This window comes from Pseudophryne corroboree, chromosome 4 (assembly GCF_028390025.1).
Source record: "Pseudophryne corroboree isolate aPseCor3 chromosome 4, aPseCor3.hap2, whole genome shotgun sequence".
Classification (NCBI taxonomy): Eukaryota; Metazoa; Chordata; class Amphibia; order Anura; family Myobatrachidae; genus Pseudophryne; species Pseudophryne corroboree.
The window spans coordinates 768,821,390-768,893,478 of record NC_086447.1 but is presented as its reverse complement, the minus strand read 5'-3'; positions in this window follow the sequence as shown (position 1 = coordinate 768,893,478).

The following is a 72,089-nucleotide window of genomic DNA, read 5'->3' as shown; positions in this document are numbered from 1 at the left end:
ACACACTTCTCCAAACAGCAAACCACAGGCCTCAGGCCAATACAAGCAATTCAATCCAGAGTATCAGCCTGGTAGAAAATATAAGCGTATTCAGATAGAGTTAGACCAGAAGATGTGCGCTAATCGGATATAGTAAATATGAAAAGGTACTTCCCTTACAAGACCTCTGTCGTGGGATTTACCATATTTTTCAAACAACATACAGAGACTTGGCTGTCAGCACTGCACTACTGGAGGGTCTACCACGTGTTCTAAATTGGTTAGACATTATACCCATTTGAATTGCCTTCACTCCTGAGTCTCTGAGTGTCAGGTTCAAGCTGCTGACCGACGAGATATGGATCCATGTTGTTTGAAAAATATGGTAAATCCCACGACAGAGGTCTTGTAAGGGAAGTACCTTTTCATATTTACTATATCCGATTAGCGCACATCTTCTGGTCTAACTCTATCTGAATACGCTTCTATTGGGGTACTGGGGTTACCTTTTTGACCAGTCGGGCTGCAGCTCGTATCGGTTGGCGCCACGACTCTTCTCTATCCTATACTAGATTGGTAGAAAATATAATTAATTAATAAGTTAATTACAAACTTCTCCGGTCAGCATATCACAGGCTATTCAAGCCAGAGTAACAGCCTAGCAGAAATTGATAATTGATTAATAAGCTAATAACAGATTTCGTCAACCAGCAAATCACAGGCTTTGGGCCAATACCATAGCTTTAACCTAGAGTGACAGCCTAGGAGAAATTGATAATAAGTTAATAACAAAATTCTTTAACCAGCAAATCACTTGCCTGAGGTCAGTACAGGTGATTGAAGGTTCAGTGCTATTTAGTGGAAGGTAAAGAATTGCATTATTACCTCTATAAGGGGAAGAAATTAGAAATAGTGTAAAAAAATTAAACAAAGTTTCCAAATGTGAGTTTTCAAACGCAAACTCGGCAACGGTTGCCAAAATCTACAAACGCATGCTATTTTTGAGGGGGCTGATGCAGGACCACCTCTGATCTTTAATGAGAAGTTTGATGATGAAGGTGTTTGTATTTGCTAGTATCTATCCATGCAGCTGGTAGCTGATACTGGACTGCTTGTTTGTTATATATCATTTTTTAGATTTTGGTAAAATTTTGAATGAACTTGCTGCAAATTATGTAACAGGGAGGAGGTGCTTAGATGGTTAACGTCGCTATCTCTATTTACTTTAGCACTACAAATGCTTCAGATGCCTTTCAAATGTAGTCAGGATTTGGTCAAAACCTTTCCAGATATGGTTTTGTGGTGTTTTTACAGGGCATGGCAAAGGGGGTAATTCCGAGTTGATCGCTCGCTGACGTTTTTCGCAGTGCAGTGAACATGTTACTACTGCGCATGCGTATGCACCACAATGCACAGGCACGTTGTACAGCTACAAAGCGGATCGTTGCTGAGCGATTGATTTAACAAAAAATCCATTCGCACAGCCGATCGCAAGGAGATTGATAGGAAGAGGGCGTTTGTGGGTGTCAACTGACCATTTTCTGGGAGTGGTGCGGCGAATGCAGGCGTGTCCAGGCGTTTGGAGGGCAGATGTCTGACATCAATTACGGGACCTGCAATGCTGGATTCATCGTACAGGGTAAGTAACTCTTACCCTGGTCTTGTTCTATACAAAACTTTTTTTTGCATAGCAGGGCTGCACAAGCATTTGCAGCCCTGCTATGCAAAAATACACTCCCCCATAGGCGGCGTCTAGTTGATCACACAGGCTGCAAAAAGTTGCAGCATGCGATCAACTCGGAATGACCCCCAATGTCCTTATCTCTGTCAAGAACTTTTCCACTGTTGGCTTACTTACTTTAACACAGACAACATCCTCCTCGTGAATTTTATCCACTTGTTCTTGTCCAACACATTCATCATCATGATCATCATCATGATCATCATTATGATCCTTAGTAAAACACAATTATTCCCCTTATACTGTTGTACTGCCACAGTAGCATCCTCAATGTCTACGTCTAAACCATCTTTATTACTTTTACTGCTAATCATCCTCACATTTGCAGAGGGTTCGGAAATGGTGGAAGGAGTCTTCTCTAGAATTACAATGCTTGAATAACGAATATCTGGCCCACACAACACTTGTAGACACCCCTAGACTCTCTTGAGGAATCTGTGAAGTTTGTGAACACTCAATTTATTCTTCAGCCTTAGGGGGTCATTCCAAGTTGATCACTCGCTAGCAGTTTTTAGCAGCCGTGCAAACGCTATACCGCCACACAATGGGAGTGTATTTTAGCTTAGCAGAAGTGCAAACATTTTTATTGCAGAGCGCCTGCAAAAAAATTTTGTGTAGTTTCAGAGTAGCTCAAAACCTAGTCAGCGCTTGCGATCACTTCAGACTATTCAGTTCCGGATTTGATGTCACACACCCGCCCAGCGTTCGCCCAGCCACTCCTGCGTTTTCCCTGGCACGCCTGCGTTTTTCCATACACACCCTGAAAACGATCAGTTGCCACCCAGAAATGCCCACTTCATGCTAATCACTCTGCGGCAACCAGTGCGACTGAAATACATTGCTAGACCCTGTGCAAAACTGCATCGTTCGTTGTGCCCCTACGTCGCGTGTGTGCGCATTGAGCTGCATACGCATGCGCAGAACTGCCATTTTTTAGCCTGATCGCTGCGCTGCGAACGAATGCAGCTAGTGATCAACTTGGAATGACCACCTTAGTGTTCTTTTTGTGCATTGATTTGCACTGACATCTAAACTCAAAGCTAGAAGGTGGTGCATCCAAAGTTGCAGACGATGCATGACTGTGTTTGGGCCTGGCTTTCACATTATTCATTCATTTACATGACAGAGCTGTCTACCACAGGCATCTGTGGGAGGATTTTTGGATATAAGCTGCCTTATCTTCTACTGGGGTGTAATCCATATGCAGCCTTGGTCCTTGGCCAGTTTCTCATGGTGCGTGTTGTTCCTCTTCAAAATTTTCTTTCAGCAGCTGCCTAATATCCGAGAAATCCTTGTGAATGTTGTTAACTCTTCTTTTAATATGGCACAGAGCAATGACAGCATCAGAGATTCCGTCCACAGTTGCTACTTGTGGGGTAGAGATGTGAGGTATGCCTGTGTGCTATAATACTGTTGTAAACTAGCATAATAGCATGCACCAGTGCACAATTTTTCAGAAACTGAACCACTCATTACTGACATTGGTTTTTCCGCTGGCACATTCCTCTGGTTCTTCTTCTGCCTCAACTTCCTCCTCTCTACCTTCCTTCAATACTATAACTCATGGGGTACCCTTACCACCTCCTCCTCCTCAATAACCTGTCTCTGAATCCTCCTTCTACTGCACTTCCACCCCATGTTATGAAACTCACTATAGTTGGTGGGTTTTAGCAAGCGTCAACTCAACAGAAGTAGCCATCGAGTTACATAGGCACCTTCTAAATGACCACTTATTACATTTGGCGAGTTGCTATTAGAACTCACCGGAAACTCAGAAGTTATTACATTTACCCCTCAAGTTGTTAATTGGACAAATGCAGACTTTCTAGCGCAGTATACTGAGAGATTGCAAACCACATGTTTTCTTTTCATTTTACAGTGTGCATGGGTGTAATATATAAATGAAAATTCCTCCAAGAGTATAATGTATAAAGACATGGACTAAAATAAATATATTTTTTGCTTTCATGAGTTTTCAGAACTGTATGTAATTTTTAGCTTGTTTATTCAGCACCGTATACGAATGGAGCACTGCAGAATCTATTGTTTTACACGTCCTTGTAACTTTTTTATTCCCTATCCATTGTGGGATCGAGGATGTACGAGGATCGATGTTCTTTCTTTTTCATGATGGTTATTCAATGAATACACTGTCTTTTATCCATACCACCTTAAATATATGTATTTCATAAATTCTGCATATCATTAACCACAGTCATGTACTTAAGAGTTTTCTTTTTTTCTATTTTATATGAACATATGATTTTTCTCTAATTCAGTTACAGGGATATTAGACAGAGGTGGAGACCCTGAATCATTAATTGATTTCTCCCATACATTGTACTATGATAAAATATTTCAAGGCTATGCATAATTGTACTCTCTGTGCCAGTATGCTGAATCCTGCTCTTGTCACATTGTCACTGAGAGCTGATTCTACCCTCCGTAATTGGCGATGTTCTAGTTTTGGACAAAGGTGTGGGGGCAGCTCAAGGGAAAAGCTTTGACATTTACTTCATCAATTTATTTTTATTGTTCCTACATTTATTGCAGCTATAACAACCCTTAATAGTAATATCTCCTCCCTGTAGGGTATTCTGGTATTTGAAATTTTTTTAACTCATTTGTTCTCCGAGATAGCAGTAAAGTGCATTTCATTCTAACCTTTAGGTTTCAATCTTCTTCTTCTTTTCATCTCTAAAGGAGAGGCAGTCCTAAAGTTTTACCGCAACGCCAATTTAAAGGCCATCTTCAAGTCCGTAAGAGCCGTGGAGTTCTAAAGTAACTGCAAATTAAGATTGTTACATTTTTTTCCTTGTCCTTCAACTATGTCTTAAAATATGATCATCCTCTTATGCAATAAATTAAAATTGTCTGCCATTTCTGATGTAGGAATATTCGGCTTTGTTTTAGTATTAAGCCTGATTTTAAGATAAACAGCCAAGTATGGGGCTATAATTAAATAACTTTGATGGATAGCATATGTAACCTGGACAGCTGTATGTATGTGCCTGCAGATAACCCTGATATTGATTTAGAGGATTATGAAATAAACCAGATTTTCTTAGAAAAAGTCAGGTCCAGTCTCTGCCGTTTAAATTGGTCAGTCATTTGCCCAGCTCAAGGCAAGATTAAATCTCATTAGGTCATTATTCTGCCATTAAGGTCTAATCTCTGCTTAATATCACTAGAGAAGACACGTGGTGTCTGCTAATTGACTTGTGTTCAGTTTTTGCTGCTTCATCAATTTTTTTAAGATCTCAGTTCCAAAATTGAATTTCTCATAAAAGATGTGACTTTTCTGGTATAAATTAGTTTTTTAAGAAAATAACTGATGTTCGTAATGGTTAAAAATAAACTACTGTACTTCGGTCCCATGAGTAATTGAAATAAGACTGGGCAGCTGGCAAAAAAGGAGGACTTGTGGTACATGGATCACCGCTAAATAAAGTAATAGCGACGTTTTCTTGCTTTGCTGGATGTGTCTGATTTCTTATGCTGTCTGTGAAATTGCCTAGAAAACAATAAACATGGAGAATCATTCCATTCACAATTCACTTTCCTTACTACTCACAACACATCGTGTCACTCTACAAATTCTCATGTTGCTCAATCATGAGAGGTCAGCTGCTGTATTTTTATATTGCAGGTCAATCTAGCTTCATAAAAATAATTTGTCGTTTGCTATAAGTTAGCAACTGTTCTTTGGCAAAACACTATGGAGAAAAGAGCAGGTGAAACCGAGATCGTATCAGCAAAATTTGACTGTTTTGTTTGATTTCCGAATTCTTTAATATTGCTCGTGTATTTAGGTGACATTTAACATTGCTAAAAATGTGTTTTTTTTTAGTCTGCTGCACAAAATGTGAAGAGAAATATTATGTTTAACGAGGATATTACTGACAAGAACTAGACGATTTCCAACATGAAATATAATAAATAAAATTTCCATGGAGACTTTAGGGCTGATTCAGAGGTGGGTGGTGTCAATTCTGGTCGCATCTGAGTCACACTCTGCATGCTTCTCAGTGATTGCTGTAGGTGGTCGCAGGACAAATTTAGGCATAGAAAGAGACAATTTTGGTAAGTGTTTATGGGAGGTAGCGGGGCAACGGGCAAGTCGCGACCAGCAACTGTGTCCTAAGACACAGTTGCACTGGCACCGATGGTCATGTTCTTTCTGAGCAACCACAGGACTGCTCTAATGTCTCATGTGCAACTGATGTCCAATGTTGCATCTACCTATGCAAGCGGTGCATTAGTGACGCAGCTGTTGGGCATATTCCATCAGCTGCGGCATTAGCAGACATTCACAGTTGCACTATATAAAGGACTCAGTCACAACAGGATTAGCATCCACCTCTGAATTAAGCCCTTTAATGTGGTATAGCCCATATAGCACCAGAGCTATTTCATAATGTATCAATTACTGTATACTATATGATAAAAGGAGAATAACTTTTAACCACTCTGCAAATTAAATTTCACATTGTTTGATTCTGGACCAAGAGCAATTTATTTAGCATTAATAACTACATATTTCGTTTTTCGGATTACATAGGGAAATAGTATACTGCATGAGCAGAAATAAAGAAAAAGTGCAACTCATAATTCTAGTATGTATGTATTTGTTTTTATAAGTGTTTTATAAATTGTCTTAATTATAAATGAAAACCAGGCAATAATTGATTAGATAAGTATGGCTAAGATACATTTTAATATAACTTTGCAATCATTTATGTTATATCACACAACCAATAGATTGCAATCTACAACAACACTAACCTCTCCCCCCCCCCCCCCCCCCCACCCCCGCACACACACAATTCCTCCATCATATAACATCACCTGAAGCACAGGGTGAACTATTGATTACATAAGATTAAATATCACACTATGGCCCAGATTTATCAAGCCTTGTAGCGTGATACATTGCACGCTGATAAAGTACCAACCAATCAGCTCCTAACTGTCATGTCACAGGCTGTGTCTGGAAAAAATGACAGTTAGGAGCTGATTGGTTGGAACTTTATCACCGTGCAATTTCTCACTCTCCAAGGCTTGATAAATCTGGGCCTATATTGCTAGTGTTGTTTTCTTTTTTTCCATGATATTGTGTCCTGAGGAACCTGGACAGCATGCAAAAGATGATCATTGGCTTGAATACCTTTCTTTTGAATGTAAGCAGCACGTTTACTGTACTTCTGTGATCTCAGAAAGTAGAACTAAATGAATGACCATTTTATTTACTATACTGTCTTGTTATTACAGGTTGTGTCTCCCATATCCAAAATTCTTGGGACCAGACGCAGTTCAGATTTGGGATTTTTTTTTATTTGTGTAATATTTTCATACCAATAATGAGATCGTAATGTGAGCAGTGTCTTTTGGTGACCAGGGGGCAGATTTATTAAGCCTGGTGAAGTGATAAAGTGGAAGGTGATAAATGACCAGCCAATCAGCTCCTAACTTCCATGTTAAAGGCTGTGTGTGAAAAATGACAGTTAGGATTTGACTGGATGGTGCGTTATCACCTTCCACTTTATCACTTCACCAGGCTTAATAAATCTGCCCCCTGGTCCATTAAGCTCAAGCACTTAACTGACATTGGGCACTTGGGTGCATCGGTGAACAGTACCAGTGGTGGAGGTAAGCCAGGTCAGTAACTGTACAAGATCCAATGGAGAGGCAGGGATAGCCGGTCTGCCAGTAGCGATTGGATTTCAGATGGCCTGTCGGGTGTGTCTGCAGCAGTGATAACATAAGCCCCCATGGTGGAGGTGGATCGGTCTATCACGATTAGGTCCAAGTGGTCGATAGAACAGTCTGTCCAATGATGTCACAGAATCAGAGAGCCTAAGCAGGATGATGCAACTGGCAGCAATGAGGGCTGTATGTGTCTGCAGCTCTCATCGTCTCTCCATGGTGAGCTGCACTGTGACTGTAACTGTCTGCAGGCAGCAGGATACAAATGCTGATATTAGTGGTGGCTGCTTCAGTCCCGCGTCATGATGTTAGTCACATGTTAAAGATATCAGATGACAACAGTCACTTGTTATGTACAAAGTTTGGTTTTTGGAATACTGTATTATAGTTCTCAAAAAAGTGCATATGGGATACTCAACCTGTGTCTCAAAAGAAGGGTGAGAGCCCACTTTACGTGCTAGCTGCAGGCCTATCTCCTCAATGTTAACATTAGAGTAATTATCTAAGAATCTGCAAAATAGTCTCACCTTGTAAATCATGACTTTAATACACTAGGACCCTGTTGGCTTCATCCAAGGCCTCCAATTGGCAGATGACACTAGGAGACCTATGGACCTGTAAATAAATATAACTCCTGCATTGTTGAGGTCTCGTCTAGCCTTTAAAAAAATCTTTGATAGGTTTGATGGTTCTTCATGCTTCATAACCTATGTAAAAAGGGCTTCAGTGGTCATTTTCTTTGAGAGGTTGCAGTCTTGTTCTATAACTTCATGATAACAGCTTTAGAAAACGGCAGTGCCTGCACCTTGTTTTTGATTAAAATCAACAATAGGTACAGTAGGGTTGTCCCTCATCGGCTTTACTTGTTACACTCATGAGCTAGGATTCTTAAAAATCCAGATATTATGGGCACCGGAGCTTGAGAATATAAACGTTCAATGCACACTGATGATGTTCTTCTGATACTAATGATGTTGCTTGTAAAGAGTGATGTATGTATTGTGGTGAGAGGGCTTGTGACTCTCCACAATTGCCCACATTTCTGTGGCTCAAAAATTTGATGGGGAATGGTGTCAAGCACTCACCTAGTTTGTATGAAAAGCATAGAATGCACAATGTAGTGGTACCTGGAGAAAGGATAAAGGATGAGTTGAAATGGGTAGAATGATAGGAATGATAGGCGTAGTCTCAGTGCTCCCTGATGTTCCAAGATGATAGTGTAAAGGTGAGTACACACTAACAGATATATCTGCAGATCAAGTGATCTGCAGATATATCTATGGACGGATCGAGCAGTGTGTTCAGCATACACACTGCTCGATCCGTCGGGGACTGACGTCATGAACTGGGCGGGCGTGTACACACGACGGCCCAGTTCAGCTGTCAATCACCGCCGGCCGCAGCAGCATGTGTGCGGGCGGTCGGCCGACCGCCCCGTACACACACAGCGACGCGCCAATATATCGGTAGATATATTGGCCGTCGGCTGTGCTGCGCGGCCGACGCGATACGTCTGTGAACAACGGAGTTCACAGACGTATCGGCCGTACACACTGGCCGACGGTCCCGCGATATATCGGCCGTTCAGGAGAACGGCCGATATATCGACCAGTGTGTACGGGCCTTAAGTCTGATTCAAAAAGTAAAAATAAATAAATAAATAAATAACTAAAAATCAACAAGTCAATGGGTATTAACAAGGAGGTGTAGGCAGTGTCACTCATATGCAGGGGCCCCTCTAAAAGGGGTGTACGGGAGTCTTTTAGGGGACCCTTTAGCTTACATAGGCCCCTAATCCAGGAGCCTATGTCCCCTGATAGTCCCCTATGTCAACTTAACTGTGTCACTGGTCGGAAAGAAGGAGAGGTCCCTTGCTGGTAGATGTCTCTGGGCGGTTCAGCTGGAGCTGTCTTCGGGCTGCTGTCCAGGTACCTGTACCTATCTTCACGTGCAGTATTGCTGGGACTGGCGCTCGCTTACGGGTGGTGTCACGTGATGGTACTGTGGACTGGAATACATAGGCAGAACCATCAGACCTTTGAAAACACGGGTAAGTGGAGAGTGCTAAGAGAGGGACGCCGCCACACACTTCCACAATACTGCACTGCAGCCCTGGTTTTATCAGCAAACAGGTGTTTTGCAATCACCATCAGGAGACATAGGCTCTGGGATTAGGGGCCTATGTAAGCTTAAGAGTCCCCTAAAAGACTCCATGACATCTCTTTTAGAGGGGCCCCTGCATATTAGTGACACTGCATACACCTCCTTGTTAATACCCATTGACTTATTGTGTTTTTTTTTTTACATTTTGAATCAGACTTACACTCAGAGGCAGAACTCTGGGAGGCAACGGAGTCACCTGCCGCCGGGCTCCTGCTCTGGAGGGGGGCACATATCCTCCCATTCTGTGATGCCACTGAATTAAGTTAATTGATAGCTGTCACTGTCTTTTCAGTGGCCGACTTCCTCACTGGTCACTGCACCGTACAAATCACACCCTCTATATTATACTGAATATACACATTTTACAAGTATCACATCTAGGATTAGAACCCACAACCTATTACACTGGAAGCAGACACCTTACTGATAAAGCTGTTTGCTCCTGTATAGGAAATATGAGAATTTTAACTATATGAAGTTACTTCTCTGACAATTACACGTAACTTCATATAGTTAGAATTCTCCTATTTCCTCTACAGGAGCAAATAACTCCATCAGTAAAGTGTCTGCTGTTAGTGTAACAGGTCATGGGTTCTAATCCTGGGTATGACTGCTAAGAAATGTGTGATTTAAAATAAGACAATTAAATGTATAAGTACAGTATATAATTTTTTTCCCACAACACTACACACACAGACACACAAACACACACACACACACACACACACACACACACACACAATTACACGCACACATACAGACATATATTTATCTTAATATAGGAAATAGGGGGGCACCAATATATATCTTGCCTCCGGGCAGCTGTCACGAACTTACGCCACTGCTTACACTACCATCTTGGAACATCAGGGAGCACTGAGACTACTCTTATTGATGTGTAGCCGGAGTAATAAAATACCTATTTTATCAGCAACACATTGTTCTGATCACTCATTCTAAACACCCAACATTATAGAATTCCTATCATTCTGCCAATTTCAACTCATCCTTTCTCCAGGTACCACTACATTGTGCATTCTTTCCTTTTCATACAAACTAGGTGAGCGCTTGACACCATCCCCCATCAAATTTTTGATCCATAGATTATTTCTATACTGAGATTGGACACCTCAGGGTGAACAAGCTGCTCCCACACTGACATAGAATTACTTGCTTTGCGCTAGGGCCAAAACCAACTTTTTTCACATTTCTGTGGGATCAGCTCCCTTCAACAGATAGGAAAACAAAACATTCTGCACCTTCAGTAGTAATTTGGAATTCTGGCCTTACTGGATTGCACTGCTCCAAGTGGAAAAATAGAAGTCCGGATTTTCCAGCTCACCCAGTGCCAGCAGGAAGTCAGAAGCAGGAGAGGAATTTAAAATTCTCATTCACCCAAAGTTCTGGGCAATGATGCCTGTTAGAGGCCAGCGAGTAGGCTGCAGTTTTGTAGTGTCAGGGACTGATGACGTTGGTTGTGTGAGGAGAGTTTGACGGATGGTGTCTGCAGGTCATTGCAGCAGAATGACTGTTGAGCATGGGGAGCGCTAAGATATTTACTTTCATTTGTTCATCTTAAGTTATGTATCTGTGTGACCAGGCCCAATACGGGGTATTCTATGTCCAGTGTCTGATGCCAGTAAAAACATTGTGTTTTACTGGAAAACTACCTAAGAGTCCTTTACTATAAATACCCATTTTACAGTATATATAGGGAAAAATATCCAACTGCAAAATAAACTTAGACAAAACAGAAGTGTTGGATTTGAATCTCAAGCTACACAAACTTCAGCTTCTTAAAAAGTAATTACAGTACTTCTGGTGACAACCCTACAGGATTTATTTATGTATTATTTATTACCAGTCATTTATATTGCACACACATATTCTGCAGCGCTATACAGAGGATGAAACAACTGTGCATCTACCTGATCAGATCCTATAAACAGCTTTTCACAGTGAAGTTAGCCTGGGACTATTATTATTATTATTATTATTATTTCTACAAAATCATTATAATAATAATAATAATAATAATAATAATAATAATAATAATGCAAAGATATTTAACATTGCAAAAATGTTTTATAGGTTTAAGGTGTGGGTAGTCAAGGTAAGGAATGGAGGGTGGGTGGGTGCAATGGTTTCCGATCACAGGACGTCCCAAGAGAATAGGCAGGTAAGTCTTACTTGAGTACATCAATGAACTCCTTCATGATCATTCAATTACTCAGAGAATAATTCTTCATAGACAAATGAGCCACAACCAGTTTCTTGCAACTCATAGTGTAAGTAATTATCTGCTAATCATACGTTCATAGATAAGGTAACTTAGGTAAGATACATATTTGAATTCTACTTCAATGTGACCCTGAACTTTTAAGGATCAATTTAAATACAAGCATCATAACCCAGACTAACATAACACAATCAAAATAAACAGATATTAATTCATGGTGATAAGTAAAGTATTGTGTATTCCCATTCATAAGAGCTGTTAGCTATTACCTGTCTCTGTGTAAGACTGTGCAAACCATGGTAACTAAAGACAAGGCTCCAAACATGCCTGTACAGTTCGTGTACAGTCAAATGACAACACAAAGTCATTTTCCTATTCATTACACTTTCTTTTTATGCATGTTAATCTATAATTAATTTAATATGTCACCTATTAGAGACATTTTCTTTTTCTATTTTCAACTTCTTCCAAAGTGCTTCTAAGTATGCATTGTTAAGACTCCCCTTTGATTACCATGTGATTAGTTGATTCAACTCATGGCCTCTTTTCTTTGAGATATTCATTGTCTCTTTTGCCTCCTACACAGTTCTTAAGAATTTAAATGAACCATTTTATTCCTCTGTACCAGCACGGATCTCCACGCTCAGCCCCGCCCCTTTGCTTTTCAGTTTATTGTTCCCAATAAAAGTGATGTAGGATTAGCATTATAAATTACAACCTATACAACATTTTATGTGTTTTCTGTCAATGTTGTTTGTTGAAGTTTTTAACCCTTTTCTTAATACAGTTCTTGCTATCTTATGTAAAAAAATAAAAGTTTTTTTTTTTACCATACTGTATGTTCTTTAAAAGCTAAATTAAAATAATGAGAAACATAGGGATTAATTTGAAATGGTGATTTAATACTTCGAGCAGAGACTGTGTTTAATTATGTTTTTATTGTTGGTATTTTTTGTATTGCCTCTGCTACTGTATCACCCCTCACTAATAAGGGTATCCGGATGAAAGATCTAAACTGTCTAGTTAGACAATCAATAGGTCGACACCATATGGTTGGCATGCATTAATTCGACAGGTACAAAGGTCGACAGTGGTTAAGGTCTATGGGTTCAAAAGGTCAACAGGACAATGGTCGACACACAAATAGCCAACACATATTTTTTTTAGTTTATCACATATTTTCCCAACATTTGCTTGATTTACTATTCATATGGACTACGATTGGGAATAGTAATCTGTTGTGAGCACAGCGGTAGTAGAGCGAATCACCTTGCCTGAAGCGAGGTGAGTGAAGCAAGCCTACTAGGGGTCTACGTTTCAACTGATGGTGGTCACAGAACATGAACATATGGGCAAAAAACAAACAAACAAACGTGTCAACCATTTTTGTGTAGGACATTATCATGTTGACTTTTTGTACCTGTCAACCGTAACCATTGTCGACCTTTCATCTGTGACCTTTGTACCTGTCAACCTAATGCATGTCGGCCATACGGTGCCGACCTATTGACTGTCTATCTAGACAGTGTAGATCTTCTATACCATACCCACTAATCAATAAATTGGAAAAATAAATGAATTGTTACATTTGTTAGCACATTGGAAAATTAAAAGTATAGATGGTGACAGTCCAGGTGATGATAAATGGTTTCCCTCCCACGCTGAGCGCACATGGGGCCTGATTCAGAGATCAAAGCCAATGGTTTGTGTACATCTCCAATGGTTGTTCATCTGCACAGGATCAGCACTGCACATGTGCAGATCAGTGGGTGCGACGATGATCGCAACATACTGACATTTTACAAAATGGGGGTATGTCTGATCAGCTTAACAGTCTAAATGCTTCATACCATCATGTTGTAAAACAGAGTAACAGCTGATAATAGTTTGCTAAATATGTATTGTTATCTTTGTCAGGGATTTGGCAATAAACCAATGGGAATCGATACAGTCATGTTGCTGTCTGTCGTCATCATCGTCATCAGCGGTCGCCAGCGGCGGTCGGTGATTGGGTGCCCGTCTCTGAGGAGGCTCGCTGTTATCTGGCTGCAGGGAAGACAGGAGCCACTGGTGCAATGACATCAATCCCTAGCGCCGGAACCACTGCTCTCGGCCGGGACTGCAGTGCATCTCATGGAGGGTGTATTTTCTCTTCTCCTGCCTACTTAAGGGTAAATTTGTATTTGTTTTCTATCTGCAACTTGACAAAGAGGCTGCATATGCCTCAAAACATTGGTATCTGTTTTTGTCTACCAATACATTTAACTAATTGAAAAGACCACTGGAGTGCCGCTATCATTTATATTTGCCGTAATGTGTAAAAAGGGGACGCTGTCTACCATAATGTGTAAAAAGAGGACGCTGTCTTCCGTAATGTGTAAAAAGGGGTGCTGTCTGCTGTAATGTATAAAAAGGGGGCGCTGTCTGCCGTAATGTGTAAAAAGGGACCCTGTCTGCCGTAATGTGTAAAAAGTAGTGATGAGCGGATTCGGTTTTACTCGGTTTTACTCGGTTCTCAAAACAGAATCTTATTGGCTATCCAAAACACGTGACATCAGTGAGTCAATAAGATTCTATTTTGAGAACCGAGTAAAACCGAGTAAAACCGAATCCGCTCATCACTAGTAAAAAGGGGACGCTGTCTGCCGTAATGTCTAAAAAGGGAACACTGTCTGCCATAATGTGTAAAAGGGGCTCTACTGTGCAGCGTAATTTGAATAATGGAGACTACTATGCACCGTTATATGAATTGGTATTATTTTGTGGCCACACCCCTTCTCCATTAAGCCACACCTCTATATTTTTCACATGCACCTGCGGCGCACACTGCCCCTGTTTTACATAAAGGGGGGGCGCGGATGCCGTTTCTTGCACACTGCGCCAAAATGTCTAGTTATGGCACTGGTACGAATTCATATTACACCACGCAGTATTGTCCATTATTCACATTACACAGAGCAGTAGTACCCCTTATACACGCTACACCACACAGTAGAGCCGCTTATACACGTTACACCACAGTAGAGCCCCGTAAACACATTACACCACAGTAGAGCCCCTTATACACGTTACACCACAGTAGAGCTGGTTATAAACGTTACACCACAGTAGAGCCATTTCAACACGTTCTGCTACAGTAGAGCCACTTATACATGTTACTCTGCAGCTTCTAAAGCAGAGAGAGGTGCTGCAGCATCAATGTAGAAAGAGGTGCTGCAACAGCCGGGGCAGAGAGAGGTGCTGCAACAGCCAGGGCAGAGAGAGGTGCTGCAGCAGCCGGGGCAGAGAGTGGTGTAGCAGGTCAGAAGTAATCCTGCTGCACAGTTACAAGCAGACAGTGAGACATATAAAGAGGGCAGCAGAGCTCAGGCATGTATTGGCTGTCAGTGTCTCCTGCTGTCGCCTCTGGCCTGCCCTGTTCACTACCTAATCTCTGAGTCAGTGTGCGTCCCACTGCTTCTCCTCCTCTGCAGCTGAATGTACAGCAGCACGAGTTATAGCGGGTAGAGGGAGGGGTGGTCATCAGGCGCCGGCGCGCCCTCTAACTTTTCCAGCACCTGGAGCTCGAGCTCCACCGGAGCCACCCTCGCTACACCCCTGAGTAACCAATAAGGCCATGGCAGGACGATTCACTGCCTTGTGCTGGCACTGTCCCCATCATGGCATCATGACATCACTCCCAAGGGGCGGGCATGCAAGGGCAAGGAAGTAGCTGACTACCCGGAAAGTTCTCATGACACTCTGAGTGATTAGTAGCTGACTGCCAGAGCATCCTAAGGACGTTCCGAGTGTCTCTGTAGTGGTTTTCTAGACTGGCATTGTGCATGCCAAATGTAGGGGCCATATGGAAACAACTGTGCCTCGCCCTAGGCCAGTGGCGCACGCAGGGGGGGTTTCCGAGTACCTGGACACCCCCCTTAAGAGTTGAATTTTCTATTTTGAGATGGAGACAGCTGTGTCTCCATCTCAGCAAAAGCCGCGACTGCGATCACCTCTGCGGAGCTGCAGCAGCAGAGAGCTATGGAGCTCTCTGCTTAGAGAATGTCCCTAGGCCGGGGGAGCTGCTGGCTGCGCATGCTCAGCCACAGCAGTTCCCTCAGTCATTTCACACTGCTCTCAGCGCCTGGTGGCTTACATATAACGTTGCATATGTAAGTGTGAAGTCTGTGTTTATGTGTGTACTGTATTTGTATGTTTGTATGTATGTGTTTGTGTGTGCGTGCTTGTGTATGTACAGTATGTATGTATGTATGTATCTATCTATCTATCATGTTTGTTTGTGTATGTACTACTGTATACATATATGATTGTGTGCTATATGTGTATATATATATATATATATATATATATATACATAAAACGTGATTTATGGTAGGAACTTACCGTTGTTAAATCTCTTTCTGCGAGGTAGACTGGGCTCCACAGGGAATGACATTGGGGTGTAGAGTAGGATCTTGATCCGAGGCAGGATGCCTAGTGCTGCCTCCTCTATAACCCCACCTCCGTGCACAGGAGCTCAGTTTTTGTTAACCAGCCCAATGCAGTAGCAGGTAAAATAGACTACAACTGTTAGTAGCCACAAACACCACACACTCACGATCGGAGAGGGTGTCAGCGGCTAATGCCATACCAACCCAAAGAAGCTAAGTGCCCTCACAGAAAGAGATTTAACAACGGGAAGTTCTTACCATAAATCTTGTTTTCTGCAGCGGGGTATAACATTGGGGATGTCCTAAAGCAGTTCCTTATGGGAGGGGATGCACTGTAGCGGGCACAAGAACCTGGCATCCAAAGGAAGCATCCTGGGAGACGGAAGTATCGAAGGTATACAACCTTATGAACGTGTTCACTGAGGACCACGTAGCCATCTTGCACAATTGTTCAAGGGTCGCACCACGGCGTGCTGCCCAAGAAGGTCCAACCGACCGAGTAGATTGGGCTTTTCTGGTAGCAGGAGCTGGAAGGCCAGCCTGTACATAAGCATGTGCAATCAGCATTCTAATCCATCTGGCCAGAGTCTGCTTGTGAGCAAGCCAGCCATGTTTGTGAAAACCAAACAGAACAAAGAGAGAATCCAACTTCCTGATGGAGGCAGTTCTCTTTTTTTTTTTTTTTAATAGAGTGTTTTTATTCAACAAAAATGGAAGAATTACAGACATTTCAGTGTATACCGGGAGATCCGGGTGACATTATGTAACATATACAATTTACATAGCCCCGCCACACCATATACACATAGGTTTAAGCATAACCGGCAGACATAAGGCTATCTCAATAACAACCCACAAAAACAGTTTTTCTGAAGTCTGAAGGTAAATATCAACACGTTCGTAAAACATTTTCAAATTTCTCCCCAATCTAGCTCAATTATCCCCCCCACTATAAGGCCAAACATGGCCTAGCGCACCGAACAAGGGTGCCTAAAATAACAATAATTATCAAAAGAAACAAAACAAAATAAATACTAAATAATAAACAAAAAACATAAGCAGAGTAAAACAAATCAATACCATCAAGCCTATAGTCTCATAGTCGTGCGAGGTGAGGTACAGAATCCGCATAATGTACATACCAATACGGGGGGGAGGGGCCCAGGCCATTTACACAAGTCTCATATAACCAGGCCCTCGTGAAGGTACAAAATGTCTCAAAGCTTGAGGGCAGGGGAGGAGTATATAGAATTGATCCAGAAGGACCATATTTTCCCGTATTTAGAGAGAGAGCATTATTTTTCATATAGACATACCGATCTTTCAGTACGGTGTCATTCACCAATGCTTTAAATGCAGACATCGTAGGACAATGTGGGGCCATCCATGTCCGCGCTATGCATACCTTAGCAAGGGCGCAAATGCTACGAGCATACAATCCCTCCCACCGAAGCCCAGAATCAGGCCCTCCCACCCCCAAAATGCAGAATCCCGGAGTCAGCATGACTCTTGGCACCCCCGTATGTTCCAGAATCGACCCGACCCCAGCCCAAAACACCTGCAAGGACGGACACTCCCACACTAGATGCAAAAATGATCCGCCAGCAGTCCCACATTTAGGACAAGTGGCAGCGCCACCGGCCCCGAACCTGGCCAACCTACTCGGCGTCATATACGATCTGTGTAGTACAAAGAGTTGAATTTGTTGGAACCGCAGTGATTTGGTGACCTGGCTCGAGTTCCCCAGCGCGACCCCCCACTCCTCCACATCTATAGGGCCTAAATCGTGCTCCCAACGCTCCCGAAGGGTTGAGAGCGGGTCTGCCTGTATTGATGCAAGAAGGTACGAGTAGGTGAAGGAGATCACCTTGACCCGACCCAATGCACATAAAATGGTCTTGATGGGGAAGGGGAGGAGCGCCGGGGGTGAATCCCCGAACTGTGACTGTAAGGCGTGCCGGAGCTGTAAATATCTGTAAAAGTAAGAGATCGGGAGACCAAACTCCTCTTTTAAGTGCTGAAAGGATTTCAGAGCACCGTCACTATACAGCTGGGATATGGAAGTCACCGAGTATGGGGCCCACACCCCCACACCTTCCAAGGACCCCATCTCACGAAGCGATGCGGAGTGCCAAAGAGGAGTATCCGAGTCCATACCATCATATCCAAACATACCTGTCAAGGCCAGCCAAATCTTCATGGCCTGAAAAATAATAGGAGGAGACAGCCGGGAAGCGCTCCCTCCCACAAGAATCTGTGCCGGGGAAAGGTCCGGGTAATAGCACCTTAGAAACGCCCGACATAAATCAGCCTCCTCTCCACCCCGTAACCAAATGCCAATGTGAGCTAGCTGGGCCGCATAGTAGTACAGCTGGAAGTGAGGCAAGGCCAAGCCCCCGTCTGCCTTTTGTCTAGTAAGGGTAGTCAACTTTATTCTAGGCCTTTTATTGGCCCATATCAGTGATGTCAATATACTGTTTAATTTCTTAAAGAAGGCCGGAAAGACGTACACAGGGGATTGTGAAAAAACATACAGTAGCTTGTGCAAAACTATCATTTTAATAAGGCTAACCCTACCCGTCATTGTCAGTGGGACCAGTTTATACGGACACCTGAGAAGCCGCCAAAGGTCTCTATGACCTGCAGCACTACAGGCATATCCACGGCATAGTCATGTAAGAACAGCAACAGGTAATCCGCATAAAGGGCTATTTTATCAGTGCAGGGGCCCGTAACAACTCCCCCAATGTCCGAGTGCGACCTTACCAGACAAGCCAAGGGTTCGATGGCTATGGCAAATAAGGCGGGGGAAAGGGGGCATCCCTGTCTGGTGCCCCTAGTCAAGGTGAAGGAGGAGGATATATAGCCGTTGACCAAGATCCTGGCACGTGGATTCTGATACAGTAGTTTGATCCATTGTATGAAATTAGGACCAAAGCCCATATATTTCATGACTCCCCACAAGTAGGACCATTCAACACTGTCGAAGGCCTTAGCCGCATCCAGCGAAACTACAACCGCGTCCGAGGGGAAATCATGTGGAGCCTGTAATACAGTATAGAGCCTGCGCAAATTAATGGACGTGGATTTCCCCGGCATGAAGCCAGATTGATCCCGATGTATTACAGTTTGGATAACCAGGTTGAGCCGAACCGCGAGGATTTTTGCCAGGATCTTGGCATCGGTAGGGATAAGGGAGATTGGTCTATAAGACTCCTTCAATTCTGGAGCCTTGTCGGGCTTTGGCAGTACTGTAATAACGGCCTCGGACATTGAGGGAGGAAGTTGGTTGGTGGCAAATATATCCGTGTACATCTCAAGCAGTTTTGGGCCAAAGAACTGCACATACTGTTTGTACAGCTCGGTGGGAATACCATCACTTCCCGGAGACTTACCATCGCTGCAGTCACTTCTTCTAAAGTCAAGGGCGCGTCTAGAGAGTCCCTAGCCTCAGGGGGAAGCTTTGGAAGGGGTATATTAGACAAGTATAAATCTAAGTCCCCATCGGAGCACGGCATCTGAGAATCATAGATCTCCCTAAAGTACGAGAGGAACAGCTGTACCATGTCAGGGGTATTGCTCACAATGGAGCCGTCGGGGCCAGACATCTGCACTATCGTATTTCCAGGGCGGTCATAGTGCACCAAATGAGCTAATAGACTACCTGGCCTGTCCGCCTGCATATATATATTGGTTGCCCTGTACAAAAGGGATCGTGCATTTTTGTCTGCGAGGCAAGCCAGCCAAGCCTCCTTAGCTAACAACCACCGTACCTTTAGTGCGGAGGTGCCCTCCGCCAAATATCTGGTTTCTAAATCCCTATAGTCATACTCTAGCTGTCGCTCCGTCGCTCTGTACTCTAACTTGCAAGTAGCAATTTTACCAATCAGCGTACCACGCAGATATGCTTTGAATGTGTCCCAGACAACATGTACCGGGGCTGAGCCCACATTATCCGCAAAAAAGCCGTCCCACCTGGACTGTAACTCTGGGCATTCTCCTAACTGAATTAACCAGGATGGATGCAACCTCCAGTAAGACTGTCCCCTCCGGCACTCCACATCAAGAGACAACAACAGGGGCGAGTGGTCAGATACCCCTCGCGCCTCATAATGAACATCCGTTACACTAGGTAGAAGCTCGGGCGAGACCAGGGCCAGGTCGATTCTGGAAAATGTACCATGCGTACCAGAGAAGCATGAGTACTGTCTAAGTGTAGGGTGCCGAACCCTCCAAACATCCACCCACTGCATGCTATCTATAACATCCGCGAACTTAGAGGGAGAAGTCGGCTGGCCACCTCCCGCCCCCGGATCTCGAGAGGACCTCCATCTATCCAGGGAGACATCCAGCACGTTATTAAAATCCCCTAGACATATAACAGGAATATGGGAGGATGAAGCAATAAACGATGCAGCTTTCTGCAGGACATCATATGAAAATGGGGGGGGGGGATGTAGACAGACAAAATGAGTAAAGCACGGGAGTTCAGCTTACATTCCATAAACACAAACCTGCCATATGGATCAGTGTTTACCGTGATCAATTCAAACTGTACGGTTCTCCGTATCATTACCGACACTCCCCTGGAAGAGGAGGAGTGAGAGGAATGATACGCCCAGCCCACCCAGGGCCTACGGAGCGACAACAGCCTATTTCCCTCCAAATGAGTTTCGCTCAAACAGATGACGCCCGGGCCATATTTCTTAATCATTTTAAATACCAGGGACCGCTTTACTTTATTATTAATGCCCTGAACGTTCCATGCCAAAATCTTTAAAGCAGACATATCGCACCATGCATATTCTGAGACGCAGCGCCTTGTGAAAACCCAAGCAACAGCATTGTCCGGGCTCCCACCCAACCCTGCAAAGTGCTACCCCGGAACCCATAACCCATTAAATAGCACAACCTCACCTCGCATAAGAATAGGCCATCATATGAAAAACAGAAAACAATACAAAACAGAAATAAAAACATGCCAGAAAAATAAACAGCATCCCCACAACATCCCCCCTCCCCGTATACCTCCCCGAACTGTGGCATACACATATCCCTAACAAACCACCAACCCTGGTAGCCCAAGAAATCCTACGACAGTGCTATACGCAGCAAACAGACCCAAAGGGAAAGAAACCCTTAATACGGTATGTAAAGTCACTGCTCAACAATGTCCAGAACAACCATGACCAGGGGAAACTCCCCGGACGTATACTTGCGTAGTGATGGCCCATGGAGAAAGGTAGCTGGACGTCAGTCCGGAGCCAGCTGGCGGGCACCCGGAGCATATCTGTCCAGCCAGGCCGCCGCCTCCCTCGGAGTGTTGAAGAACTTAGTTTCCCCGTCCGCCACCACACGCAGCCGAGAGGGGAACAGCATCGAATAGGGGAGATTCAGGTCGCGAAGTCGCCGCTTGACAGGCAGAAACTGGGCCCAGTCTTTTTGGACATCTGCAGCGAAATCCGGAAATGCTGACACCCGGACACCATTTCGAATCAGGGGGCCCTTCGTGTGACCCAAGCGCAGAACAGAGTCTCGGTCTTTATAGTGTAAAAACTTGGCTATAAATGTCCGCTGCGGGGCGCCTGGGGGCAGAGGCCGGAACGGTACCCGATGCGCCCACTCCACTGCAAACTGGGATGTAAAGGATTCAGCGCCATATGCTTCTGTCAACCAGGATTCCAGGAAGTCCTCAGGATGTGCCCCTTCCTCCTTCTCAGGCAAGCCCACGAATCTTACGTTGTTTCTGCGAAGTCGTCCCTCCATATCCAGGAGTTTAGTTTGCAGTGTAGAGACTTGCTGTGTGACCGCAGAAACAGACCGTTGGAGGGGGCCGCTGAGGTCTTCCAAATTAGAGACCCGCGTCTCTGTTTCTCCCACTCTCTCTCGGACCCGCTGAACATCCTGGCGTAATAAGGATAGGCACACTGCACCTTCTCCATCTTGTCCGACAGATGCTGTTCACTGGCCGCTATGGCCTCCAGGACCTGCTGAATGGAAGGAGGAGGTGGCTGCACGTCCGCGCCCGAGTCGGCCCCAGCCGGGGGAGTCGACTGAGTAGCCGGTTGACGGGCATACTTCTCCAATTTAGCCGCTGCCGCCGCACTCTGGCCACCCTTCACCATGATAGCAAGGCTCAGGTAGCACTCAAGGTCCCCGTATTCAGTGTCAGAAAGCACAGCAGAGGGGAGGAGGTATAATGTCAGCAGCACTTCAGGGCATCCAACAGGAGAGTACAGCGGAGGGGGGGGGCAGAGGGGCTCGGGGCGATATGATAATGTATAGTATAGTGTTCCACGAGGACAGGACAGTCCGTGCCCAGAGCAGATCCCTCAGCCCTGCAGTCCCCACAAATGCATAGAGTCACACAGGCAGGATATGTGAGGAAAGCTGCAGCCAAGATGGCCGCCGGATCATGCAGTCTCTCCCTTCCCTGTACAAGGAGCTCAGTTCCAGGCTCCAGGGGGGCACAAGCGGCCGGGAGAATCAGCCAGGGGATACAGGTGAGGGGCGCCGCTCACCCCAGGCACAGGGGAAGCCAAATCCCGTCGATCGCCGCGGGTCCGTGCGTGCGCGCGCGGCTGTGTATTACTAATTGAGCCCGGGGATCCTCTGGCGGCCTAGGCCCAGGAGTCGGGCGGCTGCTGGTGCGGGCTGGGAGCTCCGGAACAGGGCCGCAAATGATGCCCGCCGCCACCCCACAGACAGTGCTCTATGCCGGCCGGGTTTGAGCCTCAGAAGGGGCCCCAGGATGGGTTCAGGATTTATCCGTCCGGGGAGCTCCACCAGCCTGCTTCCTACCCGCTCAGCGCCGTGGCCACGCCCCCCGAGGCAGTTCTCTTCACGTAGATACGGAGAGCCCGTACCACATCCAAAGACCGTTCTTTGGCAGATAAATCAGGAGAGGCAAAGGCCGGAACCACGATCTCCTGATTAAGGTGGAAAGAAGATACCACCTTTGGTAAATATCCAGGGCGTGTTCTAAGAACCGCCCGATCACGGCGAAAAATCAGATATGGTGACCTACAAGACAAGGCACCCAAATCCGACACCCGTCTAGCAGAGGCAATAGCCAGCAGAAACAACACCTTAAGAGAAAGCCACTAAAAGTCTGCAGATTCAAGAGGCTCCAACGGAGACCCTTGAAATGCCTCCAAACCCACCGACAAGTCCCAAGGAGCCACCGGCAGGACATAAGGAGGTTGAATCCGCAACACACCCTGTATGCACATCAGGTAAAGTCGCAATTTTTCTATGAAACCAAACCGACAAGGTAGAAATATGATCCTTGATGGAGGCCAGATGAAGGCCCAAGTCCAGGCCCTGTTGTAGAAAGGCCAAAAGTTTGGCCGTACTAAACATGTAAGCGTCATGATTGTTAGATGCGCACCAAGCAAAGTAAGAATTCCAGACCCTATGATAAATCCGAGCAGAAGTCGGTTTCCTGGCCTTCAACATGGTTTGAATGACCACCTCAGAAAATCCTTTGGCCCTGAAGGCAGAAGCTTCAAGAGCCATGCCGCCAAAGCCAATCAGGCTAAATCCAGGCCTTGTTGTAGAAAGGCCAAAAGTTTGGCCGTACTAAACTTGTAAGCGTCATGATTGTTAGATGCGCACCAAGCAAAGTAAGAATTCCAGACCCTAAGGTAAATCCGAGCAGAAGCCGGTTTCCGGGCCGTCAACATGGTTTGAATGACCGCCTCAGAAAATCCTCAGAAAGGCCCTTAAGACGGAAGCTTCAAGAGACACGCAGTCAAATCCAATCGGGCTAAATCCTGATATACACAGGGGCCCTGAACAAGGAGATCTGGGTGCTGCGGAAGTAGAAGGGGACGCTCTATCGAGAGACCCTGAAGGTCTCAGACCAATGCCGTCTGGGCCATGCTGGAGCGATAAGAAGTAGGACTCCTCCTTCTTCCTTGAACTTCCCTATAACTCTGGGCAGGAGTGACGTTTGGCAGCCGAAAGTTCCATGGAATTGCCAGTGCGTCCATGAACGTTGCTTGAGGATCCCTTGTCCTTGCTCTGAAGACCGGAACCTTGTGATTATGTTGAGACGCCATCAGGTCCACATCTGGAAAACCCCACTTATCCACGAGGAGTTGAAACACTTCTGGATGGAGGCTCCACTCTTTGGCGTGTACGTCCTGACGACTGAGAAAGTCCGCTTCCCAGTTTAGGACCCCTGGAATGAACACTGTCGATATGGCTGGCAGATGGCGTTCTGCCCACTGAAGAATCCATAATACTTCCCTCATTGCCATGCGGCTTTGAGTGCCGCCTTGATGATTTATGTACACCACCGTGGTGGCGTTGTCCGACTGTACTTGAACAGGTCTGTTCTGTATCAAGCGCTGGGCCAAGTTCAATGAGTTGAACACCACCCGCAATTCCAGAATGTTTATCGGGAGGAGAGACTCCTCCTTGGTCCACCGACCCTGAAGGGAGTGTTGCTCCAACACCACGTCCCAACTCCTCAGACTGGCATCCGTCATCAGAAGGACCCAGTTGGAGATCCAGAAGGGACGACCCCTGCTCAATCGTTGGTCCTGAAGCCACCAGCTTAGTGACAGACGGACCTCTGGAGATAATGAGATCACATGAGACCTGATCCGGTGAGGCAGGCCATCCCACTTGGCAAGAATCAGCCTCTGGAGAGGGCGGGAATGGAATTGAGCATACTCCACCTTGTCGAAAGCCGACACCATAAGACCTAGTACTTGCATCGCCGAATGTATTGACAGTTGCGGACGAGATAGGAAGCATAGAATCCTGTCCTGAAGCTTCAGGACTTTTTCCTGAGACAAGAACAACCGTTGGTTGTGAGTGTCCAAGAACGCTCCCAGGTGCACCATGCTCTGAGCAGGGACCAGGGAGGATTTCTTCCAGTTGATGAGCCACACGTGGGCTTGCAGGAACCGGATAGTCAAATCTAGATGACGTACGAGAATCTCTGGGGAATTTTCCAGGATCAACAAGTTGTCCAAGTATGGTAGGATCCTTTCCCCCCTGACGACAGAGTACAGCCATCATTACCGCCAAAACCTTGGTGAAGACTCGCGGAGCCGTGGTCAAACCAAAAGGTAACGCCCAAAACTGGTAATGGAGGTTGCCAACCGCAAACCTCAGGTACTGATGATGCGACACTGCAATGGGAATATGCAGGTAAGCATCCTGTATGTCCAATGAGACCATATAGCCCCCGGTTCCAAGGCCAGAACAATAGAGCAAAGAGTTTCCATACGAAACTTGGAGACCTTCACAAACTTGTTCAAGGACTTGAGATTGAGAATGGGCCGGGAAGACCCATTTGGTTTCGGGACTAGGAACAGCGGTGAATAGAACCCCTTGCCTCTCTGAGCCAGAGGCACCTGTACTACCACTCCTGTGTCCAGGAGGGACTGTACCACCGAATGAAGAGTCTTTGCCTTCACCTGATCCGAAGGGTCGTCTGTCAGGCAAAATCGATGAGGGGGACGATTCTTGAAGGATGCGGCGTAACCTCGAGTGACGACTTCCCATACCCAGGCAAGTGAAGTGGTCTTCACCCATTCCTGGGTACACCCTAAAAGTCGGCCACCCACCCTGGGATCCCCCAGAGGGAGGCCCGCCACGTCATGCGGCAGGCTTGTCAGTTTTGGAAGCAGCCCAGGCCCGTTTGGATTTGGGCCTATTGAGTTTGGAACTGTGAACCTGTTTTGGGTACACCTGACCTTTTGCTTTCCCTGAAGGACGAAAGGAGCGAAAGGAAGTACTCTTAGCCTTCGGCACTGAAGGAGCAGTACTAGGAAGACATGCTGTTTTAACAGACGCTAAGTCAGCCCCTATCTTGTCAAAGTTTTCTCCAAAAAGAATGTCTTCTTTGAAGGGGAGTACCTCCAGGGTTTTCTTAGAGTCCATGTCCACAGACCAGGACTGTAACCAGAGAATTCGGCAAGCCAAAATGAACGTAGTAGAAGCCTTGGCCGCCAGAATACCAGCATCAGAAGCCGCCTCTTTAATGTAATGAGACGCTGTAACAATATACGACAGGCATTGTCTAGCATGATCAGAAGCATTGGAAGGCAACTCCGCCTCCAGCTCCTGAGCCCACGCTTCCACAGCTTCTGCAGCCCATGTTGCTACAATAGTGGGCCTATGCACTGCACCGTTAAGGGTGTAGATTGCCTTCATACAATCCTCCACACGCTTGTCCGTCGGCTCTCTCAAGGACGTGACAGTAGTTACAAGGACGAGCAGAGGATACTACCAGCAGTGCCACTTGCGAATCCACTGGTGGGGGTGTCTTCCAATTTTTACTAAGCTCTACAGCGAGGGGGTAGCGAGACAGTATCTTCTTGTGAGGCGTGAACTTCTTTCCTGGATTTTCCAAGGACTCCTGACGTATGTCAACTAAATGGTCAGAGTGAGGTAAAACTTGTTTAACCACCTTCTGACGTTTAAACCTGTCCGGTTTCTTAGGGGCAGTGTCAGGCTCCTGTTCATCATCAACTTGAAGAATGAGCCTGATAGCCTCTAACAAGTCAGGAACATCCACCTGCGAAACCACTTCCCCATCAGAAGCATCAGGATCAGAATCTGTGGGGTCCGTATAAGCGCCATACTCATCAGACGAGGTGACTGGGGTGTGGGTGGATTGTGAGGAAGTAATTGTCTGCTTAGAGGACCCCTTGGTCTTAGGTGGGCGAGGGTTAGACTTTTGAGTAGTCAGTGATTGGTTCAATTGCTGTAACTGATTGGACAGTTGATCTGCCCATGGCGGATTAACCGCGGGGACCATAAGCAGTTGTACCGCCACAGGAGGTGCCATAGGGGGCATTAGTCTAGTTACCAGCGTATTCAGTAGCGTGGAGAAGATACCCCAAGGTGGGTCATTTTGCACCCCTGTTGCTATAGTCCCACTGGGGGGCAACGAACCCCCAGAACTGGGGGTACTATATATATAGTACATATATATATATATATATATATAGTACCCTCAGCTGCTATGTTATCCTCAAATGTGTCTGCAGCGTCAACACCACGCAGTGTGGGAACAACCCCAGCTCCGTTGCCCTTTGTAGCTGACATAATCAAAAGCTCAATGCAAGGCAACACAGTACAATATCAGCAGCACAACACCTGACAAGAACCCCCTGTGCAGTGTATCAGCACAAACAGGGAATTCAAGAGGTATATGGTGACTAAAAATCACAGATAAAAATACACACTGAGTATATCCTGTGAACTGCCTATATTAAGATAAATCTGACACACTTAGCCCCCTCAGGTTATAGAATATAGGGATAGCAATCTGAGTGAGAGACACGAAATGGAGATCATACAGCAGCTATATGCACACACACATAGTCACATTGTACAATGCAGAAATTATGACATGCAATAAAACTGCACTGAACTAGCAATACAGAGTAGTACTATGTATAGCTATACACTCAATAGATATAACAATGCACAGTAAAGACTGGATGTATATCACAGGGTACTTGTACTAAAATAACCATGACTAAATGCACTTTTTCTTAACTAACACTGTCAGCAGACATGTAGAATAACTAAGTGTCCTGTAAAATGCACAGCGCTGACAGGGAGGCGGCTTTACAGAGGAGGATTTGCCCAAACAGTCCCAGGATCAGCTCTGCTTGCTATAATGGTGCCCAATCGCTGACAGGGAGTGAGGGAGAGAGAGAGATGCAGCTCCAGGGTGGGAACATTTACTCTAAATGGCGCCCTGGAGCTGGGGGAGGGGCTACAGGTCAAAGCCTTATACCCCTACTGGACTTCACCACTGCGTACTGGGGGCTTAGTAAAATGGTTTTATAAGAGAAAACCGACCTGTGCCCATGCCCTGGTGGTCTAGTTGGGTCCCTGTACTACCACAGTGTCCCGTTGAGGGGACCCCTTACCTCCTCCCTGTAGTGTGGCCACGCAATCCGTGAGAGCAGCGGTCGTGTGTGTGACTAACAATGAAGAAAACCGGAGCCTCCGCTGTAGGTACCCAGCAACCAGGGCGCGGGAGTCTACAGCGCCGCTGGGGGAGGTGATGGAGCTGCAGCAGGAGTTGTCTGACTGACATCTAACACAGTCAGTGTCTCTGCTGCAGCCCTTGAAGTCTTCAAAATACTTTAAAAGCTTCTTTCAGGCATGTTGGAGCAGCCCCCTGTTAAGTCCCAACTGCATGGCACCAACTACAAAACTGAGCTCCTGTGCACGGAGTCGGGGTTATAGAGGAGGTGGCGCTAGGCATTCTGGGAACAGTCAAAGCTTTGAGCCTGTTGGTGCCTCGGATCAAGATCCTACTCTACACCCCAACGTCATTCCCTGTGGAGCCCAGTGTACCCCGCAGCAGAAATATATTTATATATATACACACACACACAGTTTATATATTTGTGTGTATGTATATATATATATATATATATATATATATATATATAGTACACATACATGGATATATACATACATAGATACACACCCACCCACGGAAACCCCTCTCGCTAAATCCTGCATTTGCCCCTGTAGGCTATATGCCCTGGGAGGTGTCACCACTCCCCACCCCTAGTTACGGTCCTAGTAGTAGTAACCAAAGTATATTCCAAGTATGACAGATGGACTGTGGATAGATGCAGCTGAAATGTAAGTTTTTTCTTTCTTTTACATAAATGTTCCACACTTTCTACACATAAAAGTCGTTTTGAATGGAGAATTCCTAAAGTGTTGTGTTTTGTTTGCTTAAAGACAGCAGAACATTTTAGGGAAGATAATATAAGCCACTGTATGCATCTAGGTAATATGTACAACACATTGCTTAAGGCAATCTCTGCATTCAAGTAAAATGTATTTGCTGAAGCAATCAAGTAAAGAAAATGCACTTAAAGTAATTTCCAGGAGTTGCTTCCAATGAAACGGATTCTTTTCGCCATGTGTTTTTTTTCCAACAACAATAAGCACACACACTGTATTTTTTTCTAAGACGTTTTAAAAATAAAGATTTACTTTTTTTAACATAGATGTTCTGCATTAATATCCTGACCTGATCGTACAAGCATGAAAAATGGAAACCGCAAGAGCTGCAAGCAACTGTAGGAACACTGATTATAAGTCATCTGACAGATATAATTACATGAATTGCTCTCTGTACTCTAACTGTTATTCCTTTCAACAGTCCTGACCCTGCATACAGAAAAAGCCACCCCCATTACTGCCAAAAATGGAATCTGTAACACAAGGCAGTCCAAGTTACAACTCAGCCCAAGGCTTGGCTTCGTGCCAGCACTGTGTAAATTTTCGTGAGCTCCAGCTATTTCGCCAGAAGTCTGCAATGTGTCTGGACAAGAACGGAACCCTTTTGTGAGGCCAGCCCTGACCAACCAGGAAGTTCAATTGAAAAACACACAAGCACACACACACACATAGCTTGGCATATACAATTACTTTCTTGTTTTACCTTCCAAGCTTGCTGTGTTTAGCTGGAGTGTTTTTATATATCACAGAATAGAAACTCAGGTTGTTTTAGGAGAATTAAATAAAACACATCCATAAAGCTTCTTCAAATCCTTTTTTCTCTTAATTTCCTTGGGCAACTGACCCGTGGGTGTTTACAGAAATCTGTGACTATATGGTTTAAAGAAAATGTAAAACGTGCAGAAGATGAGCCGTAGCCAAGACCCCGGGAATTTGTAGCTTTTTCTCTTTTACAAATATGAAATGCTTGAATAGAAATAGAAAAAACATTGCATACTGTACAAACTACTATATAGTCCTTCCTACCCTTGGTCTCCACAAATGTATTTATTGTATCTACTGTATCTTTCACTTACACTTGCCGATGTGTATGAGCGATATGAACGATCTCGTTCAGTAATGAACGATAAATCGTTCATATCGCTCAGTGTGTATGCACCAACGATGAACGATGTGCGTCCCCGCAGTCGTTCATCGTTGCTTTTCCCTCGTTTAGCATAGCAAGCCAATTTAGACAATGGTTGTTAATTGTTAAAAATGCACATCGTGGAAACATCGCCAAGTGGAAAGTAACATTGCCCATTACGCTTGCTCCTTTCTCCCATATCTACCTTGTATGTCCCCGTTTTATGTATGCTAAATATCCCCACTGTCCGACGCGCCAGAGCACTGTGGTGCCATACAAAGTTATGATGAGAATAATAATAATAATAATAATTATAGTTGCCATCATTTAAGGGACACTTTGCTGTTTAGACTGCAAATCTACAGTAAGCATGTCACAAGTGAAATGCAGGTTGTAAGTACTAATAAACTTGTAAGGAAAATTAAACGTGCTGAAAGGTAAAAACATCATATAAATCAAGTGATGTTACAAATTTTATCGGAAGGAAAACAATCATTGAATATAACACATAGATTGTAAGCTTGCGAGCAGGGCCTTCCTACCTCTGACTGTTTATTATTATTACCCAGTTTTATCTTATCGTTGTGTCCAATTGTAAAGCACAGCAGAATTTGCTATCGAATATCGGTACTTCGCGCATCAGGGTGCAGTAACAGCGAACCTGAATAAGGTCCAGAAAGAGGAATTTGCTGCGCTATATAAGAAACTGTTATTAAATAAATAAATAAATTATAAATAAAATTGTCAAATCTGCATCTGTTCTCTTAGTGTAAACAATGTTACTTTTACTGCACATTCATATACAGCATTCATATGTGGCCGACCCATCCGCAGCTGAGATTTGCTTTTTGTTACACATGGCGAGACAGGATGGCAGAGGATAAGCTGGGTACACAATAGACAATGTGCAAACAGCACGATGATCGTCCCAATTTCCCTTGAACTCCAGAACAAACAATATAGGGCCTTATTCAGGTTTGTTAGCAAACCAAAAAAGCAGGCAACTGGACAAAACGGGTGTAGTATGGTTTGTCAGTGGTCGGGGTCCCGGCGACCAGCATACTGGCGCCGGAATCCCGACCGCCGGCATACCGACAACTGGGCGAGCGCAAATGAGCCCCTTGTGGGCACGGTGTATCTATTCTCCCTCCAGGGGGGTCGTAGACCCCCAAGAGGGAGAAAAGATGTCGGTATGCCGGCGGTTGGGATTCTGGCGCTGGTATGGTGGTCGCCGGGAGCCTGGCCGCCGGCAACCTGAAGACCACCCGGACAAAACCATGTTGCTCTGCAGGTGGGCAGGACAGTAGAGAGTATAAATATATCAGGTAGAGCTTATGTGAACAAAATCATTAAAGATATGTTCCGATGATGGGATAAATGACGCACAGGAGTGAGTGATAGTGAATACACACACTGGACGATGTGGACGATTTGTCATTCTGATTCGACTCAAAACGACTAATCATCCATAATATCATCTATTGTGCACCCAGCTTAAGGGGCAAGTTAGTGCAGTCAGTATGTACGTAGCAGATGATTGTTCTCACAAATTTTCCTGGACAAAGGCGTACTGTATGTATGACTGACTGGAGCCATGTTTCTAGCAGTCAGCTGGTAGAGATCTGTGCAAAGATCTACATTGATGAACAATGTTAAAATTAACAAAATGGTTCCCTGTAACAGTGCTCATAGCCTGTGCTGATACTGTCAGTTTTGGGTGTAGGAACAGCAAAGCTGTTATCAATGCAGGGTCGGACTGGTCCACAGGGGTACCAGGGAAACCACCGGTAGGCCCCACTGCCTGAGGGCCCACTCCTTCCTCTAGGGATCAGGTTCCAGACTGTGCACTTGTATTATACACAGTATATATGTTGCATTACACTGCACTAAACTATTGTGTATTTCAAGCCTCTGTGGAGGGTGGCCACACCCCCTTTGTAGGCTGACCACAACCCTAAGTATGGGTCCCTATAACTGCATTCTCCCGGTGGGCCCTTCATGCCCCAGTCTGACACTGTATCAATGCGTGGTCCCCCTGTCATAAATAATGGGGCAATGCAGATGTGGTTGGAGTAGCATCACATGCAGCAAAGTAATGATCGGTACTCTGAGCATGTGCAAGACCCATTCTGAGCATGTGCGACACCTCCTGCTGCATTACCATATAAGTGCTATCACAGCTGCTTCTATGTAATAGGTAGCAGCTCCAACCAATCAGCCCCAATGTCATTCAGACTTAGGGGCCCATTTATCAACGCGTTTTATCATACACAAGGAGTTTTTAAAACTTGTTGCATATGATAAATGGTGCTCCAGCTAATCAGCTTCCACTATAATTTTTCAAACACATGACAGTTTGAAGCTGATTGGCTGGAGCAACTTTTTTCATACACAATGGGGTCAATTCTATTCAGCGACAGTTGAATAGCGCCGGGAGTTAGCTCCAGTCGCTATTCAATTTAGCTCATGTTAAGTCGGCGAAGGCCCGTTCTCGCCGACTTAACAGGTTGAATTGTCGGGAGAACAGGCATTCTCCGACTTAACTCCCCGGCGCGATGCGATTCCTGACAGAATCAGACTCGCGCCGGCCGTGCAGCAGCACTTTTGTCGGATTTCTTCTCTCATCCCCCGGAGGTGAGAGAAGAATTCCCGACAATTGGTGTCACTTGGCGCTGTATTAAATAGTGCCGGGAGCTAACTCCCGGCGCTATTCAACTGTCACTGAATAGAATTGACCCCAATGAGTTTTAAAACTCGTAGGGTATGATAAAACTTGTTGATAAAAGGGCCCTTAGCCTGTTCAGCACAAGGGAATTTGGATCCCAAATAAAAAAATATACTCGCCCACATTGATAGGGAATAAAAAGGACTAGGGTTCCCCCAAACACTATACACTGCTGGATGTTGAGGTAATAAAATGTTTAAAGCTAGATACAGTAGCAGCATTTTGTTGTGCTACACTACTGGTTCCAGCAAGCCCTGGCAGCCCTAAACATTTTGGCTATGCAGAGAATTGTAGAACAACAAATGCCAGCATACCCATGATTGCCAATGCATCCTGGCGCTTACAGAACTACAACCCTCCCACGCCCTTGCATACGGATGTGTCATCTAAATCTATGGGAGATACTCTTTTTTTCTTCCAGTGTGTAATGAAGTACAATGCTACAATTTCATTTAATGTATTCACACAGAATTAAAAAACTAACAGTATACATGTATTTGTGCGTTTTCATGTTTAAGCTCAGCATCAGCCCCATAGTGGGTTAATTTTTCTATGGCGCCCTCCCTTTAATGCATCAATGTATCAAAGCAGGTCTCCTTCACCAGGCAACTGGAGAGCATTATGGGCTGATTTGCATAAAAATCATCTGCAGGTGCATACTGTAGCATGCTGGGAAATAAATCATCTACATCCAGAGTTGGCTGCTTCCATGTGGCTTCACTGCCCCTATCCATCCACTTGTGAAAGTAGCCATCATCACTATCAGTGCGCAGTTGCAATAGATTTGTCTGTAATCAGGCGATCACCTCTGAAGTGAATACTGTAGCCCTAAATTCAATATATACAGGTATACACGCCCACGTCACACCCAGGGAACACAGCCTATGTGTGCATGCCCAGTTGCTTCCAGCTACACCAACTTAGCCATAGATGGAAATGCAGCTGAGAGGCATATGACTCCGAAAATGACTTTGCTTGCTCAAATCCACGGATGACGTTCATTGTGAAATTAATTTACATTTACATATCTTATTATTTTCCAGTTATTTTAGACAAAAGGGACACAGTTGACCTCATTCACGATGTGTAATGATATCGCACCTGTAAGCCTAGTACATTTCAAAGGATGTTACCACTCTCCATTTTTGGGAGATGTTTCTGCAAATAAGAAGTGTGCTTAGATTTGTGGGACAGCAAAATATCATGAGATTTAAGGTAATATGTTATATATAAACTGTGCTGGGGTCAATTATGGTTGATTAGTATTATGCAGGATGCAGCAAGAAGACTCTGAAACCATTTTATATCTGTGTGCAGGTTTAAATATGTCCTCTGCGATTTAGTACAGAAGAAGAGGTTGTTATATTATATATAATTAGAGGTTTAAGAGCGGTAAGGAGACCATAAGTGACATGTTTTGTGCACTCAAAATTATGAACTGTGCAATGATAATTACAGTACCAAACCACATAATACATTCCCACATTATGCGTAGATTGTAGACTATATAAATTGTAAAATGTGTTGTGGTATGTATAATAGAGATGTGCACCGGAAATTTTTCGGGTTTTGTGTTTTGGTTTTGGGTTCGGTTCCGTGGCCGTGTTTTGGGTTCGAACGCGTTTTGGCAAAACCTCACCGAATTTTTTTGGTCGGATTCGGGTGTGTTTTGGATTCGGGTGTTTTTTTCAAAAAACCCTAAAAAACAGCTTAAATCATAGAATTTGGGGGTCATTTTGATCCCAAAGTATTATTAACCTCAATAACCATAATTTCCACTAATTTTCAGTCTATTCTGAACACCTCACACCTCACAATATTATTTTTAGTCCTAAAATTTGCACCGAGGTCGCTGGATGACTAAGCTCAGCGACCCAAGTGGCCGACACAAACACCTGGCCCATCTAGGAGTGGCACTGCAGTGTCAGGCCGGATGGCCCTTCCAAAAAATACTCCCCAAACAGCACATGACGCAAAGAAGAAAAAAAAGAGGCGCAATGAGGTAGCTGTGTGACTAAGATAAGTGACCCTAGTGGCCGACACAAACACCTGGCCCATCTAGGAGTGGCACTGCAGTGTCACGCAGGATGGCCCTTCCAAAAAATACTCCCCAAACAGCACATGACGCAAAGAAGAAAAAAAAGAGGCGCAATGAGGTAGCTGTGTGACTAAGATAAGCGACCCTAGTGGCCGACACAAACACCTGGCCCATCTAGGAGTGGCACTGCAGTGTCACGCAGGATGGCCCTTCCAAAAAACACTCCCCAAACAGCACATGACGCAAAGAAAAAATAAGAATTTACTTACCGATAATTCTATTTCTCGTAGTCCGTAGTGGATGCTGGGAACTCCGTAAGGACCATGGGGATTAGCGGCTCCGCAGGAGACTGGGCACAAAAGTAAAGCTTTAGGACTACCTGGTGTGCACTGGCTCCTCCCCCTATGACCCTCCTCCAAGCCTCAGTTAGGATACTGTGCCCGGACGAGCGTACACAATAAGGAAGGATTTTGAATCCCGGGTAAGACTCATACCAGCCACACCAATCACACCGTACCACCTGTGATCTGAACCCAGTTAACAGCATGATAACAGAGGAGCCTCTGAAAAGATGGCTCACAATAATAATAACCCGATTTTTGTAACAATCACTATGTACAAGTATTGCAGACAATCCGCACTTGGGATGGGCGCCCAGCATCCACTACGGACTACGAGAAATAGAATTATCGGTAAGTAAATTCTTATTTTCTCTGACGTCCTAGTGGATGCTGGGAACTCCGTAAGGACCATGGGGATTATACCAAAGCTCCCAAACGGGCGGGAGAGTGCGGATGACTCTGCAGCACCGAATGAGAGAACTCCAGGTCCTCCTCAGCCAGGGTATCAAATTTGTAGAATTTAGCAAACGTGTTTGCCCCTGACCAAGTAGCTGCTCGGCAAAGTTGTAAAGCCGAGACCCCTCGGGCAGCCGCCCAAGATGAGCCCACCTTCCTTGTGGAATGGGCTTTTACAGATTTTGGCTGTGGCAGGCCTGCCACAGAATGTGCAAGCTGAATTGTACTACAAATCCAACGAGCAATAGTCTGCTTAGAAGCAGGAGCACCCAGCTTGTTGGGTGCATACAGGATAAACAGCGAGTCAGATTTCCTGACTCCAGCCGTCCTGGAAACATATATTTTCAGGGCCCTGACTACGTCCAGCAACTTGGAGTCCTCCAAGTCCCTAGTAGCCGCAGGTACCACAATAGGCTGGTTCAAGTGAAACGCTGAAACCACCTTAGGGAGAAATTGAGGACGAGTCCTCAATTCTGCCCTGTCCGTATGAAAAATCAGATAAGGGCTTTTATAGGATAAAGCCCCAATTCTGAGACACGCCTGGCTGAAGCCAGGGCCAACAGCATTACCACTTTCCATGTGAGATATTTTAAGTCCACAGTGGTGAGTGGTTCAAACCAATGTGATTTTAGGAACCCCAAAACTACATTGAGATCCCAAGGTGCCACTGGAGGCACAAAAGGAGGCTGTATATGCAGTACCCCCTTGACAAACGTCTGAACTTCAGGAACTGAAGCCAGTTCTTTCTGGAAGAAAATCGACAGGGCCGAAATTTGAACCTTAATGGACCCTAATTTTAGGCCCATAGACAGTCCTGTTTGCAGGAAATGCAGGAAACGACCCAGTTGAAATTCCTCTGTAGGGGCCTTCCTGGCCTCGCACCACGCAACATATTTACGCCAAATACGGTGATAATGCTGTACGGTTACATCCTTCCTGGCTTTGATCAGGGTAGGGGTGACTTCATCCGGAATGCCTTTTTCCTTCAGGATCCGGCGTTCAACCGCCATGCCGTCAAACGCAGCCGCGGTAAGTCTTGATACAGACAGGGTCCCTGCTGGAGCAGGTCCCTTCTTAGAGGTAGAGGCCACGGGTCCTTTGTGAGCATCTCTTGAAGTTCCGGGTACCAAGTCCTTCTTGGCCAATCCGGAGCCACGAGTATAGTCCTTACTCCTCTCCTTCTTATGATTCTCAGTACCTTGGGTATGAGAGGCAGAGGAGGGAACACATACACTGACTGGTACACCCACGGTGTTACCAGAGCGTCCACAGCTATTGCCTGAGGGTCCCTTGACCTGGCGCAATACCTGTCTAGCTTTTTGTTGAGGCGGGACGCCATCATGTCCACCTTTGGTTTTTCCCAACGGTTCACAATCATGTGGAAGACTTCTGGGTGAAGTCCCCACTCTCCCGGGTGGAGGTCGTGTCTGCTGAGGAAGTCTGCTTCCCAGTTGTCCACTCCCGGAATGAACACTGCTGACAGTGCTATCACATGATTTTCTGCCCAGCGAAGAATCCTTGCAGCTTCTGCCATTGCCCTCCTGCTTCTTGTGCCGCCCTGTCTGTTTACGTGGGTGACTGCCGTGATGTTGTCTGACTGGATCAGCACCGGCTGCCCTTGAAGCAGAGGTCTTGCTAGGCTTAGAGCATTGTAGATGGCCCTTAGCTCCAGGATATTTATGTGAAGTGATGTCTCCAGGCTTGACCACAAGCTCCTTGGTGACAAGATTATCCGCTGATGCATCTGAAGATGCGACCCGGACCATTTGTCTAGCAGATCCCACTGGAAGGTTCTTGCGTGGAATCTGCCGAATGGGATTGCTTCGTACGAAGCCACCATTTTTCCCAGGACCCTTGTGCATTGATGCACTGAGACTTGGCCTGGTTTTAGGAGATTTCTGACTAGCTCGGATAACTCCCTGGCTTTCTCCTCCGGGAGAAACACCTTTTTCTGGACTGTGTCCAGGATCATCCCTAGGAATAGAAGGCGTGTCGTCGGGATCAGCTGCGATTTTGGAATATTGAGAATCCAACCGTGCTGTCGCAGCACTATCTGAGATAGTGCTACCCGACTTCCAACTGTTCCCTGGATCTTGCCCTTATCAGGAGATCGTCCAAGTAAGGGATAACTAAAACTCCCTTCCTTCGAAGGAGTATCATCATTTCGGCCATTACCTTGGTAAAGACCCGGGGTGCCGTGGACAATCCAAACGGCAGCGTCTGAAACTGATAGTGACAGTTCTGTACCACAAACCTGAGGTACCCTTGGTGAGAAGGGTAAATTGGGACATCTTTGATGTCCAGAGACACCATATATCCAGGTTTGCAATCACTGCTCTGAGTGACTCCATCTTGAATTTGAACCTTTGTATGTAAGTGTTCAAGGATTTTAGATTTAAAATTGGTCTCACCGAGCCGTCCGGCTTCGGTACCACAAATAGTGTGGAATAGTACCCCTTTCCCTGTTGTAGGAGGGGTACCTTGATTATCACCTGCTGGGAATACAGCTTGTGAATGGCTTCCAATACTGCCTCCCTGTCTGAGGGAGACGTCGGTAAAGCAGACTTTAGAAAACGGCGAGGGGGAGACGTCTCAAATTCCAATTTGTACCCCTGAGATACCACCTGAAGGATCCAGGGGTCCACTTGCGAGTGGGCCCACTGCGCACTGAACTTCTTGAGACGGGCCCCCACCGTGCCTGAGTCCGCTTGTAAAGCCCCAGCGTCATGCTGAGGACTTTGCGGAGGCGGGAGAGGGCTTTTGTTCCTGGGAACTGGCTGTTTGCTGCAGCCTTTTTCCTCTCCCTCTGCCACGGGGCAGAAATGAGGCGCCTTTTGCCCGCTTGCCCTTATCGGGCCGAAAGGACTGCGCCTGATAATGCGGCGTCTTCTTAGGTTGAGAAGCTACCTGGGGTAAAAATGTGGATTTTCCAGCAGTTGCCGTGGCTACCAGGTCTGATAGACCTACCCCAAATAACTCCTCCCCCTTATAAGGCAATACTTCCATGTGCCTTTTAGAATCCGCATCACGTGACCACTGCCGCGTCCATAAACCTCTTCTTGCAGAAATGGACAGCGCGCTAACTCTTGATGCCAGTCGGCAAATATCCCTCTGTGCATCACGCATATATAGAAAAGCATCTTTCAATTGCTCTATAGTCAGTAATATACTGTCCCTATCTAGGGTATCAATATTTTCAGTCAGGGAATCCGACCACGCCACGCCCGCACTGCACATCCAGGCTGAGGCGATTGCTGGTCGCAGTATAACACCCGTGTGAGTGTATATACATTTTAGGATATTTTCCAGCTTTCTATCGGCAGGTTCCTTTAGGGCGGCCGTATCAGGAGAGGGTAGTGCTACCTGTTTAGACAAGCGTGTGAGCGCTTTATCCACCCTAGGGGGTGTTTCCCAACGTGCCCTATCCTCTGGCGGGAAAGGGTATGATGCCAATAACCTTTTAGGAATTATCAGTTTTTTATCGGGGGAAACCCACGCCTCATCACCCACTTCATTTAATTCCTCGGATACAGGAAAAACTACAGGCAGTTTTTTCTCACCAAACATAATACCCTTTTTAGTGGTACTTGTATTATCAGAGATATGCAATACATTTTTCATTGCTTCAATCATGTAACGTGTGGCCCTAGTGGAAGTCACGTTTGTCTCCTCATCATCAACACTGGAGTCAGTATCCGTGTCTGTGTCTTCCATTTGAGGTAACGGGCGTTTTAAAGCCCCTGATGGCGTTTGAGACCCCTGGACAGGCACAAGCTGAGTAGCCGGCTGTCTCATGTCGTCAACTGTCTTTCGTAAAGAGCTGAGACTGTCACGCAATTCCTTCCATAAGCTCATCCACTCATGTGTCGACTCCCTAGGGGGTGACAACTCTATAATAGGTAATTGCTCCGCCTCCATCTCATTTTCCTCCTCAAACATGTCGACACAATCGTACCGACACACCGCACACACACAGGGAATGCTCTGTTAGAGGACAGGACCCCACTAGCCCTTTGGGGAGACAGAGGGAGAGTATGCCAGCACACACCAGAGCGCTATATATAGACAGGAATACCACTATAAAATGTGCTTTTCCCTTTATAGCTGCTGTTATTATTAAAACTGCGCCAAATTAGTGCCCCCCTCTCTTTTTTACCCTTTTCTGTAGTGCAGGACTGCAGGGGAGAGTCAGGGAGACGTCCTTTCAGCGGAGCTGTGATGGAAAATGGCGCCCGTGTGCTGAGGAGATAGGCTCCGCCCCCTTCTCTGCGGTCTTTTCTCCCGCTTTTTGGTGAGTTCTGGCAGGGGTTAAAATACATCCATATAGCCCTGGGGGTTATATGTGGTGTATTTTTGCCAGCCAAGGTGTTTACATTGCTGCTCAGGGCGCACCCCCCTAGCGCCCTGCACCCTCAGTGACCGGAGTGTGAAGTGTGCCTGAGTAACAATGGCGCACAGCTGCAGTGCTGTGCGCTACCTTGTTGAAGACTGATGTCTTCTGCTGCCGATTTTTCCGGACCTCTTCTTGCTTCTGGCTCTGTAAGGGGGCCGGCGGCGCGGCTCTGAGACCGAGCTCCGAGGCTGGGCCTGTGTTCGGTCCCTCTGGAGCTAATGGTGTCCAGTAGCCTAAGAAGCCCAAGCTGGCTGCAAGCAGGCAGGTTCGCTTCTTCTCCCCTTAGTCCCTCGATGCAGTGAGCCTGTTGCCAGCAGGTCTGACTCAGGCTGGCAGTGTCTGAACTGACTTCACGTGTGGCAAGTTCAAAAGGTTGCAGAACCTTGCACAACGTTGAAATCATTCTCCACTGCGCTTGAGACAGGTGCATTCCACCTCCTATATCGTGGTCAGTTGTATAGGCTTGAATGGCCTTTTGCTGCTCCTCCAACCTCTGAAGCATATAGAGGGTTGAATTCCACCTCGTTACCACTTCTTGCTTCAGATGATGGCAGGGCAGGTTCAGGCGTTTTTGGTGTTGCTCCAGTCTTCTGTACGTGGTGCCTGTACGCCGAAAGTGTCCCGCAATTCTTCTGGCCACCGACAGCATCTCTTGCACGCCCCTCTCGTTTTTTAAATAATTCTGCACCACCAAATTCAATGTATGTGCAAAACATGGGACGTGCTGGAATTTGCCCAGATTTAATGCACACACAATATTGCTGGCGTTGTCCGATGCCACAAATCCACAGGAGAGTCCAATTGGGGTAAGCCATTCTGCGATGATCTTCCTCAGTTGCCGTAAGAGGTTTTCAGCTGTGTGCGTATTCTGGAAAGCGGTGATACAAAGCGTAGGCTGCCTAGGAAAGAGTTGGCGTTTGCGAGATGCTGCTACTGGTGCCGCCGCTGCTGTTCTTGCGGCGGGAGTCAATACATCAACCCAGTGGGCTGTCACAGTCATATAGTCCTGAGTCTGCCCTGCTCCACTTGTCCACATGTCCGTGGTTAAGTGGACATTGGGTACAACTGCATTTTTTAGGACACTGGTGAGTCTTTTTCTGAGGTCTGTGTACATTTTCGGTATCGCCTGCCTAGAGAAATGGAACCTAGATGGTATTTGGTACCGGGGACACAGTACCTCAAACAAGTCTATAGTTGGCTCTGCAGTAATGATGGATACCGGAACCACGTTTCTCACCGCCCAGGATGCCAAGGCCTCAGTTATCCGCTTTGCAGCAGGATGACTGCTGTGATATTTCATCTTCCTCGCAAAGGACTGTTGGACAGTCAATTGCTTGGTGGAAGTAGTAAAAGTCGTCTTACGACTTCCCCTCTGGGATGACCATCGACTCCCAGCAGCAACAACAGCAGCGCCAGCAGCAGTAGGCGTTACACGCAAGGATGCATCGGAGGAATCCCAGGCAGGAGAGGACTCGTCAGAATTGCCAGTGACATGGCCTGCAGGACTATTGGCATTCCTGGGGAAGGAGGAAATTGACACTGAGGGAGTTGGTGGGGTGGTTTGCGTGAGCTTGGTTACAAGAGGAAGGGATTTACTGGTCAGTGGACTGCTTCCGCTGTCGCCCAAAGTTTTTGAACTTGTCACTGACTTATGATGAATGCGCTGCAGGTGACGTATAAGGGAGGATGTTCCGAGGTGGTTAACGTCCTTACCCCTACTTATTACAGCTTGACAAAGGCAACACACGGCTTGACACCTGTTGTCCGCATTTCTGTTGAAATACTTCCACACCGAAGAGCTGATTTTTTTGGTATTTTCACCAGGCATGTCAATGGCCATATTCCTCCCACGGACAACAGATGTCTCCCCGGGTGCCTGACTTAAACAAACCACCTCACCATCAGAATCCTCCTTGTCAATTTCCTCCCCAGCGCCAGCAACACCCATATCCTCCTCATCCTGGTGTACTTCAACACTGACATCTTCAATCTGACTATCAGGAACTGGACTGCGGGTGCTCCTTCCAGCACTTGCAGGGGGCGTGCAAATGGTGGAAGGCGCATGCTCTTCACGTCCAGTGTTGGGAAGGTCAGGCATCGCAACCGACACAATTGGACTCTCCTTGTGGATTTGTGATTTCGAAGAACGCACAGTTCTTTGCTGTGCTTTTGCCAGCTTAAGTCTTTTAATTTTTCTAGCGAGAGGCTGAGTGCTTCCATCCTCATGTGAAGCTGAACCACTAGCCATGAACATAGGCCAGGGCCTCAGCCGTTCCTTGCCACTCCGTGTGGTAAATGGCATATTGGCAAGTTTACGCTTCTCCTCCGACGATTTTATTTTAGATTTTTGAGTCCTTTTTTTACTGATATTTTGTGTTTTGGATTTTACATGCTCTGTACTATGACATTGGGCATCGGCCTTGGCAGACGACGTTGATGGAATTTCATCGTCTCGGCCATGACTAGTGGCAGCAGCTTCAGCACGAGGTGGAAGTGGATCTTGATCTTTCCCTATTTTTGGAACCTCAACATTTTTGTTCTCCATATTTTAGTAGGCGCAACTAAAAGGCACCGCAGGTAAACAATTGTCAAAGTCAGAAAAATGTCTCAATGCACGTTGCCATATTTGCACCGCACACTGGTCCGCGCTGCGCGTGCGTACGCTCTCCCGTGGAGGCGCATACCCGCAATAGCGTGCACTCGCAGGCGCGGTATGCGTATTTACGGTAGAGTTTATGTAGTCGTAGCGTGCGACTCATTCGTTACAAATGTTCACAATTAATGTAGTTTATAGATCATGGTCCCTTTGATAGATTCTGAAAGTTTGGTTAAAATACAATGTCCCAGAGCTGAGGAATCCCTCTTTATATCGTACGAAGGGTCTAACAGGAATCATACAGCAGTGTTTGGTACCCATCGGAAGAGTATTTAATTAGCAATATTCCGGTGTTGGTTTGGAGCGTATTAATCGCTCGTGCGAATAGTTATGGACATAAGAAGTTTATGTCCATTTCTATTATTTACTCATACTCAGGTATGCGGCGGGAAACCCAGTTTCCCACCCACCTGAGCTGTTGGAAATCGTCACAGCCCACCTGTATGAATCACCCTATGACCTTTTGTTATGATGCAGGGCCGAATTCCTTCGGCCAATGGACAATGGGATTGTAGGACCAGGAGATTGCATTGTGTGTGGGGCATAAATAGGCAGGCCGACCACATCCAGCTCTCACTCTCTCATCAACGGTTATCTGCTGATAGCCGGGAGCTGGATATCGAGGCGCAGGCGATCATACCCTTTGTGCGTAAGTTTCTCTCCGTAATCATTGTCTTTCTGTGAGCCAATTTCTCTCTCTCTCTCTCTATCTCTCTCTCTCCTCTTTTCTCTTATATCTCTCATAGTATTATAGCATTGTATTGTATTGCATTTAGGTCAGAGTAGTATTGTCTTTTTGTATTTATAGTTTAGTTCTGTGGTTAGGAAGTCTCTGTTATATTGTAGTGTATCATTTGTACTGTTATCCCCTTTTACAAGTATATTAGATATAATACAGTTAATAGGCTTTGGAACCTAAACCAGTATCTGTGCATTTTCTATAGTGTTAAGTGTTCACTTGAGCGTCGGTGACGCTCAAGCAGCTTTGTAGTTAGTCAGGTTACACAAGGTTGCACTTACACCCTGTACTCACATTAAGGTATTCAGTGTATTTCATTGGTATAAGGTTTTATCATAAAGGTATAGTGTTGTGAGCGTCTGCATCGCTGGTGACCTCCTCGTGGTCTCGAGCGTACGCTAAGCTACAGCGAATCATTCCCCTAGACATAACCAATAACGTGTCCTGTGATCACTGGGCCGCGAGCGAACGTGACGCTTGAGCGTCTCGCCTACGGCTGAGCGATCGCTACGCCAATAGCGTACCATTACGGTACTTCTTAAGTAAACAGCGTACAGTGTTCTTAGCTTCATAAAGGGTTGTTTATACGACAAGGAATTTGGCATTGTCAATTGGGGACTCGTCCTATCCTTCTCATATCTGCACTAGGTAGATCAGCAGACATTATCCCTCCAGCAAAGGGTGGGAGGTTGTCTCACAGTGCTGACGGGATAAGCGTCTGCTTCGCTTAGATAAAGAGTGCTGAAGGAATCCGGGAACCGGAAGTAAGAACAAAACGCTTGTGTCTTTTAAAACTGTTTTTTTTTTTTTTCTCTTGTCTTGCGTACGCACGCATATATCTGCATTTCTGTTTCATTTTCGTATATCACTATTCCTGTTTGCCAATTTTATAGTTGATAGAAAGGGCTAAAAAGAGATTTGCTGTTATTTCATAGTAGAGGTGATAGTTAAAGTATAGAACAAACACACGGTTTGTCTGAGATACAAGGCAGTCAGTGTGGATTGCGGTAGATGATCAGGGATCATTTACATTGATAAAAATAGAAATTGTGTTACGGTGGATCTTTATATTGCGTACACGTGTCGCTAACAAAGACTAGCGTACGCAATCCAAAGGCAGACGCACGCAGCGTTCATTACGCAACGTAGCGTCCGGTTACGCCCACGTAGCTCAAGCTGTGATAAAGTGAAGTAACGCAAAGGCGATAATTAACGCACAGCGGTAGATAACGCGACGCGGTAAATAACGCAAATCTATTTTTGGAAAAATCTGAAATTTAGTTTAACAGATCCTGCTCCTAATTGGTAACACTTTTGGCCTAAAGACAATTTCTGCGCAGAAATAGATATAGAAACAAAAGTGTACATGTGTTGAGTGAGTGTGTTTTGTATACAAAAGTTTATATAACTTTAAGGTGGAACCAAAAGGAAAGCCGGGTACTCGTCAAGGGACATACGTGTAAGTGACATATACGGTGGCTAGGGAGGCATCCCTGGTTAAATAATATTTGAGCATTAGAGTATAGCGGACCATAAGGTAACAAGACCAGGAGGTCATAAGGTAACAGACCAGGAGGTCATAAGGTAACAGGTAAAATAGACAAAGAGGTCCGCTATAAAAGTCCAGTGGCACAACGCCTGGGGTGTTGGTGCAGAACCCATATAGGCCATACAAGCTCTTGCTGAAGGAATCGCGGCCGGAAACATCGATTCCATTGATCTTTCAGTACATGACAAGTAGTGCTCGTGTACTGAACGATTGGACCGCACGTAATTGTGTGCAGTAGTTAGTAATCTGACCTAATACCATTAGAGTAAAGTGGTCACAAACGCTATTTGTACATTCTGACGTGATTTGTGTAATTTTTTATTTTTGGAAGGGAAGTTCGCTGGTCACTCAGGAACTATCCAACAACCGATACTTGCTGGGGAACGCGCCCCAGTAAATAAAGGTTCACAGGGGCCCTAGGTTGGGTACAGCAGCTCTGGTTACAGTGATTGCAGTACTGGCCAACGTGGGCGAGAAGTAAGTGGGGTACTTGATAAACCACCACCGCCGGCCTGCCCAAGGACATCTTGGTTTGTTTGTAAGGGTTCGCTGAAAACCTTGAGATAAAGATCCAAGGAGGAATAAGCAACGCCTGCAGATTATGGGGGCCATTTGTTCAGGTAGGGGGCGATCAACCTCGGTTCGGGTTGATTCAGAGAACCGACCAGTTGGGTCGGCACGATATGTAATGTGTGAAAAATACGGTAGTCACACAGAGGTTTTATGTGATGAATGGGAGAGAATGACTGTACAAGACAGGGACAAATTCCCAAGAATAGGTAGCTTCAGTCCAGAAGTGTTACAAAATTTAAGGAGGAGGATATGTCTCGTAAAATCAGCAAAGAGACGAATTCAGCATCATGATTATTTACAGTTATGGCACCAGGAAGGTGAGATACAGAGAGGTTTGGCTCTGGCGGCAGGATCTGGGGCAGTCAGGAAGCTGATAGCCACAGCTCCTCCTCCACCATACATTGCAGGAGAGAAGTTGATTGCGGAGAGAAACGCACTGGGTTGTAAAACACAAACTCTTAGTAACCCTGTAAATGTTAATGATGTTAACCAAATAACTCATGCAAGTATTAACCCGTGCAAGATGTACCCTGTTTTGAACCTTCCTCAGGAGTGTGATCAAGAAGACGATTCAGCAACAATTTCAGCTCTCTCTCTTGCAGCCACCATAGCAGAGACCACAGTAGGCACAGCGACACCCACGAGATTAGTGAAAGCCCCTAGCGGAGGGATAGGTGAGGTCGTGTCAACAGGTAAGTACGGCACCATGCACTACACTGAAACAATTGTACCACAACAAGCTGTAGAATCTACACAGGAAGAGGCTGTTAGAATTGCTCCTGTAAGGGTAATAGCAGTTCCCAATGGAAAAACAGATGTGTCTGGAGCCACTCCCATAAGGAACATTGCCATGTACACTCCATTTTCCAGAATGGAATTGAGAACAATAGTGTCCGAATTTCCTGACCCCAGAAAGGACTTAGTTGCTAGCCAAAAATACATCAGGGATCTAGGTAACACTGTAGAACCCAACAACAAGGATTGGCAGATACTGCTAAGAGCTTGTTTACCTTCCAATGTTGATGCAACTCAGTTCTTAGCTGACTGTGCATTGGATAAAGATGTACCGCTTACAGACGTGTACAACAAGGATAATGTAAAAAGGATAAATTTACAGCTAAAGGAGTATTTCCCAGCCGTTGTTAAATGGAACAAGATATTTTCCATTAAGCAAAAGGAGTCCGAAACGGCAACAGAGTATTTTCACCGGGCACTATTAGAAATGGCAAAGTACACGGGTATAGAAGACATAAAGACCAACCCAAACCATCGGGAAGTAGCAGTATCTGTACTGATGGATGGTTTAAAGGAAACATTAAAGACTAGGGTTCAGACCACGCAACCATGCTGGCGAGGTCTGTCAGTGTCCGGCTTGAGAGAGGCTGCTATTGATCACGACAGAAACATCACTAGGCACAGAGAGTCGCAAAGTGATAAGTTGATGTCCGTAAGTATACAGGCGCTGACCACAAGGCAGCCTGCGTATGTACCACCGAATCCTGTGGGTAAGGCAAGTGTAATAACATGTTTTTCTTGTAACAGACCGGGACACTATGCACGAGAATGTAGAACAAAGAATGTACAAAGATCTTTTCAACCCCCTAGACAACAACACAACACACGACATTGGGAGCAGGGTCCACAGAGGCGGAGTTTTGAGCCACATACAGGGGAAACAAAAAGATATCCCCCGAACAGAGACTGGCATGCCTCTGGTAGTTCCCAGCTAACCCCCTCACAAGTAGTTGCTGCCAATGGGATTCAGGGAGGTCAGCATACCCAATAGGGGTGTGGCCATACCTGTAATCTGCAGCCAGTTAAGTTGATTGCCAGTCTTGGAAGCGAACCAGAGATTGCAATCAATGTGGCTGGTAAAACTTTAAACTTTCTTGTAGACACAGGGGCGGCCAAGTCAGTGATAAATTCGACAGTGGGCATGAGAACCACTGGTAGGACAATTCCAGCCATGGGAGTAACAGGAGTAGTCCAGCACTACCCTGTTAGCAAACCAGCCGAGATTACAATAGGGCCTTTGCATACCAAGCATTCCTTTTTGCTGGCTGCATCTGCACCAACCAATCTCCTGGGAAGAGACTTACTATGTAAAATGGGTTGCGTCATTTATTGTACTCCTGAAGGTGTATTCTTGGACATACCTGAGAATCACGCTCAGGAAGTACGAGACATGCTAGACTCCCCATCAAAATTAATGTCACACACCATTATGACAAATAGGAATCCATCCCAAGTAGAAGAAATGACATCTCAGATACCAGAGTCACTTTGGACAAAAGATGGACAGGACACTGGATTAATGGCAAATGTAGCTCCAGTAGTTGTGCAAGTAAAAGATGGTAGGATAGCTCCAAAAATCCCACAGTATCCTCTGAAGCCAGAGGTGGAGTTAGGAGTTTTCCCAGTGATAGAGCGCTTGCTACAACAGGGCATTCTAGTAAGAACGTCCAGCACAGCAAATAGTCCCATCTTCCCTGTTAAAAAGAGTGGGGGGAGGGGTTACAGGCTAGTGCAGGATCTAAGGGGGATTAACAAAATAGTTGAGAGTCAGTTCCCCGTAGTGCCAAATCCAGCTGTCATCCTAATGCAAATTCCTCCCACTGCCAAATTTTTCACTGTTATTGACCTCTGCTCCGCTTTCTTTTCGGTACCTCTGCACCCTGACAGCCAATATTTGTTTGCATTCACATACAGAGGAGTCCAATACACGTGGACTCGGTTACCCCAAGGTTTCATAGACAGTCCAAGTATATTTTCTCAGGCTTTGCATGATTGTTTACAGTCTTTCCAACCAGACAGTGGATCAGTATTGATACAGTATGTGGATGATCTACTACTGTGTTCTGATTCATTGGAAGCTTCCCTGAAGGATACGAAACAGCTCCTGTTTCATCTTTCAGACACAGGTCACAAGGTTTCCAAAGACAAGTTGCAATTATGCCAAGCTAAGGTAAAATATTTGGGACACTGTCTAACACAAGGACTGAGACACCTGACCGCTGATAGAATCCAAGCCATTAGAGACATGACACTGCCACAAACCCAACAACAGATCAGGACGTTTCTAGGAATGTGTGGGTATTGCCGTAATTGGATCCCAGGGTTTTCCATATTGGCGCTACCTTTGCAGGAAATGGTCTCTTCAAACAAACCTGATCGGATTTCGCATACAGACGAATCCGAAACAGCATTTGAGAGACTCAAGCAATGCCTAACGCAGGCACCGGCACTAGGTATGCCAGACTATGGGAAACCCTTTGAACTATACGGAACAGAAAGTGCTGGGTGCGCAGCAGGTGTACTAACACAAAAACACGGTGATGCCAGCAGGCCAATTGCATACTACAGCGCTCAGCTAGACACGGTAGCGCGATCCCTCCCCACATGCTTGCGTAGCGTTGCGGCGATAGCATTGCTAGTAACAAAAAGCGAAGATGTCGTGCTAGGCCACAACCTCACAATCCATACACCGCATGCGGTATCTGCCTTATTGAATTCTGCCCAAACCAGACACGTCTCATCAGCAAGGTTTACAAGATGGGAATTGGCATTAATGGCCCCCGTAAACATCACCATAAGGAGATGCAGCGCATTAAATCCTGCAACATTTCTCCCAGGTGTGCCTGGTCAGGCACAAAGGGTGGAAGGTGAGAGTGATGGGGAAGGAGGATTTAATGCAAAGGGAAATACACATGATTGTATGGAATATTTGACCCAAAATTTTACCGCAAGGCCTGACATCAGTGACAATCCACTGGAAGATGCAGAACTCACGTTCTACACGGACGGTAGTTGTCACAGACAGTCAGACTCGGGAGACTTGTGTACTGGATACGCAGTCGTAGATGACCAAGACACCATAGAAGCGGAACCGCTAGGCCCACCTCACTCAGCCCAGGTTGCTGAACTGGTCGCCCTAACCAGAGCATGTGAATTGGCTAAGGGTAAGTCAGCCAATATCTACACCGATTCTAGATACGCCTTCGGGGTAGTCCATGATTTCGGAGCCCTATGGCGGCTCAGAAATTTCATGACGGCGGCTGGTACACCGATAGCGCATGCAGCTCATATAAAAAGGCTTCTAACAGCGATACAGGAACCCGACAGAGTGGCTGTTATCAAATGTAAAGCACATACATATAGCCAAGACCCAGTATCCCTTGGTAACAGCCGAGCAGACGAAGCCGCAAAGCTTGCAGCTGCTACCCCCATACAGACAGACACCACACAGTTGATGGTATTTAATACCATCAACACACAGAAGTTGTGTGAGATGCAGAATTTGTGTTCCACACAGGAAAGAGCAGTCTGGAAGGCAAAGGGATATGGCCAGGAGTCCTCAGGGCTCTGGACGGATGGACATGGTAAACCAGTGGCCCCCAGGGCATACCTTCCATGTCTGGCTGAAGCAGCTCACGGGCTGACTCATCTAGGCAAGGAGGGGATGTGCAAATTGGTAAGAGCATACTGGTGCGCCCCAGGATTCTCCTCTCATGCGGGTAAAAGAGCAATGTCATGCCTTACCTGTCTGAGAAAGAATATTGGAAAAGCAATACCTACAGAACCATCCCATATCCCACCTGCCGGTGGCCCTTTCCAGGTAATACAAATTGACTTCATTCAATTACCCCCATGTAGAAATTTGAAATATGTACTTGTCTGTATAGATGTTTTCTCGAATTGGGTCGAAGCTTTTCCAGCAGCTACAAATACCGCTATGTTTACAGCTAAGAAAATTGTGCAGGAATTTGTATGTAGATATGGTATCCCTAGAATCATTGAAAGTGATAGGGGTACCCATTTTACCGGTGATGTCTTTCAAGGAATGTGTAAATTGATGGGAATTGATAGCAAGCTGCACACTCCGTACCGTCCACAGGCGAGTGCGAAGGTCGAAAGAGTGAACAGCACTATTAAAAATAAATTGAGTAAAGTAATGGCAGAGACAGGATTAACGTGGCCAGAAGCTTTACCCTTTGTTTTGTATAGCATCAGAACCACTCCCAGGTCCCCTCTTAACCTGTCCCCTTTTGAAATTCTGTTTGGTCGACAACCGCATGTCATGATTAACCCTCAGGATGATTTGAAATGTAACAATGAAGTAACTGTAAAATACTTGATTAACATGAGTAAACAGTTGAGGAATCAAAATGATAATCTGAAGTTGGTGATTCCTGATTTACCAGATAGTAATTGTCATGACATTGAACCTGGGGATTATGTAATGATACGAAATTTTCTACGCTCAGGTTGTCTTATTGATAGATGGGAAGGACCATACCAGGTCTTATTGATTAGCACCACAGCATTGAAGGTTGCTGAGAGAGAGACTTGGGTCCATTCGTCCCACTGCAAAAAGGTTGCTGATCCAGAGAAGTCCCGTGATAAGGAACAGACGGTAGAGGTTGTATCACTGGAGTGTCTGTTCCAGGAGGACTGAGGCGGCACCTGAGCCTTGAAGACCGAAAGCAGTTGTCGACTCCCCTCTCCCTTTTATTGTTTTTCTCCACTTCCCATCCCCTCTTCCTTGAAACTTCTTTTTCCCCCTTCTCATTCTTCTCCATTTCCTCCTCAAAGATGGACTTGCCCCAAGAGACTGTGATCCGGATTTTGATGTTAACCATGATGTTGACCAGAGCAGTCTGTTCCGGCGAGAGTACCATAGAGGTCGAGAGAGGTTCTGGAATGGGTTCCGATTATGATGATGGAGGCGTAGTTTTCCAAGATCAACCAAACCAACAAGCAAAGGCGAGTATCAGAAAACGATCCGATAGAAGAAATTGTGATGGATTGTTAGCTGAAGAAAATTGTATCTGTAGGCTCTGTGATAATCTGGTTGAAGATGGATGCATAAAGAAATGCCAATCTAGTTTTAATATCCATATGGAACGGCATCCATTGAGTGACTATCACTCTCTAGTGGGTAATGTGTTAAACAAGACCGATTGTTGGGTATGCTCTCAAGTACCTCAGGGTCACAGTAAATCAGGGCTAGTACCATTTCCTTTAACCTTAGGGGAGGTACTTGAGCTAAGTGGTGGGAGACCGGTGGACCGGAGGTTTAACATCTCCAGCCCTCCTAGTTTGAAGCTCCACCAATACCATGTGGATAGGTCCCTCTTATGTTTTAACATCTCCAATCCCAGAAAACCGGGAAATTGGGAAGTGTCATGGAGCAACCTTACCATGACCTTTTCACACAGAGCAGATAGAATGCCTACAGATACAGAGCTCGTACGCCACATAGCCAGTAGAGGAAAATCTTTCCGGTATCGATATACCTTAGGAAATAGGATTACTAGAGTTGGAGAGGTATCACCAGGATACTGTGCACATATCGTACAAACCGATACGTGCATTAGGCAGATGGAAGAATTAGGGTCAGGAGATTTCACCTGGAAGGTTTGTAACATGGTCATGTCCTTCTCCGTCCCATATGTTCTCCCCGATGATGCATATTTCATATGCGGGAGAAAGGCGTACAAGTGGCTTGCCCCAAACTCTGAAGGATTGTGTTATATTGGAAAAGTATTGCCTGAAGTGATGACTGTTACACATGACAAAATGAAGGACATACACCGTGGTGCCCAAGCTCCTTATACTCACACTCATTACGAGCACCGAGTTAAAAGACAACTGTCAGAAAGGTTAGAGCATCCAGCCTCTGATCTTATCCATGAATCCACCGGGATTCAGTTTCTGGTAGCGTTAGATTTCACTCGTACCGCTCGAGGAGTGATGAATTATAAATACATTTCCGCACTCGCCAATTTGTTAGATAATATCACTGAAATGTATGATGACACGTTTAGATACACTGGAAGAGAACTTCAAGCTTACAAAACAGAACTAGTTCAGCATAGGATGGTTCTTAATTATCTTACAGCAGTAACAGGCGGATATTGTGTTACATTGGCAACACAGTACGGCATAAAGTGTTGCACGTACATCACAAATAGCACCGAGGATCCGGTAGAGGTCATAGACCAAAAGATGGACGATATTCTCCAACTAAAGTGGGAATTTCGTCGAAAACACAATCTCACCCTTGCTGCTGTAGGTAATGAGCTGACTGGTTGGGTGTCATGGTTGAACCCGCGAAATTGGTTCTCCGGTTTAGGAGACTGGGCTCAAGGAGTCATAATGGATGTTGGAAAGTTTCTACTATGTATCTTGGGTGTCGTTATATTTATTGGATTGATATTTAGATGCGGGCAGGCTTTAATGAGGTGCAAACAAAGTACAAAAGTGATGAGCTTGAGGAGCGAGGAAACCGTAATTAACCTGGATTTGATTTATGACCCAATGATAGAAACCAGAATGTGATGAAAATGCGATTATACGGTCCGTTTCTTTCACCTGTTTTTCTGCTTTTCTCCAAGATACAAAGACCCCCTTGGACGAGGAAGTTGACGAGACGCTATACAGACAACAGACAAGCACCAAAGAAGAAGATTTGACAACTTTAAATATGGACACTTGATGAACTTTGCCATGGATCCCCAGTTTCCCTAGTATTTTTAAACTCACGCTAGCCCAACATTTTTGTAAATCTGATGGCTCAGACAAAGCTATTTGCTCATGCCCAAGGAGCAATACAGCGCAAAGAAGACGACTCTCAACAGATACCGAACACAACTTCAACAACAGATGTACATTTCCCTGACATAGAATATCATTGCATTTTTTCGTAAGTGTTCTTTATCTTCATCTCTACAACCCACAGGTAACGACACACATAGACGATAGGGAATACAGGCACAGATAGCAGCAACCACATACCTCCCCCATTCATGTATCATCAACTAAAATGTGCATCCCCATTTTTGTTACAACCACAGCCGAAATGAGCTCGGTAGAGTTTGACAGCCCATCCACAGACCCTTAGTACGGGATAAGAAGGAATTCAAATGTATACTTCGCAATACCTCGAAGCTTGACTTACCACACGTACGGCACGATGATACATGACCCTCCAAACATGGACTCATACACACATGCTTCTACTTTCTCACTAGGTCATACCCTTTTCACACCTACTCCACTCTTCTCCCCTACCCAACCATGGAAATCAATTAACCCCTGACTTACATTTTTCTCCTTAAATATTTTAGAAGGTGGCAGTTATTATTGACTGCCAAAGGGTGGACTGTCAAAGTCAGAAAAATGTCTCAATGCACGTTGCCATATTTGCACCGCACACTGGTCCGCGCTGCGCGTGCGTACGCTCTCCCGTGGAGGCGCATACCCGCAATAGCGTGCACTCGCAGGCGCGGTATGCGTATTTACGGTAGAGTTTATGTAGTCGTAGCGTGCGACTCATTCGTTACAAATGTTCACAATTAATGTAGTTTATAGATCATGGTCCCTTTGATAGATTCTGAAAGTTTGGTTAAAATACAATGTCCCAGAACTGAGGAATCCCTCTTTATATCGTACGAAGGGTCTAACAGGAATCATACAGCAGTGTTTGGTACCCATCGGAAGAGTATTTAATTAGCAATATTCCGGTGTTGGTTTGGAGCGTATTAATCGCTCGTGCGAATAGTTATGGACATAAGAAGTTTATGTCCATTTCTATTATTTACTCATACTCAGGTATGCGGCGGGAAACCCAGTTTCCCACCCACCTGAGCTGTTGGAAATCGTCACAGCCCACCTGTATGAATCACCCTATGACCTTTTGTTATGATGCAGGGCCGAATTCCTTCGGCCAATGGACAATGGGATTGTAGGACCAGGAGATTGCATTGTGTGTGGGGCATAAATAGGCAGGCCGACCACATCCAGCTCTCACTCTCTCATCAACGGTTATCTGCTGATAGCCGGGAGCTGGATATCGAGGCGCAGGCGATCATACCCTTTGTGCGTAAGTTTCTCTCCGTAATCATTGTCTTTCTGTGAGCCAATTTCTCTCTCTCTCTCTCTATCTCTCTCTCTCCTCTTTTCTCTTATATCTCTCATAGTATTATAGCATTGTATTGTATTGCATTTAGGTCAGAGTAGTATTGTCTTTTTGTATTTATAGTTTAGTTCTGTGGTTAGGAAGTCTCTGTTATATTGTAGTGTATCATTTGTACTGTTATCCCCTTTTACAAGTATATTAGATATAATACAGTTAATAGGCTTTGGAACCTAAACCAGTATCTGTGCATTTTCTATAGTGTTAAGTGTTCACTTGAGCGTCGGTGACGCTCAAGCAGCTTTGTAGTTAGTCAGGTTACACAAGGTTGCACTTACACCCTGTACTCACATTAAGGTATTCAGTGTATTTCATTGGTATAAGGTTTTATCATAAAGGTATAGTGTTGTGAGCGTCTGCATCGCTGGTGACCTCCTCGTGGTCTCGAGCGTACGCTAAGCTACAGCGAATCATTCCCCTAGACATAACCAATAACGTGTCCTGTGATCACTGGGCCGCGAGCGAACGTGACGCTTGAGCGTCTCGCCTACGGCTGAGCGATCGCTACGCCAATAGCGTACCATTACGGTACTTCTTAAGTAAACAGCGTACAGTGTTCTTAGCTTCATAAAGGGTTGTTTATACGACAAGGAATTTGGCATTGTCACAATGGAGATGGATGGATACTAGTATACTTATGGATGACGAGTGACTGACGACACAGAGGTAGCTACAGCTGCGGACTACCGTACTGCGTCTGCTAGTATAGAGATGATAATGATATAAAAAATATATATATATCACTACTGCAGGTATATATAATATAATGACGGACCTGCTGGACACTGTCAGCAGACTCCTAAACTACTAGTATGAAGAAGATAGAAAAAAAAACCCCACCACAGGTAGGTATACAATTATGGACGAGCACTGACGACACAGAGGTAGCCACAGCCGTGGACTACCGTACTGCGTCTGCTAGTATAGAGATGATAATGATATAAAAAATATATAAATATCACTACTGCAGGTATATATAATATAATGACGGACCTGCTGGACACTGTCAGCAGACTCCTAAACTACTAGTATGAAGAAGATAGAAAAAAAAACCCCACCACAGGTAGGTATACAATTATGGACGAGCACTGACGACACAGAGGTAGCTACAGCCGTGGACTACCGTACTGCGTCTGCTAGTATAGAGATGATAATGATATAAAAAATATATATATATCACTACTGCAGGTATATATAATATAATGACGGACCTGCTGGACACTGTCAGCAGACTCCTAAACTACTAGTATGAAGAAGATAGAAAAAAAACCCCCACCACAGGTAGGTATACAATTATGGACGAGCACTGACGACACAGAGGTAGCTACAGCCGTGGACTACCGTACTGCGTCTGCTAGTATAGAGATGATAATGATATAAAAAATATATATATATCACTACTGCAGGTATATATAATATAATGACGGACCTGCTGGACACTGTCAGCAGACTTCTAAACTACTAGTATGAAGAAGATAGAAAAAAAAAACCCCACCACAGGTAGGTATACAATTATGGACAAGCACTGACGACACAGAGGTAGCTACAGCCGTGGACTACCGTACTGCGTCTGCTAGTATAGAGATGATAATGATATAAAAAATATATATATATCACTACTGCAGGTACATATAATATAATGACGGACCTGCTGGACACTGTCAGCAGACTCCTAAACTACTAGTATGAAGAAGATAGAAAAAAAACCCCCACCACAGGTAGGTATACAATTATGGACGAGCACTGACGATACAGAGGTAGCTACAGCCGTGGACTACCGTACTGCGTCTGCTAGTATAGAGATGATAATGATATAAAAAATATATATATATCACTACTGCAGGTATATATAATATAATGACGGACCTGCTGGACACTGTCAGCAGACTCCTAAACTACTAGTATGAAGAAGATAGAAAAAAAAACCCCACCACAGGTAGGTATACAATTATGGACGAGCACTGACGACACAGAGGTAGCCACAGCCGTGGACTACCGTACTGCGTCTGCTAATATAGAGATGATAAAGATGATAGAGATGAACAAAAAAAATATAACACTACTGCAGGTAAATATTTATATAATATAATGAATGACGAACCTGCTGGACACTGTCAGCAGAATGCGTTTATAGAATAAAATAAAAAAACACCACAGGAGTGTTTAACTTTTTCAGGCAGACAATATACTGGTGGTCACTGGTCAGTCACACTGGCAGCAAAAGTGTGCACTGTACTCCTGCTATAACTGCACCCCAGTCTCCCCCACAATTCAGCTGTGTGAGCAGTGAGCACTCAGCACAGTCAGATATACATAGATGATATTATCATGCAGCACACTGAGGCTGAGCACAGATATGGTATGTGACTGTGTATCGTTTTTTTTTCAGGCAGAGAACGGATTATATTAAATAATAAATAAAACTGGTGGTGGTCACTAGTAACTATCAGCAAAACTCTGCACTCTGAGTACTCCTAATGCTCCCCAAAATTATCTATTCTAACGGAGAGGACGCCAGCCACATCCTCTCCCTATCAATCTCAATGCACGTGTGAAAATGGCGGCGACGCGCGGCTCCTTATATAGAATCCGAGTCTCGCGATAGAATACGAGCCTCGCGAGAATCCGACAGCGGGATGATGACGTTCGGGCGCGCTCGGGTTAACCGAGCAAGGCGGGAAGATCCGAGTCTGCCTCGGACCCGTGTAAAAAGGCTGAAGTTCGGGCGGGTTCGGATTCCGAGGAACCGAACCCGCTCATCTCTAATGTATAATTCCTTAAAGTATTATTTACTTTATGCTCAAATAACTAACTGAACCACATTTTAAAGACACCCCTGTTAGAATACAAGTAGAATAGTCTAATTGATGAGAAATGGACAACACACATTCCACACTATGGTGGTCATTCCGAGTTGTTCGCTCGCTAGCTGCTTTACAGCATTGCAAACGCTAGGCCGCCGCCCTCTGGGAGTGTATCTTAGCTTAGCAGAATAGCGAACGAAAGAGTAGCAGAATTGCTACTAAATATTTTCTTGCAGTTTCTGAGTAGCTCCAGACCTACTCCTAGATTGTGATCAGCTCGGTCCGTTTAGTTCCTGGTTTGACGTCACAAACACGCCCTGCGTTCGGCCAGCCACTCCCCCGTTTCTCCAGACACTCCCGCGTTTTTCCCTGACACACCTGCGTTTTTTAGCACACTCCCGGAAAACGCTCAGTTACCACCCAGAAACGCCCCTTTCCTGTCAATCACTCACCGATCAGCAGTGCGACTGAAAAGCGACGCACAGACAACAGCAAAACTGCTAAGTTTTTAGTTAAATAACTAAGCGCATGCGCGCTGCGTACCATGCGCATGCGCATTTAGCAACAAATCGCAGCATAGCGAAAATCGGCAACGAGCGAACAACTCGGAATGACCACCTATATTAACATGGATCCTGTTATACATTTCAATTACTTACAATGGTCTTGTTGCACATCTTCCAGCAGTTACAGTATATTACTTTCCTCATATAGAAGCATATTTATCAAATAACTTGCAGAATATCCCAAAAACACCTTATTTTGGGGGTTGCCTACTACATATTAAGTATATCCGGAATCTAACATGGAAGCAGCATATAGCTACATCATTAGCCGCAGTACTAGTCTATGGGCTACACTCCGCAGAAATTATGAGAAGAGTGTTCCATCTTAACTTTACTTATGGGCCTACTTTACACCCACAGTTTTATTGGCATTGGTGCAAATAGGCTTTGATCTGGTTGTTCCTAGTACGGGGGCCTTTCCATATAGTTGGCTCCACCAAAAGTAATATGCAGTGAACGATTTTCCACTAGGCACGTGAGGCATTGATGGTGGGCGATACAGCAGGTGATTTTATTTTTTTTTCAAATATTATTACAACTTGTATTTTTATTCTATTATTTTGGCAACTGATTGAGGTGGAACAATGGGCTTTAAATTGTGGTGCTGGAGGTGGTAGTGGATTGAATTTGGGGCATCGGGACTGGCCTTGACATGAAGGGGACAGTAACATGATGGGAGGGACCAATATTGTGACTAGGGGCGGCCTGACCTCTAAGGGGGGTATCCAATTAGCTGCTGTTAATCACCGCAGCTAATTGTCCCGCCGGGGCCTATCCTATTAGCCCAGATAAGCCAGCATGAGCCACAGCTTATCAGGGATTTTGTTTCACCTGCCTCAACCAGGCGACAAAATACCCCCGGGTACAGCCCCCGAAAACACACAGGTTTCACTGAACCTGTGTGTTTTAGGGAGAGGATGTATGTAATTAGATACCCCCCTATATCCGCCCCCAGTAATATGCATGGTTTTCAGAGACATAGATACCCTCCTCCCCCCCACTATCTATTTGTCATATTTGTTACGCCATCATTCTTCACTCATGTTATCACCGAGCAATTTTCTTCCTTTGTACTATATTAGTGTAATGGGCAAGTGTCCTAGTGACACTTGTGAAGTATATCGGGATCACTGAGATGTCATAGTTGCCATTGCAGGTGACCTCCCAATCTTGTTAATTACTCTGGGGGGCTTAAAAAGAGTCTGTGACTATTTTGTTATTATTACTGGGGATCCCATAATTGTCTCCTGCCAATCTTTTCTAGAAGTGTGGCTTGTTGAAGATTTTGTGCCTGATTTAGAGGTGGGCACTGCTGTCTGTTGCTCTTCAGCCTTCCCTGTTCTGCATCTCTATATGCTGTGACTCCGCTGGTGGTTCCTGACACCACATTATTGGTGCACCATTGACACCTGCACCAGTGCTATGGCAGGTGCAGTTTCTCCATCTGAGTATGGCCTCTGTGACAGTGGCGGTGTGTCTGGGAGTGCGGCCGCTTACCCTTGACACTCCCACAACACACCCACGATACAGAATTTTTTTTTGCTTTCACTTTAAGCCACCTCCCAGTCACCACCTGAACATCCATCAATTTGCTGCTCCACTGCTGATACCGTATTTCTTGATCGAACAATTCCTTTGTGTATACACTCTATGTAACACATGCGCTGTATACAGTAGGTTTTCATAATTTTTTGTGCATGTGCAGTTACAAACAATCACTCAACTACATGAACATCAGAACTGCCTGCGATTTACGTCACACCCTTTTGGAGGAAATACTCTGCTTGTTTTTGATCATTTACTTATGTGATGCCCCAAACCTGGGGCATGCCTTGGGATGCTTGGGGTTAAATAGATGGCTGCAGATAAAGCCATGTGCCTGGATCATGGGAAATCCGTGAGCTGATCCCATTATCCCAACTGCCACTAAACTAAGGATTTGTAAAGGAGGGCACCCCGGCAGTTTAAGGTAGTTGGTTGTTAAGCAGAAAAAAGCTGCACAGAATGGTTAGAACTACAAGTAATGCTGCTTACCTGTGACTTTATAGCGGAAAGTGCTGCCAGAGAGGTGCCTTCCCAAAGAATCCAGCAGTAGGGTTGATAATATCGATAGGCACTGCGCTGAGAGGTGCAATCATCCAAAGTAGAGCCTGGCTGAGAAGTAAGGGGCAGATTTATTAAGCCTGGTGAAGTGATAAAGTGGAAGGTGATAATGCACCATCCAATCAGCACCTAACTTCCATGTTACAGGCTGTGTGTGAAAAATGACAGTTAGGAGCTGACTGGATGGTGCGTTATCACCTTCCACTTTATCACTTCACCAGGCTTAATGAATCTGCTCCTAAGTCCCTTAGCCACTTCAGAGGTGCGCAGTGCCACCAGAGGCAGGAGGCACGGCTGCCATATAGCGATTCAACCAAAGGAGAGTTCCGCTTCTACAGTGGTGCCGCAAGAGCCTGGAGACATGGCTGCCTGCTAGATTACAGGGGATATGATCCTGTCTTTCCTTCCTACAACTGCTACTGCACAGCTGAACACCTCTCTGATGTCCCAGGGCGGTGGTGCTGTAGGCCAGGGTTTAAGGACCTGCACAGCTCTGACATTTAATGTACTGTAAGTAAATTTGAAATCTTTCACACACAACACCTGGAAAGAGACAGAAAAGTCAAACTAGTTATCCCATCCTGCATGAACAATCAGTAAAGCTTTCTCTATGAGCTAAGACTGCTGAAACTGCTAAGTTAACTGGGAGAATAAATAGTGCAGTAACTTTAATTTCTATTTCAGACAACTCAAAAAACAAGAATTAATAGTAAGAACACTTTTGCCTTAGCAGGCAAACTTTATATTTACTCTAAAGGACATTCAAGGATAGTTCTTAGTTTCTCTGGAGCATTAGATGGCGGCATAGGCCTTGGCCTTTGGAATTACTATAAAGTGTAAAGTTATGGGGGATCATTCCAAGTTGATTGCTCGCTGCTGTTTTTCACAGCACAGCGAACAGGTTACTACTGCGCATGCGTATGGGTGCAAAGCGGATCGTTGCTGGGCGATGGATTTAACGAAGAATCCATTTGCACAGCCGATCGCAAGGAGATTGACAGGAAGAGGGCATTTGTGGGTGGCAACTGACCATTTTCAGAGAGTGTTTGGAAAAACGCAGGTGTGTGCAAGCGTTTGCAGGGCGGGTTTCTGACGTCAATTCCGGGATCAAAAAGACTGAAGTGATCACAAGGGCTGAGTAAGTCCAGAGCTACTCAGAAACTGCAAAAAACTTTTTCGTCCCACTCGGCTGCACACGCGTTTGCACACTTGCAAAGCGAAAATACACTCCCCCATGGGCGGCGACTATGCGTTTTTACGGCTGCTAAAAGTAGCTAGCGAGCGATCAACTCGGAATGAGGGCCATAGTTGGAAACCAGTTTCCCCTTACTATTCTATCCAGCATCTAATCCAAAATGATACTGCCACCACTGAAAATTGTCTCAGTTGCCCCGCTACACGTTTAAAGTACCTGCCTGGGTTGTCTCAAGCAATGTGCACCAACCCTGACCAGACCAACAGCTGCTTTTATTATTCCTGGACTATATACAGTATTGACTAATATATTAAGGAGTAACATTGTAGTAAGACCATTGTAAGGAGCATTGCAATAAATGTTTGTAATAGATGTAACATTGTATTCAGTCTGGTTTTTTTTAAGTGTTGACATAAATGTTTGAAGTAGAAGTGTTATAAGTGGAAGAGTTCTGTTTATCGGTAGTTAATGATACTACTAAAATGGTTAATTACATACATAGTAACACAGTAACATAGTAATTGAGGTTGAATAGAGGCAAATTGCCCATCATGTTCAACCTGTATTAAGTTGTGATGATTCTACATACCCGCTGAATAATATTTTATGACTAGTTAACTACTATAACTCATGTTACCCCCGAATTAACCCGTTGATATTTTAAACATTATAACCTTGGATATCATTTTTATTCAGAAATGTATCTATTCCTTTTTTAAATACAATTACAGAGTCCGCCATTACCACCTTCCCTGGCAGGGAATTCCCCATCCTGATTGCCCTAACAGTGAAGAACCCTTTCCTTTGTTGCATTCAGAACTTTCTCTCCTCCAGCCGCAGTGAGTGCCCACATGTCCTAAACTGTGTTCTTTTAATAAATAATTCCTCTGATAACTCTTTGTGATGTCCCTTTACATATTTGAAGATATTAATAATATCTCCTCTTAGGCGCCTCTTTTCTAGTGTATACATATTCAGCCTAGTAAGTCTTTCCTTATAGTCCAGTCCTTCTAAGCCTTTAATCAATTTAGTAGCTCGCCTTTGAACCCTTTCGAGTTCACTGATGTCTTTTTTATACAATGGTGCTCAAAACTGAACACAATATTCCAGGTGCGGACGTACCAATGCTTTATACAGTGGCAAGATTACATCCGAGTCCCTTGTCTCAATTCCCTTTTTTATGCACGCTAGCACCTTGCTTGCCTTCTTTACTGCGTTTTGACATTGTATATGGTTATTAAGCCTATTATCAAAATGCAGTTTGTGAGGGATAGCAAGGGTCTATTGACCTGGCTTAATTAAGTCTTAGCAAGTACAGTAGCAAGTAGAGACAGATATTGACAACAAAGAACTACAGTACTATTTTCTAGTGTGTTGTATTAATTGTATAAGGGGTTTTAAGTCAGACCATTGTTTGGTGACTAGAGTTAAGCTAACTTGCCCTTCAGGTTTGTGGAGGACATCAGATAATGTAAATAAAAATAAATTTCCTTGTGTCTTGCTATACATTCACTGTGTCCTGATTGTGGAAAAATTAGTTTCTCTGTAGTGGTGCCATGACAGAAGGAAAGAATCCTAAGGAAACCCCAAGTTTCAATAGGAAGACATCTGGACCTAAGTCTGTGAGTAATTTAACAGATTTTCCAGACTAAAGCATGCAGGGTATCACAGACTTTCAACTGGCATAACGAACAGGATACCAATACCCACACAAGCTTTTTTCTCAGCAAAGATACGATGTACAGTAACATAGTAACATAGTATCTGAGGTTGAAAAAAGACAATTGTCCATCGAGTTCAACCTATTTGTGGTGTCCTATGCATGATGATTTGACTAAAATTTCTGACTGATGCTGCTGTCAGCCATTGCATTTTATCCCTATTTATAGTAACTATAATGCATGACTATGCACCATACCCCTGGATATCCTTATCCAATAGGAATTTATCTAACCCATTCTTAAAGGTGTTGACAGATTCCGCCATTACAACTCCCTCGGGCAGGGAATTCCAAACACGTATTGTCCTTACCGTGAAAAAGCCTTTACGCCGTATTGTGCGGAATCTCCTTTCCTCTAACCTGAGCGAGTGTCCACGAGTCCTCTGTGTTGATCTAACCAAAAACAGGTCCCGCACAAGCTCTGTGTATTGTCCCCTTATATATTTGTAGATGTTGATCATATCCCCTCTTAGTCTCCGCTTTTCCAATGTAAACATGCCTAGTCTTTCAAGCCTTTCCTTGTATTCCATCGTCTCCATGCCCTTAATTAGTTTGGTCGCCCTCCTCTGTACCTTTTCAAGCTCCAGGATATCCTTTTTGTAGTACGGTGCCCAGAACTGTACACAGTATTCAAGGTGTGGCCTCACTAGTGATTTATATAACGGGAGTATAATACTCTCGTCCCTAGCATCAATACCCCGTTTTATGCATGCTAATATCTTATTAGCCTTCTTTGCTGCAGTTCTACTTTGGGTACTACTGCTTAGCTTGCTATCTATGAGGACACCTAAGTCCTTTTCCAGTACAGAATCCCCTAATTTTACCCCATTTAGTAGGTAGGTGTAATTTTTGTTCTTGTTACCACAGTGCATTACCTTACACTTGTCTGTGTTGAAGCGCATTCTCCATTTGGCTGCCCATGCTTCTAATTTAACTAAGTCGTTCTGAAGAGACTCGGCATCCTCCTCTGTATTTATAGCCTTACACAATTTGGTATCATCTGCAAAAATTGACACCATGCTCTCTAGACCTTCTGTTAGGTCATTAATGAAAATATTGAACAATAGCGGTCCTAATACTGAGCCTTGCGGCACACCACTTAGCACTTCAGTCCAAGTTGAAAAAGATCCATTAACCACAACGCGCTGCTTCCTATTATCTAACCAGTTTTTGACCCAAGTGCATATTGTGCTTCCTAGCCCTGATTCTAGTAGCTTGTATATAAGTCTCATGTGTGGTACAGTATCGAACGCTTTGGCAAAGTCTAAAAAGATTACATCCACGTCTTTACCCTGATCTAGGTTTGCGCTTACTGTTTCATAAAAGCCAAGTAAGTTGGTTTGACAGGATCTGTCCTTCATAAATCCATCTTGATTCCTTATAATGACCTTATTGGTTTCAAGGAACTTCTGAATACTATCTCTTAGAATACCTTCCAATACTTTCCCCACTATAGATGTAAGACTAACTGGTCTATAATTACCTGGTTCAGCTTTACTTCCCTTTTTGAATATAGGCACTACTTCCGCTATACGCCAGTCTTTGGGAACCATACCTGATATAACTGAATCCTCAAAGATCAAAGATAGCGGTTTTGCCAGTTCAGAGTGAAGCTCCATTAGAACCCTTGGATGAATACCATCGGGCCCTGGTGATTTATTAATCTTTAAATGTTTTAATCGGTCACAGACTACTTCCTCGCTTAAATAAGTACCTATCAGTGTGATATTGTCATTATTGAGATTGTGTGTCAGTCCCTGAATTGGGTCCTCTCTAGTGAATACTGTTGAAAAAAACTCATTTAGTGTGTCCACTATGTCATTATCATTTTTGCTTAAGACTCCCAACTTGTCTTTTAAAGGGCCTATACTCTCCTTTTTTAATCTCTTGCTATTAATGTATTTAAAGAATTTTTTGGGATTCGCTTTGCTTTCCTTTGCTACTAGTTTTTCAGTTTCTACTTTAGCCGCTCTTATTTCCTTTTTGCAATTTTTGTTACATTCCTTATAGTGCTGAAATGACTCTGCTTCCCCGTCAGATTTGTATTTTTTAAATGCTCGCCTTTTCTTGCCCATAAGTTCCTTAATCTTTTTGTTAAGCCACATCGGTTTATGATTTTTATTCCCTTTTTTGCTACTCATAGGAATATATTTGAGTGTATTTTTAGCTAGCAGGAATTTTAGTACCTCCCATTTCTCCGTAGTATTTTTTCCTAAAAACAAACCTTCCCATTCAATATCCCTGAAAAATACCCTCATCTTTTCAAAATTTGCTTTGCTAAAGTTTAAAGTCCTAGTTGAGCCAGTATAGGGCTGTTTGTAGAAACTGATATTGAATGTGACCATATTGTGGTCGCTGTTTCCTATGGGTTCCCCTACTATAATACCCGATACCAAATCCTGATTGTTTGTTAATACCATGTCTAAGATTGCATTGTACCTAGTTGGTTCCTCAATTAGTTGGACTAGGTAGTTATCATTTAGTGTGTTTAAAAACATACTGCCCCTAGCAGTATCACATGAATCGTTTTTCCAGTTTATCTCTGGATAGTTAAAATCTCCCATCACTACTATGTCTCCTACTCCTGCTGCTTTTTCAATTTGCTTTAGTAACAATTCATCATCAGATGCGTTGCTACCAGGCGGCCTATAGCATACACCCAATACTAACTTTTTTGTTCCTTTTTCCCCGCATGCAATTTCTACCCATAATGTCTCAACAGTGTCTACAGTCCCCTCCTGAATATCTTCCCATATATTAGGTTTTAAAAACGGCTTTACGTACAGACACACTCCTCCACCCTTTTTATTTAGTCTGTCTCTCCTAAACAGTGTATAGCCCTCTAGATTGACTGTCCAATCATGAGATTCATCCCACCAAGTTTCAGTAATGCCTATAATATCATACTGTTTGCTTGCTGCAAGTATTTCTAGTTCACCCTTTTTACCAGTAATGCTTCTGGCGTTTACATACATACAACTAAGATAAGTATTTTCCCTTGCGTTAGGGACATCTTTCACCTTATGTGGCAAGGATGACCTGTAATCGTCATTGGTTAGTGCTTTGGTAAAATCCCTTTTAGTACCCATGTTAGTAACCTTACTGCCTGCTCTTACCCTCCCCCCAACTTCTCCCCCATTTCGTTTACTACCGCCATCCCCACTATTCTCACTGCATGACCCGTAGTTTCTAGCTAAACCCTCCCCCCAGGCTCCTAGTTTAAAATCTCCTCCAACCTTCTAACCATCCTTCCCCCCAGCACCGCTGCCCCCTCCTCAGTCAGGTGCAATCCGTCACGACAAAAGAGATGGCGCCTGACTGAGAAGTCCGCCCAGTGTTCCAGGAACACAAACCCCTCTTTCCTGCACCAATCCCTAAGCCACACATTTACCTCCCTAATCTCCCTCTGCCTCCCTGGACTAGCGCGTGGCACGGGTAATAATTCCGAGAATATTACCTTAGATGTCCTTGCCTTCAGTTTCTTTCCTAAGTCCCTATAGTCTTTCTTAAGGACATCCCACCTTCCGCTAACTTTGTCATTGGTGCCAACGTGCACCAAGACCGCTGGGTCTTTGCCAGCCCCTCCCAACAATCTATCTACCCGGTCCGCGATGTGCCATACCCGAGCACCCGGGAGACAACAGACTGTACGGCGATCACGGTCCCAGTAGCAGGTTGCCCTATCTGCCTTCCTGATGATAGAATCCCCTACCACCACCATTTGACTAGGTACCTCTCTATCTTTTATCCCAAGCGCGCCAGAGGGACCGCACCTCTGGATGCTAGAGGGAGCAGTCTCCTCCGGCACCGTCATTTCTTCACTATCATCCTCCGATTCCTCGTCCAATCGGGCAAATTTGTTCGGGTTTGATAGTTCGGAGATGTCGTGCCTCCCCCTCTTTTTCTTCCTTCTAACTGTGACCCAACTGGCTACCTGATCATCATCCTCTTCTACCAGTGACCCCTCCCGCAACTCCTCCACCGTTCTGTCTAAACTACGCTCGAGATTGTGAATCTCCCTCAGTCGCGTAACGGTTTGCTCTAGATCAGTTACCTGGGCTTCCAGGGCAACCGTTCGCACACACCTCGTGCAGATGTATTCACACTGGGCCGGTAGCTCCAGGTGTGCATACATCTTGCATGACATGCACTGAGTGAGGTCCTCAATCGCAGCCCCTCCCATATTGTTTGCAAGGTCTAACTCCCTGTTACACTCAAAGAAAAAGCAGCAAAAATAAAAAATAGAAGACAAGCAATATCACTTATACAATAATTAAGCTGGCTTATACTTATCTATCTTTGTGCGGTTCTTGGTCCTTCACTTTTATGCAGCCGTAGTACTCTCTCCTGCGGCACCTATACTCCACTTAGCAGTTGCAGTTGTTCCAGCTCACTGCTCCTCCTTTTCACTAGGCTTCCAGCTCCTGCTTTTTACTGTTTCCAACTCACACTTAGAAATCCCAGCAGCACTTGGAAGAGACCAGCCCCACAGAGTACCTCTCAAGTATTCACCTCCTGGGGCGTCAATCCTCACAATGGTTATTGAAATATGTTTAACTTAACCCCCATTATGATGCACTATTATTTTGAGGTCTCATGACTTCCCAGTGTCACCATCCGGGTGACTGGTCGTGAATTTCTACCAGTTTGGTGTCTCCTGAGATTGGCTCAGCGTGCCAGGCCCGGGTCATAACTATGTTTTGTTTTACATTTCATTTTTGTGTTACCCGCAGCGCCGGCTCAGCGGACTTCTTAGTGTTTTCACTTAGCTTAGTATGGCGCTCTCAGCCCCATCGCACCCGCGATCTTGCCGCATGGAGACTGAGTGTGGCGTCCTCTGTGAGCTGCGGCCGCTGTGCGCATGTAGGAGAACGTGGAGTCCTCTGCCGCGGCGGCCTCTGCCGCCATTGTTGTTTGGTACATGGTTCTTTCCCCTTCAAACTCGGTCATGGGCGCAGCCATGTTGGATAAAGTCACATGTCTTTCTTCTTACCAATCCGCAGCGCTGCTGGTGCCTGTGTCAAGTTGTCAGCCAATGCCTGTTCACCAGCCGGTATAAATATCCTGTCTCAGCACCCAGGAAGTTGTCAGTGCTTCAATTGTCTATTCAGTGATTCCAGTCTTCAGCTTCACTAGAGACTCTCCTGTGTGATAACTCTCTGCAGTGCAGTCTGCTTCTCCTGTGATAACTCTCTGCGGTGCAGTCTGCTTCTCCTGTGATAACTCCCTGCGGTGCAGTCTGCTTCTCCTGTGCTAACTCTCTGCGGTTCAGTCTGCCTCTCCTGTGATAACCCCCGGTGGTGCAGCCTGACTTTCCTGCTATTGCACCCTGCGTTGGCAGAGTGTATGCTTTGGCTACCAGCAGCTTCTCCAGCGGAACTCTGTTCACATAGTTCTCAGTATTCAACATTACAGCTAAGTGCTATTCCTGCGATCTCTAGCATCATTCTAATATTTCTTCAACGTTCTCAAGCATCATTAAATACCTTCAATTACTTTACAAATTACTGGTCTCAAACCAGTTGGAATTCAGAGACTCTCTTCATGGTTATTGTTTTGTTGCACTTTTCATGACTTTTATTATTTAATAAAAATCCTTAAAGATACCACCAGTTGTCGTGGTCACGCCTTCGGGCATTGGTGCTGCAGCCTCTGCGCATGTCTAGGAGTCCCATCTCACCTCCTAAGTTTAAGTACCTGTCAGCCCCTACAACTGAGGCTTCCCGCTACCAACACCAGCCCTCAGTTGTGACAGTAAGCACTGACCTAATGGAGCCGGTCGGAGATCAAGTCCAAGGGACTAGGCCAATGCAAGAACTGGCAGCCCACCTTGAACATCAGGAGGCTGCACAAGGCCATGTCATCCGATGTCTTCAGGAACTTTTCTCCTGGCTGGATAAAATCCAAGCAACCCTTTGTGGGTCAGGGGCGTCCAGTGTACCGACTGTAGCACCTACAGTGGTGTCCCCACCCGTCATACCCATTTCTGCTCCATGTCTTCACTTGCCGACACCTACTAAATTTGACGGATCCCCGAAAGCCTGCAGGGGTTTCTTAAACCAGTGTGAGATCCACTTTGAGTTGCAACCTGACAGTTTTCCTACAGAATGCACTAAAGTTGCTTATATAATCTCTCTTCTCAGTGGCTCCGCCCTCGACTGGGCATCACCCTTTTGGGAAATATCAGATACGCTGTTGTCATCCTACTCTGACTTCGTGGCAACATTTAGATGCATCTTTGATGAGCCAGTTCGAGTATCATCAGCCTCTTCTGAAATTCTTCGGCTACGTCAGCGGACACGAACTGTCAGCCAGTATTTAGTTCAGTTCCAGACTTTGGAATCAGAAGTTTCCTGGAATGAGGTAGCCTTCTATGCAGCTTTCTGGCAAGGCCTGTCTGAACGTATTAAAGACGAGCTCGCTACTAGAGACTTGCCCTCGAAATTGAATGAGCTCATATCGCTCTGCACCAAGGTTGACCTAAGGTTCCGCGAAAGGGCTATAGATCGAGGCAGGTCAACAGTTCATAAGACTCCTTCTGCTCCTCCTCCTTGCCAGCCATCTCCACTCAAAGATGAACCTATGCAGATAGGTCACTCACGTTTGTCTCCAGCTGAGCGTAGAAGACGTCTATTTCATCGTCTTTGCCTGTATTGTGCTGCACCGTCCCACCTCATTAATGCCTGTCCTGAGCGTCCAGGAAACTCCAAGTCCTAGCCCGCCAAGGAGAGGGTCAGCTAGGCGCAATGAATTCCTCTCCGTCTTCAAGTGACTGCAACCTCTCAGTTTCTCTTCAGGTGGCTCAACGTACCAAGAATCTTGTTGCCTTGTTGGATTCTGGAGCAGCCGGAAACTTTATAACTGAGAAGTTCATTAAGCAGTGGTCTCTACCCACTGAGAGACTTTCATCTCCTATATCTTTAACTGCCGTGGATGGTAGTAAGATTTCTGATGCGGTGATTACCTCCAAGACCCTACCTATCCATCTGAAGGTGGGGGTTCTGCACACCGAACTGATATCTTTCCTGGTAATCCCAAGGGCCACGCATCCTGTGGTTCTAGGCCACCCATGGCTTTGCTTGCATAATCCTCAAGTTGATTGGAGGACTACCCATATCCTGGCATGGGGTCCTTCCTGTTCTGAGTCATGTCTACGTAAAGTGCTTCCAGTTTGCAAATCTTCTTCTAAGTCTCCTGATGTTCCACCTACTCCATATCAGGATTTCACCGATGTATTCAGCAAGTCTTCAGCTGATATTCTTCCTCCCCATAGAGAGTGGGACTGCCCTATCGATCTCATCCCAGGGAAAACTCCTCCTAGTGGACGCACATATCCATTGTCGTTGCCTGAGGCCCACTCTATGGAAGAGTATATTAAGGAAAATCTGGCTAAAGGGTTTATCCGGCCTTCATCTTCTCCAGCTGGCGCAGGCTTCTTCTTCGTAAAGAAGAAAGATGATGGCCTGTGGCCTTGTATCGACTACCGGGTACTGAATGATATCACAGTGAAAAATCGGTACCCCCTGCCGCTTATCACTGAGTTGTTTGACCGCGTCAGTGGAGCCACCATTTTTACAAAGTTAGATTTAAGGGGAGTTTATAATCTCATCCGAATCCGAAAAGGGAGATGAGTGGGAAACCGCTTTTAACACCTGTGACGGACATTATGAGTACCTCGTCGTGCCCTTCGGACTCAGCAATGCTCCAGCTGTATTTCAACACTTAGTGAATTAAATCTTTAGGGACATTCTCTATCGACATGTTGTGGTTTATCTTGATGATATCCTTATCTTTGCGAATGATCTGGAGGAACATCGGTTCTGGGTGAAAGAAGTTTTATCCCGTCTTCGTACCAATCATCTGTATTGCAAACTGGAAAAATGCATCTTTGAAGTTAAATCCATCCCATTCCTGGGGTATATTGTGTCCGATTCTGGCCTGGAGATGGATCCTGAGAGGCTTCAAGCTATCCAAGATTGGCCGATTCCTGTAACCCTCAAAGGCATCCAGAGATTTCTAGGTTTCACCAACTATTACAGGAAATTTATTAGAGACTTCTCCACCATCGCCGCACCTATTACTGCGCTTACAAAGAAAGGTGCTAATCCTTCCAAGTGGTCAGAAGAAGCCGTTCAAGCCTTCCATCAGTTGAAACAGAGGTTCATCTCTGCTCCAGTATTAAAACAGCCAGATACTGGCTCACCCTTTACCCTTGAGGTGGATGCCTCTTCTTTTGGAGTGGGCGTAGTCCTGTCTCAAAGAGCCAATGATGGTCATCTACATCCCTGTGGGATTTTTTCTCTGAAGTTTTCCCCGGCCGAGCGTAACTATGCCATTGGTGACCAAGAGCTTTTAGCTATCAAACTTGCACTGGAGGAGTGGAGATATTTGTTAGAAGGCGCTTTTCATATCATCACCATTTTGATGGATCACAAGAACCTTTTGTATTTAAAAACGCTCAATATCTTAACCCTCGTCAAGCCAGGTGGGCACTCTTTTTCTCCAGATTTGACTTCAAACTTCAGTTTTGTCCTGGGTCACAGAATTGTAAGGCTGATGCCCTCTCCCACTCTTGGGAGCAAGAAAATGAGTCTGAGTCTACTGACAAGCATTACATTATTGATCCAGTGGCGTTCTCCGCAGTGAGGATGGACTCTATGCCCCCATCAGGGAAAAGTTTCGTAAAGCTGGCTCTCAGAAGGAAGCTCTTGCATTGGGCACATTCCTCCCGCTTTGCCGGACACGCAGGCATTCAGAAGACCTTAGAATTTGTTTCCAGATCATACTGGTGGCCGACCCTGAAGAAGGACATTACTGAGTTTGTTGCGTCATGTCCAAAATGTGCTCAACACAAAGTGCCCTGCCAGTCACCCGTTGGGCAACTGGTTCTGTTATCTGTTCCTCATCATCTGTGGACTCATTTATCTATGGATTTTGTCACGGATCTCCCTGTGTGTAATAAGTTTAACACCATCTGGGTGGTAGTTGACCGGTTCACCAAGATAGCTCATTTCATTCCTCTCACCGGTCTTCCGTCAGCTTCCAAGTTGGCACAAGTCTTCATCCAAGAGATCTTCAGATTACGTGGTCTAGCAGAGGAGATAATTTCCGACAGAGGTGTTCAGT